The sequence below is a fragment of the Triticum urartu genome, chromosome 7A (assembly GCF_056163025.1).
Source record: "Triticum urartu cultivar PI428250 chromosome 7A, HENAU_Tu73, whole genome shotgun sequence".
Classification (NCBI taxonomy): Eukaryota; Viridiplantae; Streptophyta; class Magnoliopsida; order Poales; family Poaceae; genus Triticum; species Triticum urartu.
This window is the reverse complement of record NC_141879.1, coordinates 731,384,839-731,456,927: the sequence shown is the minus strand read 5'-3', so window position 1 is coordinate 731,456,927 and position 72,089 is coordinate 731,384,839. Positions and strand designations below refer to the sequence as shown.

Below are 72,089 nucleotides of genomic sequence, written 5' to 3'. Positions count from 1 at the left end.
TACCCTCTTTTAAAGTTTGATGAAGATGAAATCAACGGGCACATAATTCCTATTTGCCAAAATAAGAACATCATTTATTCTACCCAAAGGTTTCTTAATAGTGGAAACCGCTAAGTGCAAATTAATAGAACATTCATCCATATCATGAAGGCCTAGCATATCACATAAATATGTTTGTATTGTTGAAACGCTAACAACTAAATCACATAAAACATTGCACTCATAATTTTTTATCTTTATTTTAATAGTAGGTTCCCATTCATCATATAATTTTCTAGGTATTGAAACCTCCAATTCTAACTTTTTTTTCTAAAGCTTTCATCATAACTTCTACAATATGTTTAGTAAAAGCTTTATTTTGCTCATATGCATTGGATGAATTTATCAAGTATTGCAACAAGGATATACACTCAATTAAAGAGCAACTATCATAATCAGGAGAATAAGAGATAAACACAATCAGGAGAGAGATATTTTCCTTTTTCTCTTTACAAGAAGAGATGCATGCAATCAGGGGAGAGGGCTAACGACGGAATTAGGAGAAATTATAAGAAATGCACCTTACATTGTGGAATTTTATCAAAAAACAAATGCACCTTATATAAAGGAACGGAGGGAGTATTTGCTAGCTCAATCATGGAGAATGATGCATACTTCTATTTGCTAGCTCTTCTTCCTCTTCTGTACCTGATTCGACTCTACAGAGCTTCCCTCGGCCCTCGCAACCACTGTTTGCAGCTCCCTTCAAGCCCATTGCAGCTTCCTGTCATCGGAAGCCTCCACCATCTTTTTGGTGCTCTCCTATAATGTGCCTTGCGAGACCTATCTCGCTACCATGGCCCTCTGATCTCCTAAAGTTTGGCAAGAATCTTGTGATCATCGCCTCCTCCGCCGAGGCTGCCAAGGAGATCATGAAGGTGCATGAGAGCAGGTTCTGCACAAGGCCACTGGGCTCGTCTCTCAAGGTCATCATCAACAAGCATGGCCCGGTGAAATGATCGATATGGTTGACTGGGGGGTGAATAGGCAACTACCAAATTTTAGCTTTTCTTAACAAATTAGGTTTAGCAACAAATAGGTTGTCTAGATGTGCAACTAGCTATATGATGCTAGCAACAACACAAGCAAGCAAAGGATACAAGACAAGTAAATCTTGCACAAAGTAAAGGTAAGAGATAACCACAAGTGGAGCCCGCGAAGACGAGGATGTGTTACTGAAATTCCTTCCCTTTAAGGGAAGTACGTCTCCGTTGCAGCGGTGTGGAGGCACAATGCTCCCCAAGAAGCCACTAGGGCCACCGTATTCTCCTCGCGCCCTCACACAATGCAAGATGCCGTGATTCCACTAGTGGTGCCCTTGAAGGTGGTGACCGAACCTTTACAAACAAGGTTGGGGCAATCTCCACAACTTACTTGGAGGCTCCCAACACCACCACGAAGCTTCACCACAATGGAATGTGGCTCCGAGATGACCTCCGTCTAGGGTGCTCAAACACCCAAGGGTAACAAGATCCGCAAGGGATTAGTGGGGGAAATCAAATTTCTCTTGGTGGAAGTGTAGATCGAGGCCTTCTCAACCAATCCCTAAAGAATCAACATGTTTGATTGGTTAGGAAGAGAGATCGGGCAAAACTAAGCTTTTGAAGCAACAATGGAGTTTCTCGAGGAAGAGGTGGTCTTCTTGGGGGAAGAAGACCCCCTTTATATAGTGGGGGAACAAACCCAACCGTTATTCAGCCCGCAGCCCGCATATGAGCGGTACTACCGCTCTGAGGAGCAGTATTACCACCCAAGCATATTTTTGGAAATGCATGATTAATATTTTTGATAATTTATATATTTTGATGTCCATATTTTCCCATACATATGGTACATTTTTTTGTAAACATCATGACATTTTTACATAGACATTTACCATTTTGGAAATACAAAATTACATTTTTGAAAACTTTTTTTATATCTACTTTTTTCCTTACACACTGTACATTTTTTGCATACATTGGATTTTTTTTTGTACACACGTTAAACATTTTGAAAATACAAGATTATTATTTTTCTAAATATATAATTATTAATGTTTACTTTTTCATTAAATATTGTTTATTTTTTGTATACATCAGGAACACTTTATATATACATTAGCAAGAGGCCCATGCGTTCCATGGAATATCAAGATGCATTTATACGAGTTGTTTATCTTGTGGGAGACAAAGATGAACGAGAGAAGACCTTATCTGCGAACGTGGAAAGGGGTGCGGGTATCTTTTTGCAAAATTGCCATAGTTTGCTTTCTATCCATCAGATATAGATCGAACGATCTATATTGCAGGATGGCAGACACACCATCATCATCAACTTGGTCTTTTATAAGAGTAGAGATATTTTAGCTTTCAAAATACATATACATGATTAACATCTTTTAAAACGTATATTGTTTGATTTCTATCTTTTTAATAAACATTGTAAATTTGCGTACCCATATATACACTTTTAACATTTTTCTATTACATGTTTAACATTTTTGAATCCTTGTATTTTTTTTATGCCTACTTTTTTCCATACACATTGTACACCTTTTGTATACTTTTTCTATACACATTTAATATTTTCAAATGCATGATTATCATTTTTCAACATTCTGTCTATAGTGTTATTTGTAATAGATATTTAGAATATTTATAAGGGTAAACCAATGTAAAAAAAGAAAGCAAAAAACCGAAAACAAACAACGCATAAAAACAAAAAAAAAAGGAGCGCATCTAAGGCCTGTGGCCTCCATCGCGCTTGGCCAGCCCACTGTCGCTTTCTTCAGGCGAGCCAGCCATACCTCGCTTCTAGCGAGGCAACATTCCGACTCACTGGCCTTCCTGTCGCGCGAGCGTATGGGCCGGCCCAGTGCGCAGGAGACCACTGCTTCGTTCTTTTGTTGTTTCTTTTCACATTTTCTGTTTTGTTTTCTCCTTCATTTTGTACTTTCGTTTATACTTCCAAATATTCTAAACAAATATATTAAAAAACACTTTACATAAAATATAAAAAAGCTATCTATGCATTTGAAAACTGTTAAATGTACATAGAGAAAATGTTTCTCATGTATACAGAAGATATATAATGAGCGTGAAAAAAGTTGACCAGGTATTTAAAAGAAGTTAATCCAAGCAATTGAAAAAAAATGTTAACCAAGTATTTTAAAAATGTTAATTAAGCATTTGAAAAATGTTAAATGCGTATAGAAAAATGTTGACCATGTATTCAGAAAATTATAAACTTGTATTTAAAAAATTGTTAACAAGCATTGGAAAAATATCATTTTGTTGACCATGTATAGAAAAATTGTTGACCATGTATTAAAAAAATAAACTTAGATTTGCAAAATGTTAACAAAACATTTGAAAAAAATATTAAATGTGTATGAAAATGTTGACAATATATTTAAAATATGTTAATTTAGTTTTTGAAATTTTAATCAAGTATTTTGAGAAAATGTTAAATGTGTACAGAAAATATATTGACCATTTGTTGAAAAAATGTTGAACTTGTTTTTTGGGAAATGTTAATCAAGGATTTGAAAAAACTGTAAAATGTGTATAGAAAAAAATGTTGACCATGTATTCAAAAAATGATAATATAGTATTTAAAAAAATTAGTTAACCATTCAAAAAATGTTAAATGTATATAAAAAATGTTACCATGTATTCAATAAATGTTAATCTTGTATTTGAAAAATATTATACTTGCATTAAAAATATATTAGATAGGTGTATAGAAAAACAATAAAACCCTAGAGAAAACACAAGAAAAGCCAATGAAAAAAGGGGGAAAAACAAAACCGAAGAAAAAGAAAGAAAAGGAAACAGATAGTGAATAACGAAAAAAACAAAAGGAAAACAAAGAAAAGGAAAAAACCAATAAAAACAAAAAAAAACCAGTTAAAAACAAGAAAAAAACACACAAAAACCGGAAAAATAGTCAAAAATCGGCTCTTTTTGTTTAACAAGGTAGCGACCTAGTAGTTTAACACGAACCGGACCATGGCCACATCCCAATGGCATGCGGTGATGTGGAGTTCATGCGTCGTTAAAGCCAAGCTCCCAAACCATTCGGCATTCATGTAAGTTTGTATCCAACTCTTTTACCCTTGTCTATTTATTTCAATTCCAATGAATTGATGTTTGACTTGTTTCCTCTCTTTTGGTACGATACAAAATGCATTGCTTGAATTTGGATTATCGGATAGCTTAAGCGTGAGATTTCCTAATTTACTCCAAGGCTCATGAGTAGCACATCCATGACTTCCCTTCAAGAATTCAGGCGTTCTCTATCCCTGTTTTTTCCTAATAATAATGTTGCCTCAAAAGCATTTATCTGGTTGTGAGAAAACAAAAAGGAGAACATTTACGGATCAATTAGTTGAATCTCGAAAGGATGCTATGCACAAATTCGCTTTCTGAAATGCCACTGCTAATAATTGGGAGATGATAGAAACTCATTTTCTTTTCCTGTCTCTATGATTTTGATTTTCAATGAATGAGCCTTTACTAATGCTTTTATCTCTATTCTATGTCGCAGGTAACCATACAGTCTAAACAAATACTAATGAGAAAAATGAAAACTATACTAGTAAAGAAATCTCCAGTCTGATGCTAATTATTCCTGTGAATCATGTGCTGCAATGCATGAACCAACAACTGTTATTTTCCAGGTTTCAATGCTCAACGTTTGAATTCTCATTACTGTTATCGTCAGATGTCAGTTTCTTTTGAAAAAATGAAGACTTCTCTGTCTATCTGCACCGCTGAAGTCCATATGTTGCCAAGTTTACGGTTTCTTTCCGATAGCAACCAACTGTTGAAATAATAGAGACTTATTTCACTTGCCGTCTGTACGATGGATGATTGGCTGAAGCACGAGTGGCTCGAATCATGCCCCAAAAGCTTTATTGCAGGAGTATACATCAGCCATCCGGAAGCCCTGAAAGACAAAGACTTCAATATAGTTGAATTGTTGACTGAATAGAACAAGTTGCCATTCAAGAGACGGACAAGAAGCGATTGAGAGAAGGTGACATGAAGAAGTGTGGACCTGGGCAGCAACCTTTGTAGGAAATACTCCCTCCGTTCACACATATAAGATGTTCTGGATATTTCAGTATGGACTATATACAGAATGAAATGAGTGAACCAACACACTAAAATGCATCTATATACATCCAAATCAATTTTTTCACTCAGTTCCATATTAATTGTCGCTGATTTAGTACTATCAATTAATACAGATCAGATGGAGTAGAACATCTTATAATAGTGAACTGAGGGAGTAGCCAAATCATTGTCACTACACAATTGGAAGTTTGAAACAAGTAGGGGTATGTTTGTTGAGTTATATACTATGTAATGGATCATCGGATTAAGCAATGAGTGGCCCAAATTGAATGATGCCTTGGGAGTCTGGAGCCTTATTTCAGGAGTATACATCAGCCAGCTGAAATAAAAGATAATTCTACAACGCGCATATTCAAGAAACAAAGACATTATAGCTAACCATTGATTGACTGGTTGACAAACAAGAGCAAATTATCACCCTCAACAAAAGGACAAGCACCTATCAGTGTCGTATTGAATTATAGAAGCATATTGCTTCCTCTAGTTGGTTCCTATATACAGTAGCATCCATTTGTGTACATTCTAAAGATCAACTAGAGTGCCTCAACAAATATGGAAATACAATCTACCTCTCTGCTTCTTCTAAATCTGATTCATCTGTTTTTGCGGATCTCGGCTCGTGAATTCCTCTCGCCAGGCTCCTCCCTCTCCGTAGAGGATAGCTCTGACGTGCTCCATTCACCAGATGGTACCTTCACCTGCGGCTTCAACAATATTTCTGGGAGTGCCTTCGTTTTCTCTATTTGGTTCTCCAACACAGCTCATGAAAAGACTGTCGTCTGGAGTGCAAATCATCTCCACCCCGTGTACTCCTGGGGATCCCAAGTCATGCTATATGCGGATGGCGGAATGGTTGTAAAAGATTACAATGGCCAGGCCGTGTGGGAAACCAATGTCAGCTCTTCATCAAAAGCCGAACAAGTCCAGTTGTTGGACACCGGGAACCTCATCATGAAGGGCCAAGGTGATATCATTTTGTGGCAAAGTTTTGATTCTCCTACTGATACATTGCTGCCAAATCAGAACATTACTTCTGCTACAAAGTTGGTATCTGCTAATAGGTTACTTGTTCCTGGGCGATACAGCTTCCATTTTGATGATCAACATTTACTCACACTGTTTTATGATCAGACGGATATCTCTTTTATCTATTGGCCAGATCCTAATAAGAATATCTGGGAAAAGCAAAGAAGCTCGTTTAATACCACCACAATTGGGGTCCTAGATAGCTCAGGTTATTTCCTTGGAAGTGACAATTTAACTTTTAAGGCGACTGACTGGGGTCTCAAGGTTATGAGGAGGCTAACATTGGATTATGATGGCAACCTTAGATTATACAGTCTAAATAAGTCAGATGGAAGATGGTCGGTCACATGGATGGCATACCCTCAGACCTGCTCTGTACGTGGTCTCTGTGGTATGAATGGAATATGTGTGTATACACCTAGGCCAGCTTGTGCATGTGCCCCTGGACATGAGATCATTGAGCAAAGGGACCGGAGCAAAGGTTGCAGGCCAAAATTCAATCTCAGTTGTGATGGGCAGGAGATGTTTGTGAAGCTACACAACACCGACTTCCGAGGTAATGATCAAAGTAGCAGTACCTCAGTTTCATTTCATACATGCAAGAAGATATGCTTGAACAACTGCAATTGCAAAGGTTTCTCATACTGGCAAGGAAGTGGAAGTTGCTTTCCGAAGTCGTCCCTTGTTGGTGGTGTAACCAGCCCGGGTTTGGGTCGATCTATCTATCTCAAGCTTCCTAAGACATTACATGTCTCAGAGTCCTCAATTCCTCACTCACAACCTTTTGGTCATAGATATGCTCCTAACTGTAGTGCAAAGAACAAAATTTTCACTACAGATTTTCTGGATCAACCTAAGAGCAGTCAGAGTGGATCACACCCACAGTACTTGTACTTGTATGTATTCTTGTCAGCGATATTTTGTGTAGAGGTAATATTTGTGGCATTCGGATGCTGGTTTGTGTTGAGAAGGGAGGGCAAGCAGTTAACAGGAGTATGGCCAGCTGAGGTTGGCTATGAAATGATAACTAACCATTTCCGCAGATACACTTACAAGGAGTTGCAGAGGGCAACTCGAAAGTTCAAGGACCAGATTGGATGCGGGGCATCTGGTATTGTATACAAGGGGATCTTGAAAGACAAGAGGGTAGTAGCGGTGAAAAGGTTGGCAGACATAAACCAAGGCGAAGAAGAATTCCAGCATGAACTGAGTGTGATTGGAAAGATTTACCATATGAATCTGGTGAGGGTTTGGGGGTTCTGTTCTGATGGTCCACACAGGATATTGGTCTTAGAGTACGTTGAGAATGCTTCGTTGGATAAAACCCTGTTTAGTAGCAAGGCCCCACAGATCTTACTCGAATGGAACCAAAGATTTAAGGTTGCCCTAGGGGTGGCAAAAGGATTGGCCTATCTACATCATGAGTGCTTGGAATGGGTTATCCATTGTGACCTGAAGCCTGAGAATATACTGTTGGATGAAAACTTGGAGCCAAAGATCACCGACTTTGGCCTTGCAAAACTTGTGAACAGAGGTGGATCCAATAAAAATGTATCGAGGGTCCGTGGAACTAGAGGTTACATAGCTCCTGAGTGGGTTTCTGGCCATCCAATAACAGCAAAGGTAGATGTCTACAGCTTCGGAGTGGTTCTCCTAGAACTACTCAAGGGGGCTCGTGTTTCAGACTGGGCATCAAATGCCGACGAGGAAGTGGTGACAGTCCTTGGAAGGGTCGTTAGGATGCTTACAGAAAATCTGATGCTGGAGCTGGAGGGCAGCCAACAGTTATGGGTGGCTGACTTCATTGACTTGAGGTTGAACAGCCAGTTCGATAACTTGCAAGCGAGAATGATGGTCAAGCTAGCTGTTTCATGCGTGGAAGAAGATGGTAGAAAAAGGCCCACCATGGAAAATGTTGTGCAGATGCTTCTTTCGGTTGCTTGATGAAGCTAAGTGTAATGATGCAGCAGTATGCATACTACCAACCAAAAAAAAAGAGTTTGATGTTTGATATAGTACACAGAGCTTATTCTTGGATCCAAAACAAGATATCTATGATGTGTTAGAAATAAAGTGCAGGTCACTTTGCATAAGTAGATTCTGTCGTCCAAGTGTCTGATCGAGTAGTATTCAATTAGCAATTTTATTTTGGCATTTCATCCAGATTACTATTCGAGTTGGTGTCCTGTTGAGTTGTGCTGCTGTATAGCTGTGTTGGCCGCCGAGTCAGTAAGCACTAGCCTTGTAACTGATACTCCAATAATAAAGTAAAAAGAGACAGAAAAGCAGCAAATTCTGCTAGCTGCACAAAAAAATCGATCAATCTTTTTGTTAGCCAGTTTCTGTGCATGTCTAGCTTCTGTAGGTCCTTCCCACCAAAATAGCTAACTCGGGAAAAATCGATCAGCTACATGCACGAAAGACTTTTCAGCTAGTCACATGCGGGCTCTGGTGTATCAGTGACTTGGTCAACGCCAAGTGGGCTCAATGCTAGCATGACGTGTGTCCATGTAAATCAACTGTCGGAAATGATCTAACCATATAATAATCCGAAAAAAAAACAGGGGACAAAGTCTCCTCTAACGTTTGTGCTTTGATCGGGACACCCATAACCAACGATGGTTTAGGACCCTGGACCCTTGGTGCCACAAATAGAGGGGGAGGTCGTGCCTCTTTGGAATACAGATACACACATGGGTTAAACCCTCTATACTGAACCAGTGGTCCTAAAAGAGCAGTAGAGCACTAAAGGGGATTAGCAAGACGTCTGTCTACTCCTGTTGGCCAACACGAGGTCAGTGCTGGTGGCGCTCATGCATCCCTACCTCTTCCCTGCAGCATCTCCACCACCGGCTGCCGCGAGGGTCATGCTAGTGAGGCTCTTGGACCCTGCTGCTGCCCCTATATCACCGCAGCTACACCGAGCCTTCACCACGCATGCATCGAGCACTGCAGGCATGAGACCTCGCCGTATAGCCGGTGAGAACAAAATGCCTCCTCCTGCTATTTAATGTAGTAATGTGTTGTTCTAATTGTCTGGGTTAGATCATGATTATGTTAAGCATAATGCACGACATCTAACATTGGTACCCAAGCTACTAGCCTATAATTACAAGCCTAATTAGACCCTGCTCAATGTTAAAAGGCTTATGTCAGGGAAAAATTATTTTGATCTTATGCCATTTGATGGTAATGAAGATCTAAAGTGGTTCTGTTAGCACCTAATTATCATGTCTTATGATTATATTCAAACCGTATTTGCGTGGCGGTTAACCCTAACAATCATATCTAGCTCTAACTGTCGCTAATTACTCCCTCCGTCCCACAATGTAAGACGTTTTTGCAAGCTAGTCTTACATTGTGGGACGGAGGGAGTAACTGTTAAATTATGCCCTGTTAACTTCTCTCTCAAAAAAAATATGTCCTGTTAATCCTAGATTAGCATATTTAATGTATTGCGGATGCAAATCGGGCTCTGTAGGGAACGAGAAGGAGAACTACAAATTCTATAAGACACGCCCTAGTGGAAAATTCTCAATTCCACTAACCCTAGCAAAAATCCCCAATTTTCCCCAATGCCGAAACATAAATCCCCAAATCATGAAATTCTAAGGATGGGGAACGAGCTTACCAAGCACATCGGGCCGCCGCACGCGGCCGTCACCGTGCGTGGAGTCGCCACAAGCTCCAGCTGTTGCCGCGCCTCAAGAAGACCACGCGGTGGCCGCAGCCACGCCCCGTTCGCCATACTCAAGTCGCCGCGGCACCGGCGTCCTCCCTCCCGCCGCTAACGCCATGAGAGCGGCACGGGTGGCCAAGATCGACGGAGCAGCGCGCTGGACCCCTCCGCTGCAGGCTGCTCCGCCGAGCCGCCATGGACGCCGGGGCATGACGGCGCTGCGCGTCGGCGCGGTCTCTGTGTGGTCCGAGAAAATCGGGGAGGGGGAGGAGAAAATGGGCCGTGCTTAACTTGGCCCACTGGGGCGATGTCAAACGTGCTGTTGATGGGCTTTGGGCTGAAATACGTTAATGTACTTCTTATTGTATTTTCTGCTGTTCTATTTTTTTGCGAAATAAATCTTTGTTTTATGAGAATGGTTTATGAATGTTTAAGCCATCAAATGCCCAAAAATATGTGCAAAATGATTCTATTGATTATTCAAGTTTTTATGGGTTTATGTGGGTTATCACGGGCCAAAGCATGCTTTTAGGCAGTTCTTCTTTTTCAGCACATGTTGTCTCTAGTAGCAAAATGTTTGTGCCTTGCCACATATTCATATTAAAACAATATATGCATGCTTACATAATTGCTCTAAAAATATGTAGGCTCATAGAGACATACTCCTTGGAAGGGTTATCATACAATCCGAATCTATCATGGTTATCCTAGAATCCAAAACCATGGTTAGTTCTATCTAGCATCTAATAGTACCATTGCAAATACTTAAGGTTTCATATAGATTTTGATTTCATACCATTGAAAGTGATGGAACTGTGTTTTTTTAACCCATAGCATCAGCCCACATGGTCGTGTGCGTATGATAACAAAATTTGCAGTTCACCAAATAGTTGGGGTTTCCACTGTGATGTTGATGGGTGGATATCTTCTCTTAATTATGTTAATACTAGTAAAAGTGCCCGTGCGTTGCAACGGGCGAACAACAAAACCTCACAAAAATTATAATGTCCAACATAAAACAATTCAAGTTGAGCCACATTTGTGAAATCAGCTGTTAATTGTGAACCATCTTATAAGCTTGACTGCTGAAGTAAGCCATTGTTTTCATGTTTTGAGAGGTCAATTTTTCATGCTGGTTCTAGTGATCTTCAGCCTGAAATTATTTGTTCACATATAGACGATATAAATTCATACTGATTGTACGGGAGCTAAATATCTCAACACTTTTTTACTGGAAATGATATGGATGTCATACTCGTGTATTCAGTGATGGTTTACATAGAAACTGGTAGAGAGTAAATACCGACACAAAGTTAACCTTCGTCTACTAATCTCAACATATGTATTAGAAACATGCATGATCGTTCTCCAAAAAAACATTACGGTGAAATAAATGAAACTACAATTTTAATTAGCAAGGGATTTTAATCACTTGCATTACTACAACTCTAGAAGTGATTTTCTGTTTTTAGATGATTACAACTGTGATGTATATTGAGAATATAGTAACTTCTGTCAAGAAAATAATTCTAGAAAATCATGCACTTCCACTCACCTTCGAGCAGCATTTTTTTCTTGTTCCTGCTAGCTATACATCGCCTCCTATGTGTTTAAAATCTGTTTCTTTATATGAAGGCAATCAGGTGTTACCTTCTGATTTCAAAAAAGGTATGCAACATGTGTATTTTCCATCAACATCGACATCTTTAGGACCCTAGGAAAATTATCTGACCGCAAACATCATGCTTCAAATATCAAATCTTAGAGAAGAACATTACCTGATCAGAATGCCTATATGCAGTGGCGGAGACAGGGGGGTGCTAGCCAGGGCCTGGGCCCAGGCCAACATGCAAATATTTCCACTAGGACACAGGGTATTTCAGCTAAAACAGTGTATTAGCTTTGTATTCCGTTGTTCTGGCCCTCCCCAAGCTAGTTTAGCAGCTCTTGGCCCTGTCCATTCAGGTTTCCTGGCTCCGCCACTGCCTATATGTCCATAATTTATGAGAAAGAAAAGAAACAAAATTTACTGTAGCAAGGATAGCTGCAATGGTTATGTTCGGGAAGTAGGAGGTTGCCATTGTAGCAGCAGCAGAACCTTGGTACAATATAGACGATGTTGCCGGTGTCGACCTGACCATCCGTAAGAAATGTCGCACTGCATAGATGTTCAATTTTTATTGTTTGCTAATTATTAAATAAGCCAAATCTGATCGAATGTGTTGATCTTCGAGGAGAAAATTCAAGGACCCAAATATGCAATGCTACACAACTAAAAAGATTAACCTTAGAATTGTGATCTTACAATGCAAATAAGCAATACCTGAGAGCTGTCAAAAACGACATCCTAGTTCTAAAATTAGTAGCAGTGCTTTCCTTCTAAACCAACTGTGCCTATTTAAATCAGCCATGACAAAGCTTAGGGTCCTAAACAACATTATCAATCATGGAAAATCAGAATCAAGAACATTACCATAGAACTGGAGTTCTCTTCCTCCCTTGAAATTATCAAAAAGAATATATATTAGAAAAAATCCTTGGATTCGATACATAGAGGGCAGTATCGACGTACTTGCAGTTCTCACTCATATTTCCAAACTACATCAGACATTTCACAAGGCGCGTAGAGCTGTTCCAGTGAAAAAACAAACAAAATGCTTCTATGGGAGATCACAAAAAGAGAAACATTCAAGTAACAATGAATGACAGACTGAAATGCAAAAGAATGAATTAGAAACGTAATTTACAGTCCCTAGCAACTGCAACAAACTGTAGTTCTACACGTAAGTACATCTATCCTCTTACATAAATATACATCTATCCTAGATAAATATTTTCTGAACCTATCCCTTTTTCCCTGAAGCCAAGAATGAAAACAACATTACGTAGGTCTTTCTAAACTGACACCATACGTGTTAGCAAAGACAGTACTGCATGTGAAAGCATATACCTATAAGTTCTTAGCGGCAAGTATTATATGTGAAAATTGTAATAAACTCGGCTATTGTGTTGATTTTTTTTTTCAGAAATTGAACTGTTAAAGGAAAAAATATCTCATCTCTTGATCTTTAAAGCCTTTTCCACTATGGTCATGTTCAATAAACATTGAATATTTAACATAACTTGTATTCTATCTCAAACAAGAATTGAACAATAGATCTATTACTCATTCTTACAACAAAACTGACTGACATACAAAATAACAGGCTACATCAAATCTTGTGACAGAAGCTAGATAGTAGCAATCTTACATCTTTTTCAAGGCAATGGCTGTTGTTGGCTTGGAGCTCCTGAACCTGTTGTCCGCAAGAGTCCAGCTCAAATATCAGCCTCTTGTTATCGTCACAGACTTACAGTAGTCGATCTCCCCTGAAATCCTCCTCAAGGGACAGAGTATGTTTAGTTGAGAAAAGTGCGATAATAAGTATTGGGCGAGTATGTTTAGTTGTAGTAGAAAGATCAAGCCTAGGAGCATCTATTTTGTGTGTCGTTGTGTATTGCAGCTGTATAAAATTGACCAATTCTGGGCCTGAGCTACATACTGGTCTTGTTGGCTGGCTGTGGCGTGCAGCTGGGACATCGCTGGGATAGAGAGATTGCAGCAGCCTACACCACGTGGAGACGGTGGAGGGAAGGTATTGCGGCTGCGCGCCGAAGTGTGAACCGACGCCAGACGCCATCACCGGAGCAATCACACAGGCCGCCCCCTGCCATCTGTCCTTATCCTCCTTCCCTCCGCCCTCTCTCTCTCCTACGCCCCACTGCCCATGCTCGTCTTCTTCTCCTTCCTTCCCATCTCTCTCCCCTGCATCTCGCTTTCTCTCAATCCCTCTCTCTCGCTTGTTGCCTATCTACAGGAGCTTGCCGCCGCCACCGGATCCCGGCCCCACCGCTTACCGGAGATCATGCCGCCGCCGCCACCCGGTTCCCCTGCCCCGTGCACTGTGGAGTGGGAGGGAGAGGGCAGCGAGCAGGGGAATCTTCGAGCAGCAGCACACGGGATCAGCGGCGCCTGGGGTCACCCGGTGGAGGCACGATGGTGGCTGGGGCGGCGGCGCTCAGGGTCCAGGGGAGCGCGGCGGGCGATGCCCTTGGGATGGCGATGGGAAATTTCAGCAGCGGGCAGGAGTCCCGGCGGCACCATGGTAGCAGGGGCGGGGGGGAGCTGCCAATGGCCACGGCGTCAGTGGCGGCGCGCGGCGACGGGGGGAGAGGGGGGGCGGCCGGCGGGAGGTGGCGAAGCGCTTGAGCCTGGAGGTCGAGATGATATCGGGAGGCTGGGGATTTTTTTTCTTTTATCTCAAACTGGTTCGGTTAACTTTAGATTAGGGAGAGATTTAAAAAGACTGCGGGTTGTATTACCCTAAATCACAGGGACCTTTATGTAAAAATGCCACGACAGAGAGCTCGAGAGCCTTAACCCATGCTTTATTATTAGGGAAAAGATACTTGTATGGCTCCTAGAAAAAAATATATACTTGTGTGTTTTAAATATAATTGGCAGATGATGTTTTTGGCACCACTTATAGGGTCGCGCTATTTGTCACCCTGGTTGAGGAATAGTTATTCTTCATCCCCCTTTATTTTACCATCAATGCATTGTAATTTTACGTTCCGTAAGTTTTGTCTTATTTCCGACGTAAAAAGAGACCGTAAGAAAATATATAATCGCCGTAAAAAATATTTTATGTTATGTAAAATTACAAACGTAAAAACATAGTCTAAAATACACATAAACTACAAAATTTCTTGTCTTATGACCTATATTTTTTTTATGTCAAATTTTACGTAGTGAATCAATAGGAATGTAACTATTTGTAACTATTAGAATTCTAAACGTAATTTAATTATAAAATGATCGTAAGATTACCTCGGGTGAAGAAATACTTATTCTGCACCCGGTGAAGAAATATTATAATTCAGGCTTTGCTAATTAGTTACCTCTCATCTAAGGGCATCTCCAGCCGCGCCCCCAGGAATGCCTCCTCAAGCGATTTTTTCGCGCCGGCGCCGAAAAAACGGCCTAGTCGCTCCCCCAGGAGCCCGATTTTTGCCGGCCTGGGCCGAAAACAGCGCCGGCGGACCCAGGCCGAACCCGGCGTGCTGGAGGGCGCTCGGGGGCGCCGGGGCGAGCTGTTTTGGCGCGAAAAAGCAGCGGGCCAGCCGCATCAGCGACACGGCGCCTCGTCTTCCCCCAACGGCCTCGTTTCCGGTGGGGAATCAATGCCAAGGCTGCCGCCGGTCAGCCTTGCCATTGATTCCTCACGGGCGGCGCGTCACGGGACGGCGCGCCGACGCCTCCCCTCTCTCGCACGCGTACACACGGGCGCGGCGCGGCTATATAGCCGGTGGCCTCACTCGCCTGTGCCCACACCAGCCGCGCCCCTCGCCGCCGCCCAGCCCCTCCCTCTCCCTACCTCTCCCGAGCGTTGCCGCCCAGCCCCTCCCTCTACCTCTCTATCTCTCCCGAGCCCGTCGCCATGGCAGAACGCTTCCCCGGAGACGAGGCGGCGGCCAACGGCTTCGGCCGCCGTTCGCTCCGCGAACAGGAGTCCTGGCTCCTGTTCCAGGCGAACATCCCGGCGCCGCCGGACATGCGCGTCGGGCCGACGGGGTGGAGACTCAGCGGTGGGGGAGTGCCCATTCCCCCGTTGCTCGACGCCGTGGCGAAGCCGAAATACTTCGCCGAGGAAGTCGAGGTCGTGCGCGCCTCCCTCACTAACGCCCAACTCTCCCTCCCCCAGTACGCCGCCGACAACCACACGGCTTGGGCGGCGTATTTCGAGCGCCGCCAGCAACAGCGCTTGGCGTCCACCAACAGCGCGCCGGTGGTCGGCGGCCGGCAGAACAGCGAGGGGCGCCACCTGTGGTGGGGCGTCCCTGGCCGCACACTCAAGGGCGTGCTGACGTACCTCGAGGGCAGCAACGACCCGCCGTTGGCGTACCCGGCGAGGGTGGCCGCCCCGGCGCAGCACCGACGCGCCGGTCCATGGGCGCCAAGGAGGTTCGGGTCCTCCTCCTCTTCTTCCTCCTCCCGATCTTCATCGCACTCCTCCGGTACTCCGGCCCTGCTCGGCGTCAAGGCCGAGCCCGCGGCGGAGACGCCGCTCGGCCGGCGCACTCGCAGCGCCGGCATCGTCATCAACGAGGGCGGCCGGCGCGCCTACTCGTCGGCTCCTCCTCCATGCTTCGTCAAGCCAAAGACGGAGCCGGGGCTCGCGCCGGTGAAGAAGGAGCCGGCCGCGCCGATGACGACGGAGCTCGACGACGACGACGCGGCCCTCGAATGGGCGCGCAGGGACTCCACAGCGATGGAGAAGGAGCGCCTGGAGAAGGCGAAGGAGCGCCAGTGCGCCGCCCTGCTTCGCTTCGCGGAGCGTCGATGCAGCCGCGACGAAGGCGGAGTCGTCGTCATATACGACAGCGACGACGATGACGATGCGCCGCCACCAGTCCGCCATGGCGACGCCGGGCATGAAGGAAATATGCCCTAGAGGCAATAATAAAGTTATTATTTATTTCCTTATAATCATGATAAATGTTTATTATTCATGCTAGAATTGTATTAACCGAAAACATAATACATGTGTGAATACATAGACAAACAAAGTGTCACTAGTATGCCTCTACTTGACTAGCTCGTTAATCAAAGATGGTTATGTTTCCTAACCATGAACAATGAGTTGTTATTTGATTAACGGGATCACATCATTAAGAGAATGATCTGATTTACATGACCCATTCCATTAGCTTAGCACCCGATCGTTTAGTATGTTGCTATTGCTTTCTTCATGACTTATACATGTTCCTATAACTATGAGATTATGCAACTCCCGTTTACCGGAGGAACACTTTGGGTACTACCAAACGTCACAACGTAACTGGGTGATTATAAAGGAGTACTATAGGTGTCTCCAAAGGTACATGTTGGGTTGGCGTATTTCGAGATTAGATTTTGTCACTCCGATTATCGGAGAGGTATCTCTGGGCCCTCTCGGTAATGCACATCACTTAAGCCTTGCAAGCATTGCAACTAAATGAGTTAGTTGTGGGATGATGTATTACAGAACGAGTAAAGAGACTTGCCGGCAACGAGATTGAACTAGGTATTGGAATACCGACGATCGAATCTCGGGCAAGTAACATACCGATGACAAAGGGAACGACGTATGTTGTTATGCGGTCTGACCGATAAAGATCTTCGTAGAATATGTAGGAGCCAATATGGGCATCCAGGTCCCGCTATTGGTTATTGACTGGAGACATGTCTCGGTCATGTCTACATTGTTCTCGAACCCGTAGGGTCCGCACGCTTAAGGTTACGATGACAGTTATATTATGAGTTTATGCATTTTGATGTACCGAAGGTTGTTCGGAGTCCCGGATGTGATCACGGACATGACGAGGAGTCTCGAAATGGTCGAGACATAAAGATTGATATATTGGAAGCCTATGTTTGGATACGGGAAGTGTTCCGGGTGAAATCGGAATTTTACCGGAGTACCGAGAGGTTACCGGAACCCCCCGGGAGCTAAATGGGCCATGATGGGGCTTAGTGGAAAGGAGAAGAGGCAGCCCTACATGGGCCGCGCGCCCCTCCCCTCCCTTGATCCGAATAGGACAAGGAGAGGGGGCCGGCCCCTCTCTCTCTTTTCCCCCCTCCGCTAATCCTAGTCCAACTAGGATTGGGGGGGAATCCTACTCCCAGAGGGAGTAGGACTCTCCTGGCGCGCCCTATGTGGCCGGCCAGCCTCCCCCCTTTGGTCCTTTATATACTGAGGCAGAGGCACCCTAGAACACACAAGTTGATTCACGTGATCTATTCCTTAGCCGTGTGTGGCGCCCCCAGCCACCATAGTCCTCGATAATACTGTAGCGGAGTTTAGGCGAAGCCCTGCTGCTGTAGTGCATCAAGATCGTCACCACGCCGTCGTGCTGACGGAAATCTTCCCCGGCACTTTGCTGGATCGGAGTTCGGGGATCGTCATCGAGCTGAACGTGTGCTAGAACTCGGAGGTGCCGTAGTTTCGGTGCTTGATCGGTCGGATCGTGAAGACGTACGACTACATCAACCAAACGCTTCCGTTGTCGATCTACTAGGTATGTAGATAACACTCCCCCCTCGTTGCTATGGATCACATGATCTTGCGTGTGCGTAGGAATTTTTTTGAAATTACTACGAAACCCAATAGTGGTATCCGAGCCTAGGTTTTATATGTTGATGTTATATGCACGAGTAGAACACAAGTGAGTTGTGGGCGATATAAGTCATACTGCCTACCAGCATGTCATACTTTGGTTCGGCGGTATTGTTGGATGAAGCGGCCCAGACCGACATTACGCGTACGCTTACGCGAGACCGGTTCTTCCGACGTGCTTTGCACAGAGGTGGCTTGTGGGTGACAGTTTCTCCAACTTTAGTTGAACCAAGTGTGGCTACGCCCGGTCCTTGCGAAGGTTAAAACAGAGTCAAATTGACAAACTATCGTTGTGGTTTTGATGCGTAGGTGAGATTGGTTCTTACTTAAGCCCGTAGCAGCCACGTAAAACTTGCAACAACATAGTAGAGGACGTCTAAATTGTTTTTGCAGGGCATGTTATGATGTGATATGGTCAAGACATGATGCTGAATTTTATTGTATGAGATGATCATGTTTTGTAACCGAGTTATCGGCAACCGGCAGGAGCCATATGGTTGTCGCTTTATTGTATGCAATGTAAGCGCGATGTAATACTTTACTTTATCACTAAGCGGTAGCGATAGTCGTAGAAGCACAAGCTTGGCGAGACGACAACGATGCTACGATGGAGATCAAGGTGTCGCGCCAGTGACGACGGTGATCACGACGGTGCTTCGGAGATGGAGATCACAAGCACAAGATGATGATGGCCATATCATATCACTTATATTGATTGCATGTGATGTTTATCTTTTATGCATCTTATCTTGCTTTGATTGACGGTAGCATTATAAGATGATCTCTCACTAATTATCAAGAAGTGTTCTCCCTGAGTATGCACCGTTGCGAAAGTTCTTCGTGCTGAGACACCACGTGATGATCGGGTGTGATAGGTTCTACGTTCAAATACAACGGGTGCAAAACAGTTGCACACGCGGAATACTCAGGTTATACTTGACGAGCCAAGCATATACAGATATGGCCTCGGAACACGGAGACCGAAAGGTCGAGCGTGAATCATATAGTAGATATGATCAACATAATGATGTTCACCAATGAAACTACTCCATCTCACGTGATGATCGGACATGGTTTAGTTGATTTGGATCACGTGATCACTTAGAGGATTAGAGGGATGTCTATCTAAGTGGGAGTTCTTAAGTAATATGATTAATTGAACTTAAATTTATAATGAACTTAGTCCCTGATAGTATCTTGCTTGTTTATGTTGATTGTAGATAGATGGCTCGTGCTGTTGTTCCGTTGAATTTTAATGTATTCCTTGAGAAAGCAAAGTTGAAAGATGATGGTAGCAATTACACGGACTGGGTCCGTAACTTGAGGATTATCCTCATTGCTGCACAGAAGAATTACGTCCTGGAAGCACCGCTGGGTGCCAGGCCTGCTGCTGGAGCAACACCAGATGTTATGAACGTCTGGCAGAGCAAAGCTGATGACTACTCGATAGTTCAGTGTGCCATGCTTTACGGCTTAGAATCGGGACTTCAACGATGTTTTGAACGTCATGGAGCATATGAGATGTTCCAAGAGTTGAAGTTAATATTTCAAGCAAATGCCCGGATTGAGAGATATGAAGTCTCCAATAAGTTCTATAGCTGCAAGATGGAGGAGAACAGTTCTGTCAGTGAGCATATACTCAAAATGTCTGGGTATAATAATCACTTGATTCAATTGGGAGTTAATCTTCCAGATGATTGCGTCATTGACAGAATTCTTCAATCACTGCCACCAAGCTACAAGAGCTTCGTGATGAACTATAATATGCAAGGGATGAACAAGACTATTCCCGAGCTCTTCGCGATGCTAAAAGCTGCGGAGGTAGAAATCAAGAAGGAGCATCAAGTGTTGATGGTCAACAAGACCACTAGTTTCAAGAAAAATGGCAAAGGGAAGAAGAAGGGGAACTTCAAAAAGAACGGCAAGCAAGTTGCTAGTCAAGAGGAGAAACCCAAACCTGGACCTAAGCCTGAAACTGAGTGCTTCTATTGCAAGCAGACTGGTGACTGGAAGCGGAACTGTCCCAAGTATTTGGCGGATAAGAAGGATGGCAAGGTGAACAAAGGTATATGTGATATACATGTCATTGATGTGTACATTACCAATGCTCGCAGTAGCACCTGGGTATTTGATACTGGTTCTGTTGCTAATATTTGCAACTCGAAACAGGAACTACGGATTAAGCGAAGATTGGCTAAGGACGAGGTGACAATGCGCGTGGGAAACGGTTCCAAAGTCGATGTGATCGCGGTCGGCACGCTACCTCTACATCTACCTTCGGGATTAGTATTAGACCTAAATAATTGTTATTTGGTGCCAGCGTTAAGCATGAACATTATATCTGGATCTTGTTTAATGCGAGACGGTTATTCATTTAAATCAGAGAATAATGGTTGTTCTATTTATATGAGTAATATCTTTTATGGTCATGCACCCTTGAAGAGTGGTCTATTCTTATTGAATCTCGAGAGTAGTGATACACATATTCATAATGTTGAAGCCAAAAGATGCAGAGTTGATAATGATAGTGCAACTTATTTGTGGCACTGCCGTTTAGGTCATATCGGTGTAAAGCGCATGAAGAAACTCCATACTGATGGGCTTTTGGAACCACTTGATTATGAATCGCTTGGTACTTGCGAACCGTGCCTCATGGGCAAGATGACTAAAACACCGTTCTCCGGTACTATGGAGGGAGCAACAAATTTGTTGGAAATCATAGATACAGATGTATGTGGTCCGATGAATATTGAAGCTCGTGGCGGATATCGTTATTTTCTCACCTTCACAGATGATTTAAGTAGATACGGGTATATCTACTTAATGAAACATAAGTCTGAAACATTTGAAAAGTTCAAAGAATTTCAGAGTGAAGTGGAAAATCATCGTAACAAGAAAAAAATAAAGTTTCTACGATCTGATCGTGGAGGAGAATATATGAGTTACGAGTTTGGTGTACATTTGAAAAATTGTGGAATAGTTTCGCAACTCACGCCACCCGGAACACCACAGCGTAATGGTGTGTCCGAACGTCGTAATCGTACTTTACTAGATATGGTGCGATCTATGATGTCTCTTACTGATTTACCGCTATCGTTTTGGGGATACACTCTAGAGACAGCTGCATTCACGTTAAATAGGGCACCATCAAAATCTGTTAAGACGACGCCTTATGAACTGTGGTTTGGCAAGAAACCAAAGTTGTCGTTTCTAAAAGTTTGGGGCTGCGATGCTTATGTGAAAAAGCTTCAACCTGATAAGCTCGAACCCAAATCGGAGAAACGTGTCTTCATAGGATATCCAAAGGAAACTATTGGATACACCTTCTATCACAGATCCGAAGGCAAGACTTTTGTTGCTAAATTCGGAAACTTTCTGGAGAAGGAGTTTCTCTCGAAAGAAGTGAATGGGAGGAAAGTAGAACTTGACGAGGTAACTGTACCTACTCCCTTATTGGAAAGTAGTACATCACAGAAAACTGTTTCTGCGACACCTACACCAGTTAGCGAGGAAGCTAATGATGATGATCATGAAACTTCAGAACAAGATACTACTGAACCTCGTAGATCAACCAGAGTAAGATCGGCGCCAGAGTGGTACGGTAATCCTGTTCTGGAAGTCATGCTACTAGATCATGATGAACCTACAAACTATGAAGAAGCGATGGTGAGCCCAGATTCCGCAAAGTGGCTTGAAGCCATGAAATCTGAGATGGGATCCATGTATGAGAACAAAGTATGGACTTTGGTTGACTTGCCCGATGATCGGCAAGCAATTGAGAATAAATGGATCTTCAAGAAGAAGACTGACGCTGACGGTAATATTACTGTCTACAAAGCTCGACTTGTCGCAAAAGGTTTTCGGCAAGTTCAAGGGATTGACTACGATGAGACCTTCTCACCCGTAGCGATGCTTAAGTCTGTCCGAATCATGTTAGCAATTGCCGCATTTTATGATTATGAAATTTGGCAGATGGATGTCAAAACTGCATTCCTGAATGGATTTCTGGAAGAAGAGTTGTATATGATGCAACCAGAAGGTTTTGTCGATCCAAAGGGAGCTAACAAAGTGTGCAAGCTCCAGCGATCCATTTATGGACTGGTGCAAGCCTCTCAGAGTTGGAATAAACATTTTGATAGTGTGATCAAAGCATTTGGTTTTATACAGACTTTTGGAGAAGTCTGTATTTACAAGAAAGTGAGTGGGAGCTCTGTAGCATTTCTGATATTATATGTGGATGACATATTACTAATTGGAAATGATGTAGAATTTCTGGATAGCATAAAGGGATACTTGAATAAAAGTTTTTCTATGAAAGACCTCGGTGAAGCTGCTTACATATTAGGCATTAAGATCTATAGAGATAGATCAAGACGCTTAATTGGACTTTCACAAACCACATACCTTGACAAAATTTTGAAGAAGTTCAAAATGGATCAAGCAAAGAAAGGGTTCTTGCCTGTGTTACAAGGTGTGAAGTTGAGTAAGACTCAATGCCCAACCACTGCAGAAGATAGAGAGAATATGAAAGATGTTCCCTATGCATCAGCCATAGGATCTATCATGTATGCAATGCTGTGTACCAGACCTGATGTGTGCCTTGTTATAAGTCTAGCAGGGAGGTACCAAAGTAATCCAGGAGTGGATCACTGGACAGCGGTCAAGAACATCCTGAAATACCTGAAAAGGACTAAGGATATGTTTCTCATATATGGAGGTGACAAAGAACTCATCGTAAAAGGTTACGTTGATGCAAGCTTTGACACTGATCCGGACGATTCTAAATCGCAAACCGGAGACGTGTTTACATTAAACGGTGGGGCTGTAAGTTGGTGCAGTTCTAAACAAAGCGTTGTAGCGGGATCTACATGTGAAGCGGAGTACATAGCTGCTTCGGAAGCAGCAAATGAAGGAGTTTGGATGAAGGAGTTCATATCCGATCTAGGTGTCATACCTAGTGCATCGGGTCCAATGAAAATCTTTTGTGACAATACTGGTGCAATTGCCTTGGCAAAGGAATCCAGATTTCACAAGAGAACCAAGCACATCAAGAGACGCTTCAATTCCATTCGGGATCTAGTCCAGGTAGGAGACATAGAGATTTGCAAGATACATACGGATTTGAATATTGCAGACCCGTTGACTGAGCCTCTTCCACGAGCAAAACATGATCAGCACCAAGGCTCCATGGGTCTTAGAATCATTACTGTTTAATCTAGATTATTGACTCTAGTGCAAGTGGGAGACTGAAGGAAATATGCCCTAGAGGCAATAATAAAGTTATTATTTATTTCCTTATGATCATGATAAATGTTTATTATTCATGCTAGAATTGTATTAACCGGAAACATAATACATGTGTGAATACATATACAAACAAAGTGTCACTAGTATGCCTCTACTTGACTAGCTCGTTAATCAAAGATGGTTATGTTTCCTAACCATGAACAATGAGTTGTTATTTGATTAACGGGATCACATCATTAAGAGAATGATCTGATTTACATGACCCATTCCATTAGCTTAGCACCCGATCGTTTAGTATGTTGCTATTGCTTTCTTCATGACTTATACATGTTCCTATAACTATGAGATTATGCAACTCCCGTTTACCGGAGGAACACTTTGGGTACTACCAAACGTCACAACGTAACTGGGTGATTATAAAGGAGTACTATAGGTGTCTCCAAAGGTACATGTTGGGTTGGCGTATTTCGAGATTAGATTTTGTCACTCCGATTGTCGGAGAGGTATCTCTGGGCCCTCTCGGTAATGCACATCACTTAAGCCTTGCAAGCATTGCAACTAAATGAGTTAGTTGCGGGATGATGTATTACAGAACGAGTAAAGAGACTTGCCGGCAACGAGATTGAACTAGGTATTGGAATACCGACGATCGAATCTCGGGCAAGTAACATACCGATGACAAAGGGAACGACGTATGTTGTTATGCGGTCTGACCGATAAAGATCTTCGTAGAATATGTAGGAGCCAATATGGGCATCCAGGTCCCGCTATTGATTATTGACTGGAGACATGTCTCGGTCATGTCTACATTGTTCTCGAACCCGTAGGGTCCGCACGCTTAAGGTTACGATGACAGTTATATTATGAGTTTATGCATTTTGATGTACCGAAGGTTGTTCGGAGTCCCGGATGTGATCACGGACATGACGAGGAGTCTCGAAATGGTCGAGACATAAAGATTGATATATTGGAAGCCTATGTTTGGATACGGGAAGTGTTCCGGGTGAAATCAGGATTTTACCGGAGTACCGGGAGGTTACCGGAACCCCCCGGGAGCTAAATGGGCCATGATGGGGCTTAGTGGAAAGGAGAAGAGGCAGCCCTACATGGGCCGCGCGCCCCTCCCCTCCCTTGATCCGAATAGGACAAGGAGAGGGGGCCGGCCCCTCTCTCTCTTTTCCCCCCTCCGCGAATCCTAGTCCAACTAGGATTGGGGGGGAATCCTACTCCCAGAGGGAGTAGGACTCTCCTGGCGCGCCCTATGTGGCCGGCCAGCCTCCCCCCTTTGGTCCTTTATATACTGAGGCAGAGGCACCCTAGAACACACAAGTTGATCCACGTGATCTATTCCTTAGCCGTGTGCGGCGCCCCCAGCCACCATAGTCCTCGATAATACTGTAGCGGAGTTTAGGCGAAGCCCTGCTGCTGTAGTGCATCAAGATCGTCACCACGCCGTCGTGCTGACGGAACTCTTCCCCGGCACTTTGCTGGATCGGAGTTCGGGGATCGTCATCGAGCTGAACGTGTGCTAGAACTCGGAGGTGCCGTAGTTTCGGTGCTTGATCGGTCGGATCGTGAAGACGTACGACTACATCAACCAAACGCTTCCGTTGTCGATCTACTATGTATGTAGATCACACTCCCCCCCCTCGTTGCTATGCATCACATGATCTTGCGTGTGCGTAGGAAATTTTTTGAAATTACTACGAAACCCAACAGGGCAGGGGTCCAGCAGGGGCGCCCTCGTCAAGGAGGAGAAGGCCGACGACGACGATGGTGGCGATGGCGGCGACTTCAGCCAGTTTTTTCTTTAGATTAGTTTATATATATGTGCTATGTAATGAAAATTCGCGAACTTCGCCGAATTGTGCCGAAATTTATCGTGTTTAGCCGAAATTTATCATGTTTAAGCCGAACTTCGCCGAACTTCTTTTATTTTAAAACGTGCCTGGGGGCGGCCCTGGGGCCGGCGGCTGGGGACCAACTCGTCCCCAGACCCAATTTTTGCGCCGGCTCACCCCCAGGCGGCGATTTTAGGCGCCCCCTGGGGGGCCAACGGCTGGAGATGCCCTAAGCCTGCCACTGTCCGAGATAAGTTCCAAGATCCATGTTTTTTTAGCACCGACTCGTGCTGCTGAGCGTTTTCACACGGACGTTCCAAGTTGTCATGTTTCTACGTTGGGCCATTTTATCATTATATGTTTGGGACTACACTGTTTCATGTGTGATGCCCCACATTTTTTTGTTTGTCATTTAAGGAGGATGATAGTGGTTGGAGCGGCAATTTGTAAATAGATGTTTAGATACTATATAGCTTAAGATATAATGCATTGGGACTGCCTCTAACTAGAGCACATCTAGATGTGCACGCTCCCATATATATAGCCGCACGTTGTTGCGGGATTGTTTTGGAATATATTTCAGTGAAAATTGGTCATATGAAACATGAATATGTAGAGTAATAATATGATAACTAAGACTAAAATAATTATAAAGTTCGGTATTGTATAATATAAATACCGTAATGGGATGTAAATTTTCATGCTTGTTTGCATGTTGAGGTGGCTTTTTATTATACATTGTTGCATGTTGTGGTGGATCTTTTCCATGCTTTTCAATGACCAGGCGGCATACTAGCATGTAAAGAGAAATATGTTAAGCTGGTCATAGTGAGGAGTAACTTATATTACCAGTGTCATGCATATGACATTAGTCTAAGTTACTATCTTCGTAGTGCAAAGTAACATAGTAGTAGTGTGATAGATAGCTTTATTTATTAGCTTCTAAACTCATCTTTTCTCGGGAAGCGCTATGTTACAGTATTACTCTAAACACCTTTCTTCTCATTAACTACATGACACATATGCAAATTTGTCTTGGAGTGCACTATGTTATTTACCTAAGTTAGTCCCACTATGACCAGCCTTAGTGAGGCTAGCTATTTAGATATTACTATCGTATATTTATGAGGTAATATCACAACTAGTCATACAACTTGTGTTTATTAATATGCAGTTTGGTGCTAAAACTTTAAAAATACAATTTTTCTAGTGATCTAACTTATGTTTAGGTGCCCCGGCTGTTTGCGTGGGTATACGCCGCTTGTGTGGCATGTCACACAGATATGGGCCTGCTGGCAGTGACAGATATCACTAATAGACGACGCGCGTGCATTTTTTTGCATAGAAGACTTTGAATTTATTTAATTACAAATAAAGGCCCTCGTGGCATGCCATGCAGGCATGGGCCAGCTGTCAGTGACATATATCGCTAGTAGGCGACACGCGCGCATTTTTTTTGCACAGAAGACCTCAAATTTATTTAATTACTAACAAAGACCCTCAAATAAAATAAAAAGGCTGCAGCCGGTGGGTTCGAACACTACCACCTAATAAAACACCTGCGCACATGAGCTACCCACTGCGCCGAAGTACCTTTTTGCAAAGACGACTACTCATATTCAAATAATTTCTCTCTAACCAAATTTCCATCAAGAGAAAAAAATGCGCGCCTGAAATTTTTGAATTTAAGCGAGAGAAACTAGTCTAACAATACATGAACTAACTTAAATCCTCATATGGGCATACAATATCGGACCCTCTTTTGGGAAATATTTTTTTTCTGTTATTCACACTCATTTTTAAAAATTATGTTATTTAAAATATTGTTCTTGGTGCCGCAAAAATGAATTCGACTCGCAGCTTTTCTATAGGTAAGGAGTCGGGCTGACCATTGTACAGAAAGCACTTATTTAAAGTAATGTGTTAAAATAAATATATTTAGACATTAAAAAATTTATTTCAAAATTTCGGTGAAAAAACCAGGAATTACGAGGTATTTCAAAAACCGGATTTTACAGCTCCTTCAAAAAAACGAAAATAATCTTGCTCGTGTACAAGTTTGTGTACGTTTTGGGTTAAACATTATATATTTTGACATGTGTTTCAAAATCGAATTTTATTTGAAAATTTCAGGCGAAAAATGATTTTTCGGGAACCTATTTTTTGGCCAAACCCGGAAAACAGAATCGAGAAAGAAAATGTGAGTTCAGTATAAAAGTAAATGTATGTCAAGAAATGCATGAAACTGTATTCGATAGAGTGGCTCGCTGGCGCATTCACGTAAATGATGTCGCGAGTTCGAACCTACCACACCCTCTTTCTTTTTATTTCTCATTTCTTGCATCAATTTGTTTCAGTCACCGACAGTGGGCCATAGCCCCACTAGCATGCCAGGTAAGCATGGGATACATACAAAGTTACCGTATTTGCACGAGATGACAAGTTATGTACATAATTCCGTATTTTACAAGTTTTGTAATCAAAGTGAACATCGACCACAAGTTGTATGACTCCCGGTAATATTACCTTTATATTTATCTATGCAATCGTGTTTAGTTTAGCAGTATCGTTCTAATAATGTAAACTAATTGATGGCACTATCATCTCAAGCTAGATCGACAGTAGACACGCCAAACTGAACGGAAGCAACGGCCGTCGAATCGATCGATACAAACGTAACATGCACGCGATTAATTACTCGTTTCCTTTTGATCGAGCAGTAGAACTTTCCCGAGGGAGGCATCGTGCACACATCCACATGAAGTGTGCAGCATAATAATGCTACGCCACGACTTGCTAGATTAGCTGCTAGCTTATTGACCCAAGATCAATCAAGCACAAAAGTTTAGGCTTATAAGTACGGGGTCCTCCTTGTTATGCACAATCTCAGTTCATTTTGAAGCTTAGTTTCCTTGGCTAGGCGTACGAGCTGGCGGCCATGAAGGGCGTCTTTCTCCTCGGGGCTGTGGTGCTGGCGCTCGTCGGTGCGGTTGCCGGCAGCACCGGTGTGGTACGGCGGGCCGTGGTGCTGGCGATGTTCGTGCTGGGGGACTCGACGCAGGACGTGGGCAACAACAACCACCTGCCAGGGAAAGACGTGCCCAGGGCCGACAAGCCCTTTTACGGCGTCGACTTCCCCGGCGGCGCCATTGCCCCGGGAGGTTCAGCAACGGCTACAACATCGCCGATTTCGTCGGTACGTACCAATCATATACATCATCATGTGCTCAGAACCGTGCGGGTTCATATGTTAACTTGGTGGATGGATGGATGCAGCGAGGCATCTGGGGTTCGAGAGGAGGCCTCTGGCTTACCTGGTGCTGAAATCACGCACCTACCTCATCCCAAGAGCTCTGACGAGAGGCGTGAGCTACGCCTTGGCGGGAGCTGGGATCCTTGACTCGACTGTAAGTGTTGCTATAGATCGATGCTTGATCATTTGCTACTCCATAACACCTTGTATTCATTTAAACTAGCCGGGTTACCTGCGCATTTGCGCGGCTAGAATAACCTCTTAGGATTTGTTTCCTCTGCTAACTATGTGGCCTCTCACTCAACCATTCTTGATTAAGTTCTCCTTCAATTGTATGTCATTATAGAAAAAAATGCAAAATCCCAATGAAACATGCAAGTGCATTAGGTTGTTACAAAAAATTCCTTGGCATGTGAGATTGGAAGACCGATGCAAAACCATACATGGGCTTTCTCGCCAATCTTGGTGGGTTTTCCTCTTTGATTCAATCTTCCTTGCCCCCCAATTTGTATCATTGCTCAATTGGTTTTTGAGTAATTCCCTACCAAGAATTAAATCTAAACATGAAAGACATGTGTGTAAAATTCTCCTGTCGCACACATATCAATCAATGGCCGCATTCTTAGTTACCTTTGTTGATTACTGTTGCATACCCACATATGAGTTGTCCTCTTCAAAACTTATATTCATGATGATCATGCACGTGTTGTTTTGTATTATCTTGTATTTTAATATTTTCATTAATTATATGAGTCATGTAAAGCTAATTATACAGCAAATATGTTTAGATGTATCTTTATATGAAATTCAAGGAATAAAAATAGTATTTGCAAACTCCATTTTGTTTTTAATTATGAATCCAAATTTCATACAGAAATTATGCTTAGGTTCTTCATCTGAATTTCATTTTGTTAAGTTGCTATCGCACAGTGTATTATCCTATATAGTTGTATATGCTATGGACTTTTCGTAACATATTGGCTAATCTACGGTTCTACGCCATTGTAATCAATCATCAGTGCAAATATATCATCCCGTGTCGATGAATTGTAGTGACTTATATTCTGTGGTGTTAATCTAAAATTTAAGGAACGGATTTATTGCCACAGGAATAGTTTCTATTGAGAGCCTTGACAATTCATATACTGTAGATATATATTTCAACCTAATGTTGCTTTACCATAAGAACTAACGTATATATTCACCTAAAAAATCATCTGATGATTAGATTCACATATTTTATTATGGCTTGAGCGTGTAGTTTGAGAATAGGTTTAGGGTTTCCCGTGGGGCAAAGCCTCTCCACGTCTTTCTATTTATAATGATCAGCATATACAAGTTACATACGTACATAATACGTGTACATGACACGCTAGACCTATTTTAACATACCCCCTCAATCTGAACTTCTACTCTGTACAAGGTTTAGATTGGTACTAAATCGGTCTAGCATCTGTCGAGTGGCTGGTTTGGTAAATACATCAGCCAGCTGATCATTAGAAGAAATGAACCTGACCTCAAGAGCTCCAGAAGCAACACGCTCACGCACAAAGTGGAAATCGATCTCAATATGCTTGGTGCGTGCATGGAAGACTGGGTTGGCAGTCACATATGTGGCTCCCAAATTATCACACCATAGAACAGGAACACGCTGTTGGGAAACACCAAGCTCCTTGAGTAGTGATTCTACCCAGATGGCCTCAGCAGCCCCATTTGCCAAAGCTTTGTACTCATCCTCCGTACTAGATCTCGACACCGTCGGTTGCTTCTTAGAGCTCCAGGAGATGAGATTCGGGCCAACAAAGATGGCAAAGCCTCCAGTGGATCGTCGATCATCAGGACACCCAGCCCAGTCTGCGTCAGTGAAAATACTAATGCTGGTGGAGACATCCTTCCGAAACTTCGGTCCAGTCTGCAATGTTCCCTTTACATAGCGCAGAATGCGCTTAACAGCTTCCCAATGAACATCAGTGGGCTGTGAGAGAAACTGGCATACCTTGTTCACTGCAAACGAAATATCTGGGCGAGTGAGAGTCAAATACTGCAAACCACCAACGACACTGCGATACCGGAAAGAATCATCGGCACCAAGAGGCTGTCCAGACACCCGTGCAAGCTGGTCAGAGGTAGACAATGGTGTGGAAGTGGGCTTACAATTCTCCATGTTCACACGGTGTAAAAGATCCATGGCATACTTCCGTTGTGTCAAGGTCATCCCCCCTGAATTGTACGACGCTTCCAAGCCAAGAAAGTACTCCAACGGCCCAAGATTCTTGATAGGAAAAGTGGCCGCAAGTGAATGAACAAGACCGTCAACTGCACGTGGAGAAGAGCCAGCAATAACGATATCATCCACGTAGACAAGCATATAGATCTGAACATCCCGATGGCGGAAGAAAAACAGAGAGGCGTCGGCTCGAGAGGGAACAAAACCCAACTGGAGAAGACGAGAACTGAGCCGAGCATACCATGCGCGAGGAGACTATTTAAGTCCATAGAGAGCCCGCTGCAACTTGCACACATGAGAGGGATACCGAGCGTCCTCAAAACTTGGTGGCTGCTGCATGTAGACCTCCTCAGACAAGTAGCCATGAAGGAAAGCGTTGCTGACATCAATCTGTCGGAGGATCCAGCCGCGAGACACAGCAGGAGCAAGTACCAGTCGAATGGTGGCTGGCTTGACAACCGGACTGAACGTATCACCATAGTCAATGCCAAGCTGCTGTGTGAACCCACGCGCGACCAAACGAGCTTTATACTTATCAATGGAGCCATCCGAGCGATGCTTAGTCTTGAAGATCCACTTGCTCCCAACGACATTAACACCACGCGGACGAGGCACAAGAACCCAAGTTCTGTTGCGACGAAGGGCGTCGAGCTCATCCATCATTGCTGTGCGCCAAGCATGCTCATGGAGGGCATCACGGTGAGATACGGGCACAGCGTGAAAAGCACGGCGACGAGGGTCGTAGCGGACAGTTCCATCAGTTGGGACAAGCGCATGACGAGTATGATCTCGGGTACGCGTGACCATGGGGTGACCCGGAGCAGCTGGAGGCGTCGCGGTCGAGGGGACAGGGCTGCCGGCGACGCGAGCTGGTCGGACGGCGGGGAGGGAGCAATAGCCTCCTGCACCGATGGGCCCGGGGAGGCCGGCGACGATGGCCCCGGGGAGGCTAGCGTGGTCGATGACGGGGCAACCGACGAGCCGAGTGACGCGGCCGGGGAGGTCGGTGTGTCTGCAGCGGGCTGACTAGCCGAGCGGCCCGAGGCGAGCGGACGCGTCGCGGATGGTGGGCCGGGCGACGAGGCAGCCGACGGGCCGGGCGACGTGCATGCGCCATGCACGTCGATCCCGAGGAAGGAGCGGCGTCCTAGGTTGCCTGCACAGTAGCAATAGCGCCTGGAACAGGCGGATCAGTAGACAGGTAGGATAAGTCATATTTACGCATATGGTCACCCGTAACCGGCTCATTGGAAGGAAACGAGAGAACGTCAGCCAAGGAGGAGATATCGACGGTGACCCCAGGGGTGGCATATGGAAACACAGACTCATCAAACACAACATCACGGGAGATGTAGATACGGCCCGTGGAACGGTTGAGACATTTGTACCCCTTATGTAGCTGGCTATAGCCTAAGAACACACACATAGTGGACCGAAAAGCAAGCTTGTGGGCGTTATATTTGCGCAAGCTAGGCCAGCAGGCACACCCAAAGGTGCGGAGAAAGGTATAATCAGGTTGGACCTTAAGGAGACGGAACAAGGGTGTATCTTGTCGGAGAACAGGTGTAGGCATGCGATTAATCAGGTAACATGCAGTAAGGAAAGCTTCATCCCAATACCGTAAAGGGAGAGACGAATGAGCCAGTAAGGCCAGACCTGTTTCCACAACATGACGGTGTTTGCGTTCAGCAATCCCGTTTTGCTGAGAGGTGTGTGGGCAGGACACACGATGAGAGATCCCAGTGCGTTGGAAATAGCGGTGTAATTTGTGGTACTCGCCACCCCAGTCTGACTGAACGGATATGATTTTCGTGTGAAGAAGACGCTCAACATGAGCCTGAAAGGCATAAAAGACTTGCTCAACGTCAGACTTGTGCTTAAGGAGATATATCCAAGTGAAACGTGAATAATCATTGACAAAACTCACATAATACTTATAGCCTCCGGAAGAGGCAAGGGCAGGCCCCCAAACATTAGAATGAATTAACTCAAGAGGCATAGTAGAAACATGAGTGGATAAAGTATATGGTAATTGTCTACTCTTAGCACGCTGACAAGCATCACACACTGAAAAATGACGTTCAGAAGAACACACTAACTCATTGCTCTTAACAATGTTTTGAACAATATTATTCGAAGGATGACCGAGACGTTGATGCCACTGGGACGGAGTGGTCTTGACACTGAGAGACGCTTGACGAGTGGAGGAAGACGATGCGCGACCAAACGGGATGGGGTAGAGGCCGCCACGACTTCTACCGCGAAGAAGAATTTTCTTCGTGGCCGTGTCCTTAACAAGGAAAAAGGAACGGTGAAATTCCACAAAAACATCATTATCAAGAACAAGTCGATAAACAGACAAAAGATGTTGATGTATATGTGGAAGACGAAGAATATTTCGTAAGCGAAGGGATGAACCGGGCATAGTGGAATGACCAATATGCGAAATAGACAAACCTGCACCATTCGCTACTTGCACTTGATCCTTCCCGCCATAGCGCTCATGGAAGTGAAGACGATCGAGGTCACTCGTCAGGTGGTCTGTCGCGCCAGTGTCCAGGATCCAGTGCGGCGGTTCATGCGTGGCGGAGGAGTTGGAGGCAGAGTTGGCGGCGCGGTGGTCACGGTCATAGCGGCTGCGACAGTCCGACGCCTCATGTCCCCAGTTCTTACATATCTGGCACCTAGGGCGCCAGCGACGGCGGCCACCCCCATTGCCTCCTCCATTGCGGCCGTTGCCGCCGGTGTTGCCGTTGTTACGGCCAGGGGGACCGCCCTGGGCGTTGCCGTAGCTCGCCGATCCAGGCGGAAGAGAGACAGCGGAGGAGCGGCCGCCACTTGGGCGTCCGGAATCGGGCACACGACCGGCGTGGTCGTGATAGGCCGGCCGAGAGGCGGCGTTCGCGGAGGACTGCCAGTCCTCAACTTCTGATTGCTGCTGTTGTAGAGCCTCATAGTGGAGGACGCTGGAGTAGAACGCCGGAAACGTGACAGGAACGCCGGCGAAGTTCATCGAAGCAGCGATGGGGTTGAACGCCGAGCCGAGCCCGGTCAGCATGTAGTCGATGATCTCGTCATCGCGAAGAGGAGAACCGGCGGCGGCCATCGAATCGGCGAGAGATTTAACCTTCTGCATGTACTCGCCGGCGGGTCTATCTCCTTTGCGTAGCGCCTGAATCTGACGCCGAAGGTTGCGCACGCCAGCGCTGTTCTCGGCGGCGAACATGGTGTGCACGGCAGCCCATGCCGCAGCCGCCGTCCTGCAGCCGATCAGCTGCGAGGAGATCTCCATGCTCATGGAGCCGAGGAGGTGACCGAGGACCTTTTGATCAAGAGTCCACCACTGCTCGTATTCGGGGTTGGTGATGGTACGAGCAGCGTCACCGATGCCTGTCGTCACGGTCGACTCCGACGCCTTGGCCGAGCCATCGAGGAACCCGTGGAGGCGTACGCCGGCGAAGTTGGGAAGGGCGAGAGCCCTCCACAGCATGAAATTACTGCGATCAAGAGAGACCGCGATGGGCGGAAGGACGGGAGCGGGAGCCGACGCCGAGGGTGGAGCGACGACGGGGGCGGACATGGTGGTGAGGGCGAGGGTGGAGGACATGATCATCGCGGCGGCCGATGGGGAGGACAGATCGGCGGCGGGGGACTTGGACATAGCGGCGGCCGTGAGGAGAGGCTGGCGGCGGCGGCGGAGGGAGGAGAGGCGGCAGCGGCTAGGTAGGCTCTAATACCAAGTTTGAGAATAGGTTTAGGGTTTCCCGTGGGGCAAAGCCTCTCCACGTCTTTTTATTTATAATGATCAGCATATACAAGTTACATACGTACATAATATGTGTACATGACACGCTAGACCTATTTTAACACGTGTATGATGGGTCCTTAATTATGAACGTTTCTTTCTTTCTTTAACTTCGAAATGTACCATGCTGGGTGTGTATTTTAATTTTTGTTGTCAAACCATTTTGCTATGTTTTGTGGGGTTCCAGAGTTTTACTATTGTTACAGATTCAGAGTTCCATACATTCTAACATGGTGCACCTATCATTTAAATCATCTTATGGGATGGCTTCTTACTGTAAACTAATTACTATATCTTCGTCCACTGCGTCTACAACATATTTCACATGCATGGCTTCATCAAATGGGAGGTGACATAATATATTTGAATCTATTTGATGGGTTATTGTGCGCTAGTTTGAAAAACTTTTTTATGGCACTGAACTCTAAACTTTAAGTTGGCGCATTTGATTGATTAGGAAATAATCATATATAGCCCAACTAATGCAAACTGTGGTGGCATGGAGGATATAGGTCACTATCTATTTAAACAGCTTCATGGCCTTCTGACGCTGTCGTTTCTGGCCATATCAGATATCAGACTCGAATATACCTGCCTTGGACTTATAAGCACATCACTGCTTGCTAGATCGATATCACTATATAGACTATCAAGATCTTGCCCCAGAGACACTAGATCGATATAGCCATATGGATTCTCGGGTAACCTTATGTAGAACCTTTATGTGTTCACTCCAGATGGCAGTGGTCCCCTGAGCGCATCTATGGAAGAATTATTTGTGCATGTCTGTTCTTTTCTCCGGCGAGAGGGGTTGCTGTCAATTTGTGAGCTTTGTGCATGTCTGTTCTTTTCTCCGGCGAGATTTGCGCATCTCTGGTTGTTGCTGCACATCCATGCATGCTTCTCCAGTTGTTTGGAAGCCACGGATAAACCTTTCCTCTCCGTCATGTACAACCTGCAAACGTGATAGCTGAGATTGATGACTGCAGCGGTGTTTGCTGTCAAAGCAGAAGAACTTTCATCCTTATCGTGGTGGAGCTTGTCGTAGACCTCATCATATAGTCGTAGACTCGAGGAACCTGCTGTACTCGTTAGAAGCCTCCCGTCATGGTCCCGAAAAAAATGCCTCCCGTCGTGTGGAACACTGGCATCTAAAGATCCGCTTCACGATGCTTCTCCTTGGCAGTTGCTAGCGTTATTGTCGCCGGCAGACACGGCGTATCTTCTGTGCTTCATTATGAAACAATGTAAACCAATAGACTCGCTTTGTACTAATTATGGAAGCTGTACAAAGCTAGCTCGCTAGATGGAATCGATCTTCTAGCCACATACGCGCATACGAAAACAATCGATGGCGAAAGACACATGTGTAGTACATTAAGGGGATGTACATGTATTTATACACGGCTAAGTGCAGACCAAACAACAACCGGTGATGTTTTCTACTTTAACACGGAGACGCGCAGAATGCGGTGTCTAATCTCTAACATTGCCCCTTTTTCTAAAAAAAAAAAATCTAACATATTGCCTTGGAGTATATGGAACTAACAGCCCTCCCCTCCCCTCCCGCGCGGCGACCGGGAGGGCAAAGCCCTAGCGCCGCCGGGCCAGCCCCTCCTTCCTATCCCTCCTCGCCGCCGCCTAGCTGCGCCGCCGGGCAAAGCCCGGCCGGCATCGGCGGCGGCGGGGCATCCTCTCCCCACGCGCGAGGTCGGCAGGCGCTGATGTCGGCAACGAGCGGTGGCGGCGCGCTGGCGGCGGGGCGTGACGGCGCATTGGCGAGCGGCGCGGGGGCAGCTGCTCCTGTCAGCGTCTGGCTAGGGCGCGGGGGTCTGCGCGCGTGCCGTCCCGTGGCCGTTGGGCTGGCTTGGTCTGGCTCGACCAGATCTGGCCGCCTGAGCTGCGGGCACCGCGGCGGCTCCCGTCGGCGGTGGTTCGATGCTGGGAAGCTGGGGCGGCGGCCCCAGGCTGCGGTGGAGTCGCCTTCCTCTTCCCGGGGCGGAGGTGCGACGAGGTGGCCTGCCGGGCGTCGTGGCTGGATCTGGTGGTGTTGCGGCGTCCCGGCAGAGGCGCTGCACTCCCTGGCCATGGGGGTGGCGGGGTTGCGGCGGGTGGATGCTGCCCTGGTCTCCGTATGGGGGATCCGTGGCCGGTGTGGTGACCAGGGGCGATGGTGGACGCCCCCGTTGGGCGGCATGGTGGTGTGCGGACGGCGGCGCGACGGCATTTGACTCCCCCTCTTCACGGCGATGGCCCAAGGTGACAGCTTTGCCCCCTCCCTTCCAGTTTGCTGAGCCCAAAGAAGGGATGGACAGGACCGAGGAGAAATCCGGTGCGGCTGCGGCTGCGGGCAACGGCGACGCCTGTGGGCGCCGTCTCCTCCCTGGAGGCGTTGTCATAACTATGTTCATTCCCCCTTTAATGTCACCAGAGGAAACTCTAGGCTCGGTTGACCGGGCCAGGCAGCGGTGGCATCTCGGCGTCGTCACCTTCTTGGAGGCGCTGCCGAGGTGTGTGGGGTATCTTCCGGAGGAGCAGCTGGTGTGGGTTGCCTTGCTCGCCTCGGCGGCGAAGCTTGGGGTGCTGGGCTGTCATGTATGGGTTGTTGCTGTGGGCATGAACATCCGGGGCGCCATGTACTTCATCATCGACGCTTCATCTACGATGTTTTCCAAGTCAGACTAGCTCCTGCTGTCCACTTGCCGATCTTCTAGGTGCCATGGGTGGAGAGTGCGTTGATCTAGTTTGTTAGGTTTTGTCGTGCTTTGGGGTGTTCGGTTCGGAGGGACGCGGCCTGTGTGCTTTGTGTCCGTCCTCTTCGTCATTTTTGGCTTGAGTTTGGACAGGGCGAGTTGTTTGCCGGTGTTGTCACGGACTCACGGTGGATGTGGGTGCTAACCTCTCGGTGTAGCACATTGCCGAAAGATGTTGTATCAGCCGTCTTGGCTCTTCTTCTATCAATATATGATGCGCATGCTTGTGCGTATTCGAGAAAAACTTGGCATACGTCTCCAATTGCCTCAAGCATGTAGATTGCTGCCAACATGCTAATCAATTTATGCTGTTTGAACATCTTTAACTATAGAGTGCTTAATCTCCGCCGTTGGTTTTCTATGGTTCTAATAATATAATAGATATATTTCCTAGTCCATCAATCCACGTTGAGTAATAATGAATCTCCCAGACCCCATGGATTTTTATGCACGGTTTGATTCATGTTACTCCTAGATTTTCTTCTTTTCGTCATAACTTTTGCTATAGTTTAATCTGAACCATCTTCTGCAGCTCAAAATCTTAATAGGCCATGGTAAATCCGTTTATAATATTGACGTGAACGCGAACTTGTGGTTTAGCACCATAGCTTCATGCCTGCATGCGTTTTGCACTCGGAAAATATTGATAGTGATAGGCCATATTGGAGTCCGCTTATAATTATTAACATGCATGCAAACGTGTGGTTCAGCAGCCTCCAGGAATGCATGTCCTAGGAGTGTACGCCTCCTATATTTTCCCTGTACGTGCTTGGTTTTACCGTAAACTTCCCTGACTTTTGTATATCCCCATAAGAACCGAATCGGACACTGATGCCTCATGCCTTTAGACTATCTATGATGGGAGTAACATAAATGGTAACATCATACTTATTTAGATAAAATAGATAATATGACATGTAATTAATGAAAAAAGAGGTGATAACATAGCTAGTTACTGTAACATCGTACGTATCAAGAAAAGATGAGTCTACAATCTAATAAATGAGGTAATGCATGACACAATACATATGTTACTACCCACTATGAAGGTAGTAACATAGACTAGTAACATATGCATATTACTACTCTAAGTTACTCCCCACTGTGACTAGTCTATTGTATCTGAGAGTTAAAAAAAACAATTGTACGTGACACGTTCATCTGTTTATAGTTGACAATATTTTTACGTAACGTTGACATCTTTAAATCTTAGCCGTTAATCTATTAGATTAATGATTGACATAATTTAATCTATATGGATGAACAGAGTGGCTTATTTGACTTCTATTTTAATTATATAATAGATAGATAGATTGTTTTATTCGATATGAAGTCAGTACATAATCCTAACATTTCCATGTGTAGGATTTTTCGCTATTAAAATCCACAATTTTTTAGCTAACATGTACAAGTATATCTCATCATTTGTTTTTGCGAATATCTCATCATGCAGATTCGTTCACATGTAGACATAACACGTATGTACAGATTTTTTCTTCAAAAATTCCAAAACTTTTAAAATTGATGAAAAAACATAATCCACTGAGCCTGAGCTCCAAAACGCCTCCCTCCTCCTACTGACAAAATGTAGGGCATTTGGTTTGTAGGATTTCCAAAATAAAGGACTAGCAAAGTGAAGGATCGAGATGTCCTCTTCACTCTAATCGTTAAGATTTTTCATGAGATCTCACCCATGCTAAGAATACTTAAAACATGGTCAATATGGACACAATCATAAGAAATCTAGTCACCTCAATTTCTGTGGAACATATGCCGGAGATGGGAAACAAAACTAAGGAACACATTCAAGAATCCTCCAAAAATTCTATGAACTGGATGAGCGCATAGTATAGTTTTCAAACTCGGGCTGTCGGTGGATTTGTTCATGGTAACCATACATGCTAGAGAAATCTTGGCATCGGTGCCCGAGGGAGGAACGTGGGAAAGGATCGTGCAACGAGATAATTAATCACAAGTTGAAGGTTAAGTCAATAGCATCACAGATCCCAATAAAGCAATTAATTAATCTACTACTTGATCAAGTTCCATGTGTATGTTACTCGATAACCACTTGAAGACGATAGCCAGATTGCATCTAGATATACCAAAGCCACACACATATAGACATAAAATGGAAAAAGGGACACCAATATTTGTTCATCATGAGATTTACCCTTCGTTCATGCTAGTTATATCTTCTAGCCATGACTATGTGAGTGGTAAATGTTTGGTTGCATATTATGAATTTTTGCATATCATCATTCTCCACTTCCTAGAGCAAGGCCAATCATACCCTCGTCCCACATGGGTGACCCTAGTCTAGTCCTGAGTCGACAATCAACGTTATAGGACGCACATTTTTTATTGTTGTTAAGGGCTATATGTGCTCAACTCGGGCAACGGTTTCCACTCATAAGTTTTGTGCAATTAACAACATGTCTTCTGAGCTAATTTTTTCAATATTGATTGTCATTATGAAGAGTTTGTTTGGATAATTTTACGAAGGAGTTGCAATGGATTGGCATCAAAAGATTGTAGGTCATCTAGCACTGCCACTAGTTCCAAGCATCTCCTAACCATATCCACCGACCTAATAACAGAAGTGGAACTGCAACTATAAAATAATAATATCCAACACAATTCTAACATTGCATGATTAGCCATGGATGCTTATAATTTTGTTTTTCTTTTTTTTATTTGAGTTGAGTTGCTTGTAATTTCTAATGACCAAACTTGTGACGTATTGCAGAATGCAGGAAACAATATCCCGTTATCGAGGCAAGTGTGCTATTTTGCGGCTACGAAGACGAAGATGGAGACCACGGCCGGCAAACACAAGGTGGCCAAGCTCCTTGCCCACTCCTTTTTCCTCATCGGCGTCGGCAGCAACGATATATTCCTGTCCACAGTAAAAACCCAAGGTGATGTCGTCGCGCTCTACACTGCTCTCATCTCCAACTACTCCGCAGCAATCACAGTAAGCAAACCAATTAACCATCCAATCCATCTCATTATTAATAAAATTTTATTTCTCATACAAACACAATTTAATGGAAAGATCTTAGACATCTCTGGACAAACAACTCTTTCTAGGTCGGAGAAAGTATTAAAATAATGTAATCTGCTGGTACATACAAATTCTCAAGTTTAATTACTTGGTCAACATATGTGTAGGATCTGTTTGAGATGGGGGCGAGGAAGTTCGGGATCATCAGTGTAAGCCCGCTGGGCTGCGTGCCAGTAGTGCGTGTGCTCAACGTGACGGGAGCATGCAACGATGGCCTGAACCAGATTGCCATCGGATTCGCCACCACACTCAAATCTGCTCTCGCCGGCCTTGCCCCGAAGCTCCCAGGCATGGCCTACTCCCTCGGTGACTCCATCGCCGCCTTGCATGATACCTTCACCAACCCACATGCATCCGGCACGTGCGCGCGCACATAATCTTTATCTTTACCTAATAATAAAGCAAATTGGATTTCTTTCGTCCGTCATGGCATTTTTCAGAAAAGTCCCTTTATTTCAGAGAATTCAACTCGCAGTCCTGTTTTAAGTTAAAACAAATCGTTATTTTCAAATTTTACACAAAAGTCCTTGTTTTATCTTAAAATCAACCTGCCGTCCGGATTTAAGCCACAACCGAACCGTTATTTTACATTTTTCGAAAAACCCCTGATGCTTTAGGTAATTCATCCGCGGATCATATTTAAGTCAAACAAATGCTTTTTAAAATCATTCATATCTTTTAAACTGTAACTCCGATTTAAACATGTTATATATGAAATTTGATTAGAAAAATATGTAGATTATGAATATGAGATTATTTTATCTGTTAAGTATTTTAAAATATTATTTTGGAATATATTTGAGTCAAAACCAAATGATTTTCTAAATTATCTGTATCTTTTAAACCGTGAGTTCGATTTTAACATATTATATATGAAATTTTATTAGAAAAATGTGTGGAATCTAAATATGATGTTAATTTTACCTTTTAAATATTATTATGGAAACAAACTTATAATTTATAGCGCAAGATTTGTTTTTTTCATACCGGCGGCGATCCGGATTGCAAATAAACACCCCACTATAACCATATACGGAAAAGAAAACATCGATAACTACACATGCATACGTTTGAAAAATGTCGCAGGGGAAAACAACAGATTTCCCATCACGAGAGTGAGAGAAAGCGAGCGAGAGAGAGAGAGAGGAAGACAGAGAGAGGGAGGAGAGAGGGAGAGAGACGCCTTAGGATTAACCATATTCGACACACGTTTTTTGTTATTTTGTGTGAACACCAAGGCCATCGCCGACAAGGGTGAGAAGGAGGATAAACGGCAACACAAATATGATGCCTCGCAAAAATAAAGGAGATGGATCTATTGTGGTTTTGAGTGATGGTTGTTGAGTTAAGAGCGTGTGTTATGTTTTTCTTCCGTTGCAACGCACGGGCTCTTTTGCTAGTTGATATGTCTCCAACGTATCTATAATTTTTGATTGCTCCATGCTATATTATCTACTGTTTTGGACTATATTGGGCTTTATTTTCCACTTTTATATTATTTTTGGGACTAACCTATTAACCGGAGGCCCAGCCCAGAATTGCTGTTTTTTTGCCTATTTTAGTGTTTAAAAAAAACGGAATATCAAACGGAGTCCAAACGGAATGAAACCTTCGGAAATGTGATTTTCTCACCGAACGTGTGTTGGAAATATGCCCTAGAGGCAATAATAAATTAGTTATTATTATATTTCCTTGTTCATGATAATCGTTTATTATCCATGCTATAATTGTATTGATAGGAAACTCAGATACATGTGTGGATACATAGACAACACCATGTCCCTAGTAAGCCTCTAGTTGACTAGCTCGTTGATCAATAGATGGTCACGGTTTCCTGACCATGGACATTGGAGGTCGTTGATAACGGGATCACATCATTAGGAGAATGATGTGATGGACAAGACCCGATCCTAAGCCTAGCACAAGATCATGTAGTTCGTATGCTAAAGCTTTTCTAATGTCAAGTATCATTTCCTTAGACCATGAGATTGTGCAACTCCCGGATACCGTAGGAGTGCTTTGGGTGTACCAAACGTCACAACGTAACTGGGTGGCTATAAAGGTACACTACGGGTATCTCCGAAAGTGTCTGTTGGGTTGGCACGAATCGAGACTGGGATTTGTCACTCCGTGTAAACGGAGAAGTATCTCTGGGCCCACTCGGTAGGACATCATCATAATGTGCACAATGTGATCAAGGAGTTGATCACGGGATGATGTGTTACGGAACGAGTAAAGAGACTTGCCGGTAACGAGATTGAACAAGGTATCGGGATACCGACGATCGAATCTCGGGCAAGTATCGTACCGCTAGACAAAGGGAATTGTATACGGGATTGATTAAGTCCTTGACATCGTGGTTCATCCGATGAGATCATCGTGGAACATGTGGGAGCCAACATGGGTATCCAGATCCCGCTGTTGGTTATTGACCAGAGAGTCATCTCGGTCATGTCTGCATGTCTCCCGAACCCGTAGGGTCTACACACTTAAGGTTCGGTGACGCTAGGGTTATAGAGATATTAGTATGCGGTAACCCGAAAGTTGTTCGGAGTCCCGGATGAGATCCCGGACGTCACGAGGAGTTCCGGAATGGTCCGGAGGTAAAGAATTATATATAGGAAGTGCTATTTCGGCCATCGGGACAAGTTTCGGGGTCACCGGTATTGTACCGGGACCACCGGAAGGGTCCCGGGGGTCCACCGGGTGGGGCCGCCTGCCCCGGGGGGCCACATGGGCTGCAGGGGGTGCGCCTTGGCCTATATGGGCCAAGGGCACCAGCCCCAAGAGGCCCATGCGCCAAGAATCAAGGGAGAGGAAGAGTCCTAAAGGGGGAAGGCACCTCCGAGGTGCCTTGGGGAGGAGGGACTCCTCCCTGGCCGCACCCTTCCTTGAAGGAAGGGCCAAGGCTGCGCCCCCCTCTCCCTTGGCCCTATATATAGTGGGGGGAAGGGAGGGCAGCACTACCCCAAGCCCTGGCGCCTCCCTCTCCCTCCCATGACACATCTCCCTCCTCCCGCAGCGCTTGGCGAAGCCCTGTTGGAATCCCGCTACTTCCACCACCACGCCGTCGTGCTGCTGGATCTCCATCAACCTCTCCTCCCCCTTGCTGGATCAAGAAGGAGGAGATGTCGCTGCTCCGTACGTGTGTTGAACGCGGAGGTGCCGTCCGTTCGGCGCTAGGATCATCGGTGATTTGGATCACGACGAGTACGACTCCATCAACCCCGTTCTCTTGAACGCTTCCGCGCGCGATCTACAAGGGTATGTAGATCCACTCCTCCCTCGTTGCTAGATGAATCCATAGATAGATCTTGGTGACACGTAGGAAAATTTTGAATTTATGCTACGTTACCCAACAGTGGCATCATGAGCTAGGTCTATTGCGTAGAATCTATGCACGAGTAGAACACAAAGTAGTTGTGGGCGTTGATTTTGTTCAATATGCTTACCGTTACTAGTCCAATCTTGATTCGGTGGCATTATGGGATGAAGCGGCCTGGACCAACCTTACACGTACTCTTACGTGAGACTGGTTCCACCGACTGACATGCACTAGTTGCATAAGGTGGCTAGCGGGTGTCTGTCTCTCCCACATTAGTCGGATCGGATTCGATGAAAAGGGTCCTTATGAAGGGTAAATAGCAATTGGCATATCACGTTGTGGTTCTTGCATAGGTAAGAAACGTTCTTGCTAGAAACCCATAGCAGCCACGTAAAACATGCAAACAACAATTAGAGGACGTCTAACTTGTTTTTGCAGGGTATGCTATGTGATGTGATATGGCCAAAGGATGTGATGAATGATATATGTGATGTATGAGATTGATCATGTTCTTGTAATAGGAATCACGACTTGCATGTCGATGAGTATGACAACCGGCAGGAGCCATAGGAGTTCTCTTAATTTATTTATGACCTGCGTGTCAACATAAACGTCATGTAATTACTTTACTTTATTGCTAACCGTTAGCTGTAGTAGTAGAAGTAATAGATGACGTGACAACTTCATGGAGACACGATGATGGAGATCATGATGATGGAGATCATGGTGTCATACCGGTGACAAGATGATCATGGAGCCCCAAGATGGAGATCAAAGGAGCTATATGATATTGGCCATATCATGTCACTATTTGATTGCATGTGATGTTTATCATGTTTTTGCATCTTATTTGCTTAGAACGACGGTAGTAAATAAGATGATCCCTCATTAAAATTTCAAGAAAGTGTTCCCCCTAACTGTGCACCGTTGCGACAGTTCGTTGTTTCGAAGCACCACGTGATGATCGGGTGTGATAGATTCTAACGTTCACATACAACGGGTGTAAGACAGATTTACACACGCGAAACACTTAGGTTGACTTGACAAGCCTAGCATGTGTACAGACATGGCCTCGGAACACAGAAGACCGAAAGGTCGAGCATGAGTCGTATGGTAGATACGATCAACATGAAGATGTTCACCGAGGTTGACTAGTCCGTCTCACGTGATGATCGGACACGACCTAGTTGACTCGGATCATGTAATCACTTAGATGACTAGAGGGATGTCTATCTGAGTGGGAGTTCACAAGATGAACTTAATTATCCTGAACATAGTCAAAAGGTCTTCGCAAATTATGTCGAAGCTCGCGCTTCAGTTCTACTGTTTAGATATGTTCCTAGAGAAAATTTAGTTGAAAGTTGATAGTAGCAATTATGCAGACTAGGTCCGTAGACTGAGGATTGTCCTCATTGCTTCATAGAAGGCTTATGTCCTTAATGCACCGCTCAGTGTGCTGAACTTCGAACGTTGTCTATGGATGTTGCGAACATCTGACATACACATTTTAATAACTACGTGATAGTTCAGTTAAACGGCTTAGAGTTGAGGCACCGAAGACGTTTTGAAACGTCGCGAAACAGATGAGATGTTTCAAGGACTGAAATTGGGATTTCAGGCTCGTGCCCACGGCAAGAGGTATAAGACCTCCGACGATTTTCTTAGCCTGCAACTAAGGGAGAAAAGCTCAATTGTTGAGCTTGTGCTCAGATTGTCTGAGTACAACAATCATTTGAATCGAGTGGGAGTTGATCTTCCAGATGAGAAAGTGATGTTTCTCCGAAGTCATTACCACCAAGCTGCTAGAGCTTCGTGATGAACTATAATATATCAGGGACATATATGATGATCCTTGAGATATTCGCGATGTTTGACACCACAAAAGTAGAAATCAAGGAGCATCAATTGTTGATGGTTGGTGAAACCACTGGTTTCAAGAAGGGCAAGGGCAAGAAGGGATACTTCATGAAACGGCAATTCAGCTGCTGCTCTAGTGAAGAAACCCAAGGTTGAACCCAAACCCGAGACTAAGTGCTTCTGTAATAAGGGGAACAGCCACTGGAGCAGAATTACCCTAGATACTTGGTAGATGAGAAGGCTGGCAAGGTCGATAGGATTATATTGGATATACATTGTGTTGATGTGTACTTTACTAGTACTCCTAGTAGCACCAGGGTATTAGATACCGGTTCGGTTGCTAAGTGTTAGTAACTCGAAATAAAAGCTACGGAATAAACGGAGACTAGCTAAAGGTGAGCTGACGATATGTGTTGGATGTGTTTCCAATGTTGATATGATCAAGCATCGCACGCTCCCTCTACCATCGAGATTGGTGTTTGCGTTGAGCATAGACATGATTGGATTATGTCTATCGCAATACGGTTATTCATTTAAAGAGAATAATGGTTACTCTGTTTATTTGAATAATACCTTCAAATGGTCTTACACCTGAAATGAATGGTTTATTAATCTCGATCGTAGTGATATACATGTTCATGCCAAAAGATAGTAATGATAGTACCACCTACTTGTGGCACTGCCACTTAAGTCATATCGGTATAAAATGCATGAAGAAGCTCCATGTTGATGGATCTTTGGGCTCACTCGTTTTTGAAAGGTTTGAGACATGCGAACCATGTCTATTGGTGTATATGCATGAAGAAACTCCATGCAGATGGATCGTTTGGACTCACTTGATTTTGAATCACTTGAGACATGCAAATCATACCACATGGGCAAGATGACTGAAAGCCTCGTTTTTCAGTAAAATGGAACTAGAAAGCAACTTGTTGGAATTAATACATTTTGATGTGTGCAGTCCAATGAGTGCTGAGGCGTGTAGTGGACATCGTTATGTTCTTACTTCACAGATGGTTTGAGTAGATGTTGAGTACATTTACTTGATGAATCACGAGTCTGAATTATTGAAAGGTTCAAGTAATTTCAGGGTGAAATTGAAAGATCGTCGTGACAAGAGGCTAAAATATCTATGATATGATCATAGAGATGAATATCTGAACTACGAGTTTGGCACAGAATTAAGACATTGTGGAAATTGTTTCACAACTAATACAGCCTGGAACACCATAGTGTGATGGTGTGTCCGAACATCATAACTGCACCCTATTGGATATGATGCATACCATGATGTCTCTTATCGAATTACCACGATAGTTTATGGGTTAGGCATTAGAGACAACCACATTCACTTTAAATAGGGCACCACGTAATTCCAATGAGATGACACCGTATGAACTATGGTTTAGAGAAACCTAAGCTGTCATTTCTTAGAAGTTTGGGGCTGCGACGCTTATGTGAAAAAGTTTCAGGCTGATAAGCTCGAACCCAAAGCGGATAAATGTATCTTCATAGGACACCCAAAACAGTTGGGTATACCTCCTGTCTCAGATCCGAAAGCAATAAGGGATTGTTTCTAGAATCGGGTCCTTTCTCGAGGAAAAGTTTCTCTCGAAAGAATTGAGTGGGAGGATGGTGGAGACTTGATGAGGTTATTGAACCGTCTCTTCAACTAGTGTGTGGCAGGGCACAGGAAGTTGTTCCTGTGGCACCTACAACAATTGAAGTGGAAGCTTATGATAGTGATCATGAAACTTCAGATCAAGTCACTACCAAACCTCGTAGGATGACAAGGATGCGTACTACTTCAGAGTGGTACGTAATCCTGTCTTGGAAGTCATGTTGCTAGACAACAATGAACCTACGAGCTATGGAGAAGCGATGGTGGGCCCGGATTCCGATAAATGGCTCGAGGCCATAAAATCCGAGAGAGGATCCATGTATGAAAACAAAGTGTAGACTTTGGCAGAACGGCTCGATGGTCGTAAGGCTATTGAGTACAGATGGATTTTAAAAGGAAGACGGACAATGATGGTAAATGTCACCATTAAGAAAGCTCGACTTGTCGTTAAGAAGTTTCCCGACAAGTTCAAGGAGTTGACTGCGGTGAGACTTTCTCACTCGTAGCGATGCTAAGAGTCTGTTGGAATTATATTAGCAATTACTGCATTATTTGTGAAATCTTGCAGATAGGATGTCAAAACATTGTTTCCTCGACGATTTTCTTGAGGAAAGGTTGTATGTGATACAACCGGAAGGTTTTGTCAATCCTGAAAGATGCTAATAAATATGCAAAGCTCCAGCAATCCTTCTAAGGACTGGAGTAAGCATCTCGGAGTTGGAATGTACGCTTTGATGAGATGATCAAAGATTTTGGTGTATACAAAGTTTATGAGAAACTTGTATTTCCAAAGAAGTGAGTGGGAGCACTATAGAATTTCTGATAAATATATGTTGACATATTGTTGATCAGAAATAACGTAGAATTTCTGGAAAGCATATAGGGTTATTTGGAAAGTGTTTTTCAATGGAAAGCCTGGATTAAGCTACTTGAACATTGAGCATCAAGATCTATAAGGATAGATCAAAACGCTTAATGGTACTTTCAAATGAGCACATACCTTGACATGATCTTGAAGGTGTTCAAGATGGATCAGTCAAAGAAGGAGTTCTTGCCTGAGTTGTAAGGTATGAAGTTAAGACTTAAAGCTCGACCACGGCAGAATAGAGAGAAAGGACGAAGGTCGTCCCCTATGCTTAAGACATAGGCTCTACAGTATGCTATGCTGTGTACCGCACCTGAAATGTGCCTTGCCATGAGTCAGTCAAGGGGTACAAGAGTGATCCAAGAATGGATCACAGGACAGCGGTCAAAGTTGTCCTTAGTAACTAGTGGACTAAGGTATTTTCTCGATTATGGAGGTGGTAAAAGAGTTCGTCGTAAAGGGTTACGCCGATGCAAACTTTGACACTAATCCAGATTATTCTGAGTAGTAAACTGGATTCGTATAGTAGAACAGTTATTTGGAATAGCTCCAATTGTAGCGTAGTAGTTGCATCTACAAGATGACATAAGAAATTTGCGAAGTACATACGGATCTGAAAGATTCAGACCCGTTGACTATAACATCTCTCACAAGCATAACATGATCAAACCCAGAACTCATCGAGTGTTAATCACATGGTAATGTGAACTAGATAATTGACTCTAGTAAACTCTTTGGGTGTTAGTCACATGGGGATGTGACCTTGAGTGTTAATCACATATCGATGTGAACTAGATTATTGACTCTAGTGCAAGTGGGAGACTGTTGGAAATATGCCCTAGAGGCAATAATAAATTAGTTATTATTATATTTCCTTGTTCATGATAATCGTTTATTATCCATGCTAGAATTGTATTGATAGGAAACTCAGATACATGTGTGGATACATAGACAACACCATGTCCCTAGTAAGCCTCTAGTTGACTAGCTCGTTGATCAATAGATGGTCACGGTTTCCTGACCATGGACATTGGAGGTCGTTGATAACGGGATCACATCATTAGGAGAATGATGTGATGGACAAGACCCAATCCTAAGCCTAGCACAAGATCATGTAGTTCGTATGCTAAAGCTTTTCTAATGTCAAGTACCATTTCCTTAGACCATGAGATTGTGCAACTCGCGGATACCGTAGGAGTGCTTTGGGTGTACCAAACGTCACAACGTAACTGGGTGGCTATAAAGGTACACTACGGGTATCTCCGAAAGTGTCTGTTGGGTTGGCACGAATCGAGACTGGGATTTGTCACTCCGTGTAAACGGAGAGGTATCTCTGGGCCCACTCGGTAGGACATCATCATAATGTGCACAATGTGATCAAGGAGTTGATCACGGGATGATGTGTTACGGAACGAGTAAAGAGACTTGCCGGTAACGAGATTGAACAAGGTATCGGGATACCGACGATCGAATCTCGGGCAAGTATCGTACCGCTAGACAAAGGGAATTGTATACGGGATTGATTAAGTCCTTGACATCGTGGTTCATCCGATGAGATCATCGTGGAACATGTGGGAGCCAACATGGGTATCCAGATCCCGCTGTTGGTTATTGACCGGAGAGTCATCTCGGTCATGTCTGCATGTCTCCCGAACCCGTAGGGTCTACACACTTAAGGTTCGGTGACGCTAGGGTTATAGAGATATTAGTATGCGGTAACCCGAAAGTTGTTCGGAGTCCCGGATGAGATCCTGGACGTCACGAGGAGTTCCGGAATGGTCCGAAGGTAAAGAATTATATATAGGAAGTGCTATTTCGGCCATCGGGACAAGTTTCGGGGTCACCGGTATTGTACCGGGACCACCGGAAGGGTCCCGGGGGTCCACCGGGTGGGGCCGCCTGCCCCGGGGGGCCACATGGGCTGCAGGGGGTGCGCCTTGGCCTATATGGGCCAAGGGCACCAGCCCCAAGAGGCCCATGTGCCAAGAATCAAGGGAGAGGAAGAGTCCTAAAGGGGGAAGGCACCTCCGAGGTGCCTTGGGGAGGAGGGACTCCTCCCTGGCCGCACCTTTCCTTGGAGGAAGGGCCAAGGCTGTGCCCCCCTCTCCCTTGGCCCTATATATAGTGGGGGGAAGGGAGGGCAGCACTACCCCAAGCCCTGGCGCCTCCCTCTCCCTCCCATGACACATCTCCCTCCTCCCGCAGCGCTTGGCGAAGCCCTGTTGGAATCCCCCTACTTCCACCACCACGCCGTCGTGCTGCTGGATCTCCATCAACCTTTCCTCCCCCTTGCTGGATCAAGAAGGAGGAGACGTCGCTGCTCCGTACGTGTGTTGAACGCGGAGGTGCCGTCCGTTCGGCGCTAGGATCATCGGTGATTTGAATCACGACGAGTACGACTCCATCAACCCCGTTCTCTTGAACGCTTCCGCGCGCGATCTACAAGGGTATGTAGATCCACTCCTCCCTCGTTGCTAGATGACTCCATAGATAGATCTTGGTGACACGTAGGAAAATTTTGAATTTATTCTACGTTACCCAACAACGTGATCCAGGAGACTTGGACCCGACGCCAAGGCATCGGAGAGGCGGTCACAAGGGCGGGGGGCGCACCCCCTAGGGCGCGCCCCCTGCCTCGTGGGCCCCTCGGTGCTCCTCCGACGTACTTCTTCCTCCTATATATACCTACGTACCCCCAAACGATCAGAACAGGAGCCAAAAACCTAATTCCACCGCCGTAACTTTCTGTATCCACGAGATCCCATCTTGGGGCCTGTTCCGGAGCTCCGCCGGAGAGGGCCGTCATCACGGAGGGCTTCTACATCATCATAGCCTCTCCGGTGAAGTGTGAGTAGTTTATCTCAGACCTTCGGGTCCATAGTTAGTAGCTAGATGGCTTCTTCTCTCTTTTTGGATCTCAATACAAAGTTCTCTTCCCTCTCTTGTGGAGATCTATTCGATGTAATCTTTTTTTTTGCGGTGTGTTTGTTGAGACCGATGAATTGTGGGTTTACTATCAAGTCTATCTATGAATAATATTTGAATCTTCTCTGAATTCTTTTATGTATAATTGGTTATCTTTGCAAGTCTCTTCGAATTATCCGTTTGGTTTGGCCAACTAGATAGGTAGTTCTTGCCATGGGAGAAGTGCTTAGCTTTGGGTTCGATCTTGCGGTGTCCTTTCCTAGTGACAGAAGGGGCAGCAAGGCACGTATTGTATCATTGCCATCGAGGATAACAAGATGGGGTTTATTTCATATTGCATGAATTTATCTCTCTACATCATGTCATCTTGCTTAAGGCGTTACTCTGTTTTTAACTTGATACTCTAGATGCATGCTGGATAGCGGTCGATGAGTGGAGTAATAGTAGTAGATGCAGAATCGTTTCGGTCTACTTGTCACGGACGTGATGCCTATATACATGATCATGCCTAGATATTCTCATAACTATGCTCAATTCTGTCAATTGCTCAACAGTAATTTGTTCACCCATCGTAGAATACTTATGCTCTTGAGAGAAGCCACTAGTGAAACCTATGGCCCCCGGGTCTATTCTCATCATATCAATCTCCATCACTTTAATATTGCTTTGCTTTTTTTACTTTGCCTTTACTTTTTACTTTGCATCTTTATACCAAAAATACCAAAAATATTATATCTATCAGATCTCACTCTCGTAAGTGACCGTGAAGGGATTGACAACCCCTAATCGCGTTGGTTGTGAGTAGCTATAGTTTTGTGCAGATACGAGGGACTTGAGCGTGTCCTCCTACTGGATTGATACCTTGGTTCTCAAAAACTGAGGGGAAATACTTACGCTACTCTGCTGCATTATCCCTTCCTCTTCGGGGAAAACCAACGCAAGCTCAAGACGTAGCAAGAAGGATTTCTGGCGCCGTTGCCGGGGAGTCTACGCAAAAAGTCAACATACCAAGTACCCATCACAATCCCTATCTCTCGCATTACATTATTTGCCATTTGCCTCTCATTTTCCTCCCCCCACTTCACCCTTGCCGTTTTATTCGCCCTCTCTCTCTATCCCCCCTCTCTATTTGCCTCTTTTGCCCGCTTGCCTTTTTGTTTGCTTGTGTGCTAGTTTGTTTGCTTGTCATCATGGCTAGTCTCATATCTTCTCCGTTGTCTCCCGAGAGTGAAGTTTTAAATTTTAAGCAAAGGGAGGGAGAAAATCTAAAAGATGCTTGGTATAGAATTTGCAATGCTCAAAATAGATCTACCAGGAAGCAATCTACCTTAGTTCTTCTCCGCAATTTTTATGTAGGTGTTAATCATTGGTATAGATATATCCTCAATACCATTACCGGAGGGAACTTCTTGGGTAGCCATACTTTTGATTCTTATAATGCTATGTTAAATTTATTTGGCTCACCACCTCTTTTGGTTAATGGAACCATGTTAACTTTGGAGCATGTCATGCAAAGACTTGAAATTATTGAAAATAAAGTTGCTACTATTGAATTAATTGAAAATCTAGATAAAAAGATCCACAATAAAATTACTCAATATGGATCTAAGGTAGGAATGACTTTGAAAAATATTAAGGAAAAAGAACCCATAGTTAATGAGATGATAAACTTAGATTCTACTAGAATTGATAAACTTGAGGGTATCATTACAAACTTGGGAACCGCTTTTTCTTCCGTAAAGAATACTCCAAGTCCTCCTACTAAAATTGCCAAGCTTATGTATGTTCCTAAAAATAAGGGTGAATCATCTAGTAAGGAAACTGCGGATCTTAAATCTATAAGTATTCATCCCAATCTTTTTGCTATCATTAAGGAACCAATTGCTACAAATGAATTTTTCGATCTTGTGCCTAAAAGTTTTATAATCCCTAGAAAGAAAGAAATTCCTAAGAGAAATAGATGCCTCATCGAAGAATTGCCTACCAAAGATGACAATACCTAGATCTATCCTCGCTTTTATGCCTAGCTAGGGGCGTTAAACGATAGCGCTTGTTGGGAGGCAACCCAATTTTATTTTTTTCCTTGCTTTTTGCTCCTGCTTTGTAATAAATAAATTATTTAGCCTCTGTTTTGGTTGTGTTTTTTGTGTTTAATTAGTGTTTGTGCCAAGTATAACCGTTGGGAAGACTTGGGGAAAGTCTTGTTGAACTTGCTGTAAAAAACAGAAACTTTAGCGCTCACGAGAACTTCTGTCATTTTTATTTGAAGAGTGATATTTAGTTAATTCTTTTTGAAGATGATTAATAGATAAATTCCTCACCTTCAGCAATTTATTTTAGAATTTTTGAGGTTCCATATCTTGCGCTAGCTACAGATTACTACAGACTGTCCTGTTTTTGACAGATTCTGTTTTTCGTGTGTTGTTTGCTTATTTTGATGAATCTATGGTTAGTAAAATAGTTTATAATCCATAGAGAAGTTGGAATACAGTAGGTTTAACACCAATATAAATAAAGAATGAGTTCATTACAGTACCTTGAAGTGGTCTTTTGTTTTATTTCGCTAACGGAGCTCACGGTTTTTCTACTTTAAGTTTTGTGTTGTGAAGTTTTCAAGTTGTGGGTGAATTCTTTTGATGGATTATGGAACAAGGAGTGGCAAGAGCCTAAGCTTGGGGATGCCCATGGCACCCCCAAGATAATCCAAGGACACCAAGAAGTCAAAGCTTGGGGATGCCCAGGAAGGCATCCCCTCTTTTGTCCACTTCCATCGGTAATTTACTTGGAGCTATATTTTTATTCACCAACATGATATGTGTTTTGCTTGGAGCGTCTTGTATTATTTTTGTCTTTGTGTCTTAGTATGCCACAATCATCCTTGTTGTACACACCTTTTGAGAGAACCATACATGAATTAAAATTTGATAGAATACTCTATGTGCTTCACTTATATCTTTTGAGCTATGTAGTTTTGCTCTATGTGCTTCACTTATATCTTTTGAGCTAAGTAGTTTTGCTCTATGTGCTTCACTTATATCTTTTGAGCTATGTGGTTTTGCTCTATGTGCTTCACTTAGATCTTTTAGAGCACGGTGGTGGATTTGTTTTAAAGAAACTATTGATCTCTCATGCTTCACTTAAATTATTTTTAGAGTCTCTTAATAGCATGGTAATTTGCTTAATAATAATATGCTTGGTATTCAAGATTTGTGAAACTTTCTTTTGAGTGTGTTGAATACTAAGAAAATATTGAAACATGATAATTGTTTTGAGATATGGAGGTGATAATATTAAAGTCATGCTAGTTGAGTAGTTGTGAATTTAAAGGATACTTGTGTTAAAGTTTGTGATTCCCGTAGCATGCACGTATGGTGAACCGTTATGTGATGAAGTCGGAGCATAATTTACTTATTGATTGTCTTCCTTATGAGTGGCGGTCGGGGACGAGCGATGGTCTTTTCCTACCAATCTATCCCCCTAGGAGTATGCGCGTAATGTTGGAAATATGCCCTAGAGGCAATAATAAAATCATTATTATTATATTTCTTTGTTCATGATAATTGTCTTTATTCATGCTATAACTGTATTATCCGGAAATCGTAATACACGTGTGAATACATAGACCATAATATGTCCCTAGTAAGCCTCTAGTTGACTAGCTCGTTGATCAACAGATAATCATGATTTCCTGGCTATGGACATTGGATGTCATTGATAACGGGATCACATCATTAGGAGAATGATGTGATGGACAAGACCCAATCCTAAGCATAGCACAAAGATCGTGTAGTTCGTTTGCTAGAGCTTTTCCAATGTCAAGTATCTTTTCCTTTGACCATGAGATCGTGTAACTCCCGGATACCGTAGGAGTGCTTTGGGTGTATCAAACGTCACAACGTAACTGGGTGACTATAAAGGTGCATTACAGGTATCTCCGAAAGTGTCTGTTGGGTTGACACGGATCGAGACTGGGATTTGTCACTCCATATAACGGAGAGGTATCACTGGGCCCACTCGGTAATGCATCATCATTATGAGCTCAAAGTGACCAATTGGTTGATCACGGGATCATGCATTACGGTACGAGTAAAGTGACTTGCCGGTAACGAGATTGAACAAGGTATTGGGATACCGACGATCGAGTCTCGGGCAAGTAACATACCGATTGACAAAGGGAATTGTATACGGGGTTGTTTAATCCTCGACATCGTGGTTCATCCGATGAGATCATCGTGGAGCATGTGGGAGCCATCATGGGTATCCAGATCCCGCTGTTGGTTATTGACCGGAGAGTCGTCTCGGTCATGTCTGCTTGTCTCCCGAACCCGTAGGGTCTACACACTTAAGGTTCGGTGACGCTAGGGTTATGAAGATATGTATATGCAGTAATCCGAATGTTGTTCGGAGTCCCGGATGAGATCCCGGACGTCACGAGGAGTTCCGGAATGGTCCGGAGGTAAAGAATTATATATAGGAAGTGCTGTTTCGGCCATCGGGACAAGTTTCGGGGTTATCGGTATTGTATCGGGACCACCGGAGGGGTCCCGGGGGCCCACCGGGTGGGGCCACCTGTCCCGGGGGGCCACATGGGCTGTAGGGGGTGCGCCTTGGCCTATATGGGCCAAGGGCACCAGCCCTACTAGGCCCATGCGCCTAGGGTTTCCACCACGGAGGAGTCCAAGTGGTGGAAGGCACCCCGAGGTGCCTTGGGGGGGAGGGAAACCCTCCCCTCGCCGCCGCACCTAGGAGATTAGATCTCCTAGGCTGCGCACCACCCCCCCTTGGCCCTCCTATATATAGTTGAGGAGAGGGAGGACTTCATACCTCAGCCTTTGGTGCTTCCTCTCTCCCCGTTACGTCTCTCTCTCGCAGTATAGGCGAAGCCCTGCTACTGTGACGCCCTGCATCCACCACCACGCCGTCGTGCTGCTGGATCTTCATCAAACTCTCTTCCCCCCTTGCTGGATCAATAAAGGAGGAGACGTCATCCGTTCCGTACGTGTGTTGAACGCGGAGGCATCGTCCGTTCGGTGCTAAGATCATCGGTGATTTGAATCACGTCGTGTTCGACTACATCATCCCCGTTCTCTGACCGCTTCCGCTCGCGATCTAAGAGGTACGTAGATGCATCTAATCACTCGTTGCTAGATGAACTCCTAGATGGATCTTGGTGAAACCGTAGGAAAATTTTTGTTTTCTGCAACGTTCCCCATCAGTGGCATCATGAGCTAGGTCTATGCGTAGTTCTCTTGCACGAGTAGAACACAAAGTAGTTGTGGGCGTTGATTTTGATCAATATGCTTGCCGTTACTAGTCTTATCTTGATTCGGCGGCATCGTGGGATGAAGCGGCCCGGACCGACCTTACACGTACTCTTACGTGAGACAGGTTCCACCGACTGACATGCACTAGTTGCATAAGGTGGCTAGCGGGTGTCTGTCTCTCCTACTTTAGTCGGATCGGATTCGATGAAAAGGGTCCTTATGAAGGGTAAATAGCAATTGGCATATCACGTTGTGGTCTTTGCGTAGGTAAGAAACGTTCTTGCTAGAAACCCATAGCAGCCACGTAAAATATGCAAACAACAATTAGAGGACGTCTAACTTGTTTTTGCAGGGTATGCTATGTGATGTGATATGGCCAAAAGGATGTGATGAATGATATATGTGATGTATGAGATTGATCATGTTCTTGTAATAGGAATCACGACTTACATGTCGATGAGTATGACGGTGACAGGATGATCATGGAGCCCCAAGATGGAGATCAAAGGAGCTATGTGATATTGGCCATATCATGTCACTATTATTATTTGATTGCATATGATGTTTATCATGTTTTGCATCTTGTTTACTTAAAACGACGGTAGTAAATAAGATGATCCCTTACAACAATTTCAAGAAGTGTTCTCCCCTAACTGTGCACCGTTGCTACAGTTCGTCGCTTCGAAGCACCACGTGTTAATCGGGTGTGATAGATCCTTTCGTTCACATACAACGGGTGTAAGAAGTTTTACACATGCAAAAACACTTAGGGTTAACTTGACGAGCCTAGCATGTGAAGACATGGCCTCGGAACACAGAGACCGAAAGGTCGAACACGAGTCATATGGAAGATATGATCAACATGAAGATGTTCACCGACGATGACTAGTCCGTCTCACGTGTTAATCGGACACGGCTTAGTTGACTTGGATCGTGTAACACTTAGATGACTAGAGGGATGTCTAATCTGAGTGGGAGTTCATTAATAATTTGATTAGATGAACTTAATTATCATGAACTTAGTCTAAAATCTTTACAATATGTGCTGTAGATCAGATGGCCAACGTTGTATTCAATTTCAACGCGTTCCTAGAGAAAACCAAGCTGAAAGACAATGGCAACAACTATACGGACTGGGTCCGGAACCTGAGGATCATCCTCATAGCTGCCAAGAAAGATTATGTCCTACAAGCACCGCTAGGTGATCCACCCGTCCCACAAAACCAAGACGCTATGAACGCTTGGCAGACACGTACTGATGACTACTCCCTCGTTCAGTGCGGCATGCTTTACAGCTTAGAGCCGGGGCTCCAAAAGCATTTTGAGAGACATGGAGCATATGAGATGTTCGAAGAGCTAAAAAATGGTTTTTCAAGCTCATGCCCGGATCGAGAGATATGAAGTCTCCGATAAGTTCTTTAGCTGTAAGATGGAGGAAAATAGTTCTGTCAGTGAGCACATACTCACTATGTCTGGGTTACATAACCGCTTGACTCAGCTGGGAGTTAATCTCCCGGATGACGCGGTCATTGACAGAATCCTCCAGTCGCTTCCACCAAGCTACAAAAGCTTTGTGATGAACTTCAATATGCAGGGGATGGTAAAGACCATTCCTGAAGTATTTGCAATGCTGAAATCAGCAGAGGTAGAAGTCAAGAAGGAACATCAAGTGTTGATGATGAATAAAACCACTAAGTTCAAAAAGGGCAAGGGTAAAAAGAACTTCAAGAAGGACGGCAAGGAAGTTGCTGCGCCCGGCAAGCAAGCTGTCGGGAAGAAGTCAAAGAATGGACCCAAGCCTTATTGCAAAGGGAAGGGTCACTGGAAGCGGAACTGCCCCAAATACTTAGCGGACAAAAAGGCCGGCAACACCAAAGGTATATTTGATATACATGTAATTGATGTGTACCTTACCAGTACTCGTAGTAACTCCTGGGTATTTGATACCGGTGCTGTTGCTCATATTTGTAACTCACCGCAGGAGCTGCGGAATAAACGAAAACTGGAGAAGGACGAGGTGACGATGCGCGTCGGGAATGGTTCCAAGGTCGATGTGATCGCCGTCGGCACGCTACCTCTACATTTACCTACGGGATTAGTGATAAACCTCAATAATTGTTATTTAGTGCCATGTTTGAGCATGAACATTGTATTAGGATCTTGTTTAATACGAGATGGCTACTCATTTAAATCCGAGAATAATGGTTGTTCTATTTATATGAGAGATATGTTTTATGGTCATGCTCCGATAGTCAATGGTTTATTCTTAATGAATCTCGAGCGTATTACTACACATATTCATAGTGTGAATACCAAAAGATGTAAAGTTGATAATGATAGTCCCACATACTTGTGGCACTGCCGCCTTGGTCACATAGGTGTCAAACGCATGAAGAAGCTCCATGCAGATGGACTTTTAGAGTCTCTTGATTATGAATCATTTGACACGTGTGAACCATGCCTCATGGGTAAAATGACCAAGACTCCGTTCTCAGGAACAATGGAGCGAGCAACCAACTTATTGGAAATCATACATACTGATGTGTGCGGTCCAATGAGTGTTGAGGCTCGCGGTGGCTATCGTTATGTTCTCACCCTCACTAATGACTTAAGTAGATATGGGTATGTCTACTTAATGAAACACAAGTCTGAAACCTTTGAAAAGTTCAAGGAATTTCAGAGTGAAGTTGAGAATCAACGTGACAGGAAAATCAAGTTTCTACGATCAGATCGTGGAGGAGAATACTTGAGTCACGAATATGGCACACACTTAAGAAAATGTGGAATAGTTTCACAACTCACGCCGCCTGGAACACCTCAGTGTAATGGTGTGTCCGAACGTCGTAATCGCACTTTATTAGATATGGTGCGATCTATGATGTCTCTTGCCGATTTACCGCTATCTTTTTGGGGCTATGCTTTAGAGACTGCCGCATTCACTTTAAATAGGGCACCGTCGAAATCCGTTGAGACGACACCGTATGAATTATGGTTTGGGAAGAAACCTAAGCTGTCGTTTCTAAAAGTTTGGGGATGCGATGCTTATGTCAAGAAACTTCAACCTGAAAAGCTCGAACCCAAGTCGGAAAAATGCGTCTTCATAGGATACCCTAAAGAAACTTATGGGTATACCTTCTACCTCAGATTCGAAGGCAAGATCTTTGTTGCTAGGAATGGATCCTTTCTAGAGAAAGAGTTTCTCTCGAAAGAAGTAAGTGGGAGGAAAGTAGAACTTGATGAAGTATTGCCTCTTGAACCGGTAAATGGCGCAACTCAAGAAAATGTTCCTGAGGCACCTGCACCGACTAGAGAGGAAGTTATTAATGATGATCAAGATACTTCTGATCAAGCTCCTACTGAAATTCGAAGGTCCACAAGGACATGTTCCGCACCAGAGTGGTACGGCAACCCTGTCTTGGAAATCATGTTGTTAGACAACAGTGAACCTTCGAACTATGAAGAAGCGATGCCGGGCCCGGATTCCGACAAATGGCTAGAAGCCATGAAATCCGAGATAGGATCCATGTATGAAAACGAAGTATGGACTTTGACTGACTTACCCGTTGAACAGCGAGCCATAGAAAATAAATGGATCTTCAAGAAGAAGACAGACGCGGATGGTAATGTGACCATCTATAAAGCTCGGCTTGTCGCTAAGGGTTATCGACAAGTTCAAGGAATTGACTACGATGAGACTTTCTCACCGGTAGCGAAGCTAAAGTCCGTCCGAATCATGTTAGCAATTGCCGCATTCTACGATTATGAGATATGGCAAATGGACGTCAAAACGGCATTCCTTAATGGTTTCCTTAAGGAAGAGTTGTATATGATGCAGCCGGAAGGTTTTGTCGATCCTAAGAATGCTGACAAGGTGTGCAAGCTCCAACGCTCGATTTATGGGCTGGTGCAAGCATCTCGGAGTTGGAACATTCGTTTTGATGAGATGATCAAAGCGTTTGGGTTTACGCAGACTTATGGAGAAGCCTGCGTTTACAACAAAGTGAGTGGGAGCTCTGTAGCATTTCTCATATTATATGTAGATGACATACTTTTGATGGGAAATGATATAGAACTCTTGGACAGCATCAAGGCCTACTTGAATAAGAGTTTTTCAATGAAGGACCTTGGAGAAGCTGCTTATATATTAGGCATCAAGATCTATAGAGATAGATCAAGACGCCTCATAGGTCTTTCACAAAGCACATACCTTGATAAGATTTTGAAGAAGTTCAAAATGGATCAGTCCAAGAAAGGGTTCTTGCCTGTTTTGCAAGGTGCGAGATTGAGTTCAGCTCAATGCCCGACCACGGCAGAAGAGATAGAAGAGATGAGTATCATCCCCTATGCCTCAGCCATAGGTTCTATTATGTATGCCATGCTGTGTACCAGACCTGATGTAAACCTTGCCGTAAGTTTGGTAGGAAGGTACCAAAGTAATCCCGGCAAGGAACACTGGACAGCGGTCAAGAATATCCTGAAGTACCTGAAAAGGACTAAGGAAATGTTTCTCGTTTATGGAGGTGACGAAGAGCTCGTCGTAAAGGGTTACGTCGACGCTAGCTTCGACACAGATCTAGATGACTCTAAGTCACAAACCGGATACGTGTATATGTTGAATGGTGGAGCAGTGAGCTGGTGCAGCTGCAAACAGAGCGTCGTGGCGGGATCTACATGTGAAGCGGAGTACATGGCAGCCTCAGAGGCAGCACATGAAGCAATATGGGTGAAGGAGTTCATCACCGACCTAGGAGTCATACCCAATGCGTCGGGGCCAATCAAACTCTTTTGTGACAACACTGGAGCTATTGCACTTGCCAAGGAGCCCAGGTTTCACAAGAAGACAAGGCACATCAAGCGTCGCTTCAACTCCATTCGTGAAAATGTTCAAGATGGAGACATAGAGATTTGTAAAGTACATACGGACCTGAATATAGCAGATCCGTTGACTAAACCTCTCCCTAGGGCAAAACATGATCAACACCAGAATTCCATGGGTGTTCGATTTATCACAATGTAACTAGATTATTGACTCTAGTGCAAGTGGGAGACTGTTGGAAATATGCCCTAGAGGCAATAATAAAAGCATTATTATTATATTTCTTTGTTCATGATAATTGTCTTTATTCATGCTATAACTGTATTATCCGGAAATCGTAATACACGTGTGAATACATAGACCATAATATGTCCCTAGTAAGCCTCTAGTTGACTAGCTCGTTGATCAATAGATAGTCATGATTTCCTGGCTATGGACATTGGATGTCATTGATAACGGGATCACATCATTAGGAGAATGATGTGATGGACAAGACCCAATCCTAAGCATAGCACAAAGATCGTGTAGTTCGTTTGCTAGAGCTTTTCCAATGTCAAGTATCTTTTCCTTTGACCATGAGATCGTGTAACTCCCGGATACCGTAGGAGTGCTTTGGGTGTATCAAACGTCACAACGTAACTGGGTGACTATAAAGGTGCATTACAGGTATCTCCGAAAGTGTCTGTTGGGTTGACACGGATCGAGACTGGGATTTGTCACTCCATATAACGGAGAGGTATCACTGGGCCCACTCGGTAATGCATCATCATTATGAGCTCAAAGTGACCAATTGGTTGATCACGGGATCATGCATTACGGTACGAGTAAAGTGACTTGCCGGTAACGAGATTGAACAAGGTATTGGGATACCGACGATCGAGTCTCGGGCAAGTAACATACCGATTGACAAAGGGAATTGTATACGGGGTTGTTTAATCCTCGACATCGTGGTTCATCCGATGAGATCATCGTGGAGCATGTGGGAGCCATCATGGGTATCCAGATCCCGCTGTTGGTTATTGACCGGAGAGTCGTCTCGGTCATGTCTGCTTGTCTCCCGAACCCGTAGGGTCTACACACTTAAGGTTCGGTGACGCTAGGGTTATGAAGATATGTATATGCAGTAATCCGAATGTTGTTCGGAGTCCTGGATGAGATCCCGGACGTCACGAGGAGTTCCGGAATGGTCCGGAGGTAAAGAATTATATATAGGAAGTGCTGTTTCGGCCATCGGGACAAGTTTCGGGGTTATCGGTATTGTATCGGGACCACCGGAGGGGTCCCGGGGGCCCACCGGGTGGGGCCACCTGTCCCGGGGGGCCACATGGGCTGTAGGGGGTGCGCCTTGGCCTATATGGGCCAAGGGCACCAGCCCTACTAGGCCCATGCGCCTAGGGTTTCCACCACGGAGGAGTCCAAGTGGTGGAAGGCACCCCGAGGTGCCTTGGGGGGGAGGGAAACCCTCCCCTGGCCGCCGCACCTAGGATATTAGATCTCCTAGGCTGCACACCACCCCCCCTTGGCCCTCCTATATATAGTTGAGGAGAGGGAGGACTTCATACCTCAGCCTTTGGTGCTTCCTCTCTCCCCGTTACGTCTCTCTCTCGCAGTATAGGCGAAGCCCTGCTACTGTGACGCCCTGCATCCACCACCACGCCGTCGTGCTGCTGGATCTTCATCAACCTCTCTTCCCCCCTTGCTGGATCAAGAAAGGAGGAGACGTCATCCGTTCCGTACGTGTGTTGAACGCGGAGGCATCGTCCGTTCGATGCTAAGATCATCGGTGATTTGAATCACGTCGTGTTCGACTACATCATCCCCGTTCTCTGAATGCTTCCGCTCGCGATCTACGAGGTACGTAGATGCATCTAATCACTCGTTGCTAGATGAACTCCTAGATGGATCTTGGTGAAACCGTAGGAAAATTTTTGTTTTCTGCAATGTTCCCCAACACGTAATACTTTGCTTTGATAACTTCTAGATTTTTGCAATAAGTATATGAGTTTTTTTATGACTAATGTTGAGTCCATGGATTATACGCACTCTCACCCTTCCACCTTTGCTAGCCTCTCTAATACCGCACACTTTTCGCCGGTATCATACACCTACCATATACCTTCCTCAAAACAGCCACCATACCTACCTATTATGGCATTTCCATAGCCATTCCGAGATATATTGCAATGCAACTTTCCACCGTTCTGTTCATGACACATTCATCATTGTCATATTGCATATCCCGGTACACCGTCGGAGGCATTCATATAGAGTCATATTTTTTCTAAGTATCGAGTTGTAATTGTTGAGTTGTAAGAAAAATAAAAGTATGATGATCATCATTATTAGAGCATTGTCCCAGTGAGGAAAGGATGATGGAGACTATGATTCCCCCATAAGTCAGGATGAGACTCCGGACGAAAAAAAAAGAGGCCAAAGAAGCCCAAATAAAAAGAGGCCATAAAAAGGGAGAAAATGCCCAAATAAAAAAATATAAAAAATGAGAGAAAAAGAGAGAAGGGACAATGTTACTATTTTTTTTACCACACTTGTGTTTCAAAGTAGCACCATGATCTTCATAGTAGAGAGTCTCTCATGTTATCACTTTCATATACTAGTGGGAATCTTTTATTATAGAACTTGGCTTGTATGTTTCAAAGATGGGCTTCCTCAAATTGCCCTAGGTCTTCATGAGCAAGCGAGTTGGATGCACACCCACTTAGTTTCTTTTTGAGCTTTCATATACTTATAGCTCTAGTGCATCCGTTGCATGGCAATCCCTACTCACTCACATTGATATCTATTGATGGGCATCTCCATAGCCCGTTGATACGCCTAGTTGATGTGAGACTATCTTCCCCTCCTTTTTGTCTTCTCCACAACCACCATTCTATTCCACCTATAGTGCTATATCCATGGCTCACGCTCATGTATTGCGTGAAGATTGAAAAAGTTTTGAAAGAGTTAGAGTATGAAACAATTTCTTGGCTTGTCATCGGGGTTGTGCATGATTTAAATACTTTGTGTGGTGAAGATAGAGCATAGTCAGACTATATGATTTTGTAGGGATAACTTTCTTTGGCCATGTTATTTTGAGAAGACATAATTGCTTTGTTAGTATGCTTTAAGTATTATTAATTTTATGTCAATATAAACTTTTGTCTTGAATCTTCCGAATCTGAATATTCATATCACAATTAAGAAGATTTGCATTAAAATTATGCCAAGTAGCACTCCGCATCAAAAATTCTCTTTTTATCATTTACCTACTCGAGGACGAGCAGAAATTAAGCTTGGGGACGCCTGATACGTCTCCAACGTATCTATAATTTTTGATTGCTTCATGCTATATTATCTACTGTTTTGGACTATATTGGGCTTTATTTTCCACTTTTATATTATTTTTGGGACTAACCTATTAACCGGAGGCCCAGCCCAGAATTGTTGTTTTTTTTGCCTATTTCAGTGTTTTGAAAAAACGGAATATCAAACGGAGTCCAAACGGAATGAAACCTTCGGGAACGTGATTTTCTCACCGAACGTGATCCAGGAGACTTGGACCCTACGCCAAGGCATCGGAGAGGCGGTCACGAGGGTGGGGGGCACGCCCCCTGCCTCGTGGGCCCTTCGGTGCTCCTCCGACGTACTTCTTCCTCCTATATATACCTACATACCCCCAAACGATCAGAACAGGAGCCAAAAACCTAATTCCACCGCCGCAACTTTCTGTATTCACGAGATCCCATCTTGGGGCCTGTTCCGGAGCTCCGCCGGAGAGGGCCGTCATCATGGAGGGCTTCTACATCATCATAGCCTCTCCGATGAAGTGTGAGTAGTTTACCTTAGACCTTCGGGTCCATAGTAGCTAGATGGCTTCTTCTCTCTTTTTGGATCTCAATACAAAGTTCTCCCCCTCTCTTGTGGAGATCTATTCGATGTAATCTTCTTTTTGCGGTGTGTTTGTTGAGACCGATGAATTGTGGGTTTATGATCAAGTCTATCTACGAATAATATTTGAATCTTCTCTGAATTCTTTTATGTATGATTGGTTAGCTTTGCAAGTCTCTTCGAATTATCCGTTTGGTTTGGCCAACTAGATTGGTAGTTCTTGTCATGGGAGAAGTGCTTAGCTTTGAGTTCGATCTTGCGGTGTCCTTTCCCAGTGACAGAAGGGGCAGCAAGGCACGTATTGTATCGTTGACATTGAGGATAACAAGATGGGGTTTATTTCATATTGCATGAATTTATCTCTCTACATCATGTCATCTTGCTTAAGACGTTACTCTGTTTTTAACTTAATACTCTAGATGCATGCTGGATAGCGGTCGATGAGTGGAGTAATAGTAGTAGATGCTGAATCGTTTCAGTCTACTTGTCATGGACGTGATGCCTATATACATGATCATGCCTAGATATTCTCATAACTATGCTCAATTCTGTCAATTGCTCAACAGTAATTTGTTCATCCACCGTAGAATACTTATGCTCTTGAGAGAAGCCACTAGTGAAACCTATGACCCTCGGGTCTATTCTCATCATATCAGTCTCCATCACTTTAATTTTGCTTTACTTTTTACTTGGCCTTTACTTTTTACTTTGCATCTTTATACCAAAATATTATATCTATCAGATCTCACTCTCGTAAGTGACCGTGAAGGGATTGACAACCCCTAATCGCGCTGCTTGCGAGTAGGTATCGTTTTGTGCAGGTATGAAGGACTTGAGCGTGGCCTCCTACTGGATTGATACCTTGGTTCTCAAAAATTAAGGGAAATACTTACGCTACTCTGCTGCATCATCCCTTCCTCTTCGGAGAAAACCACGGCAAGCTCAAGACGTAGCACTAGTCAATATAAATATGTTGAAATTGTGGAACTATAATTGCTTTAAAATAATATTAATATATGCTACACACAAAATTGAGATGGTAATGATTTATTCGTGTGTGCAAAGGGTACACGAGCGTGGACAGTGCGTGCTGCGGGAGCGGGAGGCTGGGCGCTGAGGGTGGCTGCAAACGGAACTCCACATTGTGCGCCGACCATGACGCCTACAGCGGGCCGCCGAGCTGGGTGCCCAGGCGCTCTTCCACGAGGGCCCGGCCCAGGTCACCACGCCCATCAGCTTCGGGCAGCTGGTTCGCAAGAGATAAGATATACACTCCCTAGTCTAGAGAAAATAAGAGAGGATCTATTTATTATGGATATATTGTACTCCTTCCATCTCATAATATAAAAGCGTGTTTTACACTAGTGAGGGAGTAGATGTAATCTTCTTGTCTGAATCTCAATAAGCTAGCTAAGCTCTAAGAATAGTAGTAAGCTGAGCTTAATCTTCCCATGACACGTTGCTTCATTGTATTTGGATTTACTTTGTACCCATGTTTGGTCTCTCGGATGTAGCTAAACTAGCATGGTTAGGACATGTGCAGGTGCAATGCTTCCTTGGGAAGATGCGAGCTTACGTCCAAATAGAAGAGAGTTTCTATTACTGTCTAATCTTCCTAGTCCTAGAAATGCTAACGGACAAACATATACAAGAAATACAAATGGTTATGGCAGCGAAGCCAGATCCAACTAGTAGGTGAAATCTATCATTTGCAAACCATTCCTTTCTCCGAATAAACAGATAATACACCAGACCTGTGATGGGGAGCAAGCAAGACCACACCAGACCTAACCTAGTTAGTAGCAAAGATGGGACTTCATTTGAGAACTCACAAGCAATGGCATCAACCTGCTTCTTCTCCATCATGTCTATCTTTCACCCACCGCCTATTTTCTCGACTATGCTATGTCACGTCAAAACCATGGTTTGGCCGAAGAATAACGACTGTGAGGTACCAGGCTAGCCCGGTATCAATAGTTTATTATAAAAATTTCACATTCTTTTCAACGGATATAATCAGCCCAGATGATGAATTGAGAGACAAAAATACACCTATCTATTGGTAAAATGCTATATCACATAAAAGGCCTTATAGATATATAGTATTAGATGCTTGTAGGCGTCGCTAGATGGTCTACGGATCTGAATGCAATTTTTATTATTTCTTGTGTTCGTTGTACTATTATAATTGAAGATGAATAGATTGAAAGCTTTCCCGCACAAAAAAAAGATGCAGCAACTTTAAATACCAGCGAGGGTAAGTGTTGGGCCTTTTCTTGCTGGCCCAAGCACATATTATATAGAGCAGGTTGGCCCTAGCCCGCCAAGAAAGCAATCAACACTAGATGTACGGGCCACACTAAATTGACTAAAATGTTAGAGAAGATAAATTAGCCCTACAATTTCAACAACAGCTGCCCTAGCCGTTGTCAACCCACTCGTGCTGCTTTGGGTAAACCCTAGGATGTGGTCTTCTAGATCGGACGATGTCGGTACTACGGTGACGTTTCTCTCTTGCGAGCATCATTTGTGGAGCAGCGCTGGAAGACAGAGGCAGGAGGTGGTGCAGCTTCGTCTTGCACGGAGCTTCGGTGAAGCTGTCAAGTCATGCCTGGACGGCAGGTGCTACGCACGACAGATCTTTCAGATTCTTCACATCTGGGCGGGCGAGCGCAGGGCGGTGGCGCCGTTGGGCGCAGTTGTGGTGTTGATGGATGTCCGGCCTGGCAGGGATGATGCAGATCTCTCTTCTAAAGATGAGCCAGTGGTCCGATGATGACATCGGCTTCTAAAACGTATGCATGTGGTGTGCACTTTAGGTAGGCAGCATCGACTGTTGGTCCCGATATGTTATGTGGATGAATCGGCAACAACACTGGTTTTAGATATGGGAAGTGAGAGCACTCTACATTATCAAGTTTGTAGGTGTGAGTGGTGTCTTCGGGTGGATATATGTATGTTCTTGTTAGACCTTTGTGGAATAATTAATAAAAATGGCTGCATGCATCGATTGATGCAGAGGCCAGGGATTTAATCTCTTTAAAAAGAACAGTTGCCCTAAAGAAACTTCAACAATACCTGGAGATGGCCTATATGTTAAGGACACAATTAAAAGAAAGCGTTTCTACATAATTTTTGGTAGTTTAATAGAGGCAAATTGTGAACTGCATATATTGTATTAAAAGTGCGCTTGGATAGTCTTGTCCTTGTGTCATTCTACAAGTGGGGCCACATGGGAGTATTCTACTCGTGTCAATCTATAATGTACCACTTAGGCTAAAATCTACTGCTAAATTAGGAAAAACAATTGTGTATTGTGTGTTGCTCTCGTCGTTAAATGGAAAAGTAAACTTATTGATTTAATCTTTTTGCTAGTTTCGGTCCACCAAGCTAGATCGCACTCTATTTAAATAGAATAACACTAGGGAAAGGGCTCGTGCCTTGCAACGGGTATAAAATCAATTTGAAAGTTCGTGTGTGCAGCTCCAATCCATCTCCTTCTACCTTATCTCATCTTCCCTTTTATTTGAAACTGCTAGCAGTAAATACTACAATTGCAAAGGCCACGGTTGGACATGTTTAATTAGGATTGCTCTTAGCCTCCCAACACATTCTCAACATAAAAGCATTAATTATAAAGTGTCAACCCAACGATGGTGACCAAGTGAAAAAAGGAAAATAACTTCAAGTAATTCTAGATGGATGGAGTATGTCAACAACAAAGACACGCCACATCGTTTTTGAACCAGTGAAAATATCTCACATCTGTATGAAAATCACATAATGTTATCAAGCAGAACAAATACTATAAGTATTTTTCTTTCCTTTGGTCCCAACATATACTATTTAATAGATCAGATAGACAACCAAGGTTGTGCAAGAGCTATTCCGTTAGAGCATCTACAGCAGGACATAGCAAATATGACCCCTTAAACGCCCACGGATGCGCCCGGTCAGTGACCGGGCGTGTCCATTTTAAGCCCCTATTTGTCCATCCACACAGCCACACTTCTCATTTTTCTTCTTCATATATCCGGTCACTCGCATGTGATTGAAGGAGATGAAGATTGGCGCGTCTGTGAGCCCTCATATCCTCCCTAGATTTGAGATGGACATGAGAGTTCACGGACAGCCCAAACGTATAGAAATTGCATGAGGGTCCGGTTGGGTCAGTTTTTTCCTTCTCTCTCTTGTCCGGTCACTGACCCGGACGCGTCCGCGGGCGTATGAAAAATGATTTGAGGCGTCCGGCTATAGATGCTCTTATTGGTGCCAACTAAATGAAATAAGAAGAACCTGGGACTTTGCTCATATGCATCAAAACAATATGTAAAGGGGTAGTTTCACGAAAAAAAACCTAACAAACATAGTGTTTCAAGCCTCAAAGAGGTTGATCTGGATGCCCTCGGTATCCTAGACCTGGCATAACATAGTGTTACACATTGATCTGCAATTCTGTCGATGACTCTCAATAGCGACTTGCACATGGCACCATGGCTAGGCATTATGTCAAATAGATGAACAATATTACAAAGAACGTGGCATAAAAAAATCGTGCTGATAAGTGATAAAACGCCTAACCTGCTCTGCCATGATCATGGTGATGGATGCTCTCTCGGCAGTATCATTGAGGGGGTATGGATGGCAGAGCTAGCTGGACAACATCTAAGATTATGCATGACTGTGGCATTGCCGACCTTGAGCTTCTGCCCGAGCATGTGGCAATATCAGTCATAATTGGATTATGATCTGGGATGCTTAACCTCTCGGATAGTGCAAAAGACTATGATATACAACCTTGGTGTAAGGTTTTAAGCATTATTACCATTATCTAAAAATTCATAGAAATGTAAGTCAGCAGGAATTCCTCTATACTAATACTTATAGGAGCTGCTATATTACAAACTTCAAAAATATCTATGTAATAAGATTTGGATTGCTTAGCACGTCCATGTTATAACCATAATTCTACACAGTAAGTACTCCATCCCCTTGTCTTAATAGTATTTCGGCAGAGCTCCTGCTTGGTTTTCAGAAAATAGAATACTCACACATTGCCAAAGGCAAAATTTAAGTTGGGAATTTGAGTCTGGTATCATGTAAGTTGTGCTTGGTTGACTAAAAAAATGTACCAATGTATGTTTGATGACAGATACCAACATGTGTTATGAACGTATAATATCACTCCACTTAGTCTAATACCAGAATTGGTATAAAAAATTAGTTTGCTTTCTTATTACCAATAGCTTACCAACTTTTCTATCCCAAACAAAGCACTAACCTAAGTTACAGTATACTGACTTCCAACCCTAAAACAAATTGCAATGCAGTCCCTTAATTAACCCACTTAAATTATTTAAGAACATGGAGGCTACCAAGTTAATTCAAAGCTATAGACCATGCCAAAAAAAATTATAGATTGCTCTGGATGAGTACACATTACAGATGGGCGAAGAGAAGCATGAAACAATCATTTTTGTGACCACACACCTAATCGCCGCACCTAATCTTCTCAATGCTCATAGTCATGGGTTCTCTCCCCAGATCCATTGAGGGGCATAACTAAGTGGATCGAGGTGGTAGACATCAATGGGTGGCGGCTCCATGACACATCATGTGAGGCATTGCTGACCAGGAGCTTTGCACTGGGATCATGGCTGCGGGTTGTGGTCGAGGGAGAAAGCTTGCTTCTCTTCTTCCGGATGTGCAGGTTGGTGGTGGACGCAAGTGTTCAGTGAAGCTCAGAGGCAGAAGGCATCCAACCAAATCATCATACTTGACACTTCAAAATCTGCATCCTTGGACAGAATCCCGTTTGCGATGCTGAGGTTTCACAGCGTGTTGCATTGGTGCCTTCTTACCTCACAGGTGCTCTCCTTCCCCGCTCGCAAGACCCTGCACGGAACGAAAATACTTACCATGATAATCGTATATTTCTTCAGGTGCATCGCAATGATTACTTTTGTCAATGAGACAAAACTGAAATCTGGATATAATATTCAGTCATTTACATGCGAACTTTTTTGGGAGTTTTTTTCCGCTGAGTGCAAATTATATATTATTTTAAACAGATCATGTGATCCTAAGACACATCAGTGGTTTTCACATTAATTATATTGTATTTATGCCACAGAACATATACGTGATCCATCAGTTTCTTATATGTTCCCCTCCAAACATATGAAGTGGTGAAAAGATTTATAAATCCTATAACTAATATGGATTAAGAATGTTCATTGCAAATATTGGTACTTCAAATAAATTTGATTGTTGCATAAAGTCGGGAGACGCTCATCTGAATCACCTGCAAATATATAGATTAGCTATTGGTTTCATAAAAAAGAAACTAATTATCTTGCCGGTGTGGCCTTGTGGGAATATTCCAACAAAATAAGAACGCGCAATTTTGTTTTCATATACAGTAATTATCAACCTACTGAGAATGCAATAAACCATAGTACATCTAAGCTTATTAAGGGTCTAATCATATATGTATGCATCCATTAATTCCATCTATTCATCATTAGGTGTCTAATTATGCATCCATTAATCCAACATATCCATCAGTTCCATGTTTGTATAACCAAGTACTATACATATAAGAGCTGAAAAGAGATCAGACCTGAGATTAAACGGGCTGGAGCACGACAATCATATGTCCCACTGAACTCTGGAGCACACAAAAATAGTTTGATGCAAAGGAAAAACAAAGCACTTCGATGCTAGGATCAGTTTGTGCTTGTTCCAGTGTTTCGACACTTCGACCACCTACTATCAAAAGAGCACTACTATGTACGATCCACAGTTATCACTTTGACAGAAATTCAGACCACCTACTATCAAAAGAGCACTACTATGTACGATCCACAGTTGACACTTTGGCAGAAATTCAGAAACACATGTTCCATAGTAGAGTTCAAAAAAATTAACATGTCTGATGCCCGTTGCCTTGGCCTTTACTATCTACTTCATCTTTGAATCCACGGACAACCAAACAAATAAGATCAATCTCCAATCCCTGAAAAATCAACTGAGTATTCCCCTCTCGATCTCTTCGTTGCTCAGCCACAGGAGGCTGCAGAGCCAGAACAGGGGAGCTTGTGTGGGTTGGAGGCTGTCCGCGAGGAGGGCCTGCACGGGAGATGCAAAGTTTCATCTCTGTAGCAGGTCGTGAGCAGCACTGGATGGGAGAGGATAGAGGTGTGGAGCCGGCGAGCAGCACACCTCGGGGGAGTGGAGACAGAGATGTCAGGGGGAGGTGGTGGTATCCTTG

The 72,089-nt window shown here is 44.0% G+C and overlaps 2 protein-coding genes and 1 long non-coding RNA gene across 3 annotated transcripts; 2 read left to right on the top strand and 1 right to left on the bottom strand.

Moving 5' to 3' along the window:
- Positions 1-4,621: 4,621 nt before the first annotated feature.
- On the bottom strand, positions 4,622-13,774 carry LOC125522283 (uncharacterized). Its single transcript, XR_007289712.2, has 2 exons — positions 9,820-13,774; positions 4,622-4,971 (listed from the first exon to the last, which is right to left on the bottom strand). It is a non-coding gene; the product is annotated as an uncharacterized LOC125522283 (long non-coding RNA).
- On the top strand, positions 4,981-9,803 carry LOC147962380 (putative receptor protein kinase ZmPK1). Its single transcript, XM_087534696.1, has one exon. The coding sequence runs from the start codon at positions 5,715-5,717 to the stop codon at positions 8,130-8,132; it is 2,418 nt and encodes an 805-aa protein (XP_087390822.1). The 5' UTR covers positions 4,981-5,714; the 3' UTR covers positions 8,133-9,803.
- A 22,191-nt stretch (positions 13,775-35,965) lies between the features above and the next one.
- LOC125521173 (GDSL esterase/lipase At5g41890-like) lies at positions 35,966-40,680 on the top strand. The gene is made up of 3 exons (XM_087536545.1): positions 35,966-36,697; positions 39,941-40,168; positions 40,366-40,680. Exons 1-3 carry the CDS (start codon positions 36,377-36,379, stop codon positions 40,633-40,635), a joined length of 819 nt encoding a protein of 272 aa, XP_087392671.1. The 5' UTR covers positions 35,966-36,376; the 3' UTR covers positions 40,636-40,680.
- The last annotated feature ends 31,409 nt before the right edge of the window (positions 40,681-72,089 follow it).

Bases quoted from the DNA above. Each gene is read 5' to 3' on its own strand.
- LOC125521173 (XM_087536545.1), top strand. From the start codon at position 36,377: ATGCTGGGAAGCTGGGGCGGCGGCCCCAGGCTGCGGTGGAGTCGCCTT. The intron at 36,698-39,940 runs GTGACAGCTTTG...GACGTATTGCAG, and splicing joins CTTCACGGCGATGGCCCAAG to AATGCAGGAAACAATATCCC. The intron at 40,169-40,365 runs GTAAGCAAACCA...ACATATGTGTAG, and splicing joins ACTACTCCGCAGCAATCACA to GATCTGTTTGAGATGGGGGC.
- LOC147962380 (XM_087534696.1), top strand. From the start codon at position 5,715: ATGGAAATACAATCTACCTCTCTGCTTCTTCTAAATCTGATTCATCTG.